This window comes from Serinus canaria, chromosome 5 (assembly GCF_022539315.1).
Source record: "Serinus canaria isolate serCan28SL12 chromosome 5, serCan2020, whole genome shotgun sequence".
Taxonomy (NCBI): domain Eukaryota; kingdom Metazoa; phylum Chordata; class Aves; order Passeriformes; family Fringillidae; genus Serinus; species Serinus canaria.
In genome coordinates this window covers 39,007,953-39,076,938 of record NC_066319.1, presented here as the reverse complement: position 1 = coordinate 39,076,938, position 68,986 = coordinate 39,007,953, and the positions used below count along the sequence as shown (strand labels likewise).

At 50.0% G+C, this 68,986-nt stretch overlaps 4 protein-coding genes across 10 annotated transcripts in view; 1 reads left to right on the top strand and 3 right to left on the bottom strand.

The window, feature by feature from the left end:
- VRTN (vertebrae development associated) overlaps nt 1–985 on the bottom strand; it is a 6,413-nt gene extending 5,428 nt beyond the window's left edge. The window contains exon 1 of the mRNA XM_030239707.2: nt 901–985. The gene's annotated coding sequence lies outside the window, so the exon portion shown is untranslated. The remainder of the gene's footprint in view (nt 1–900) is intronic.
- A 7,921-nt stretch (nt 986–8,906) lies between these two features.
- ABCD4 (ATP binding cassette subfamily D member 4) lies at nt 8,907–24,276 on the top strand. 7 transcript variants are annotated; one of them, XM_030240772.2, is made up of 19 exons: nt 8,907–8,982; nt 9,195–9,319; nt 9,437–9,564; nt 9,761–9,900; nt 13,039–13,155; nt 13,433–13,558; nt 14,241–14,291; nt 16,884–16,978; nt 17,911–18,032; nt 18,881–18,972; nt 19,152–19,241; nt 19,510–19,718; nt 19,992–20,083; nt 20,259–20,295; nt 21,364–21,413; nt 21,697–21,749; nt 22,103–22,179; nt 23,338–23,453; nt 23,607–24,276. In XM_030240772.2, exons 1-19 carry the CDS (start codon nt 8,966–8,968, stop codon nt 23,700–23,702), a joined length of 1,833 nt encoding a protein of 610 aa, XP_030096632.1. In that variant the 5' UTR covers nt 8,907–8,965; the 3' UTR covers nt 23,703–24,276. The 7 variants fall into 7 exon arrangements, 6 of the variants coding, with proteins under 6 accessions (XP_030096632.1, XP_050830832.1, XP_050830831.1 ...); XM_050974875.1 differs by having other exon boundaries at nt 8,965–9,040; XM_050974874.1 differs by lacking the exon at nt 8,907–8,982 and adding an exon at nt 9,020–9,102 and having other exon boundaries at nt 19,513–19,718.
- A 168-nt stretch (nt 24,277–24,444) lies between these two features.
- LOC103826530 (acetyl-coenzyme A synthetase 2-like, mitochondrial) lies at nt 24,445–36,010 on the bottom strand. The gene is made up of 14 exons (XM_009101891.4): nt 34,904–36,010; nt 33,445–33,541; nt 32,089–32,288; nt 31,446–31,621; nt 30,679–30,831; nt 28,495–28,642; nt 27,949–28,086; nt 27,708–27,800; nt 27,209–27,321; nt 26,585–26,711; nt 25,797–25,924; nt 25,493–25,556; nt 25,021–25,145; nt 24,445–24,932 (listed from the first exon to the last, which is right to left on the bottom strand). The coding sequence occupies exons 1-14, from the start codon at nt 35,214–35,216 to the stop codon at nt 24,756–24,758; spliced, it is 2,052 nt and encodes a 683-aa protein (XP_009100139.1). The 5' UTR covers nt 35,217–36,010; the 3' UTR covers nt 24,445–24,755.
- Nucleotides 36,011–40,295: 4,285 nt separating this feature from the next.
- On the bottom strand, nt 40,296–61,644 carry VSX2 (visual system homeobox 2). The gene is made up of 5 exons (XM_030240646.2): nt 61,206–61,644; nt 59,970–60,054; nt 57,006–57,129; nt 41,568–41,748; nt 40,296–40,627 (listed from the first exon to the last, which is right to left on the bottom strand). The coding sequence occupies exons 1-5, from the start codon at nt 61,642–61,644 to the stop codon at nt 40,296–40,298; spliced, it is 1,161 nt and encodes a 386-aa protein (XP_030096506.2).
- Nucleotides 61,645–68,986: the final 7,342 nt, after the last annotated feature.

Genomic DNA, 68,986 nt, shown 5'->3' with positions numbered 1-68,986 from the left:
GCTGCGGGTCATGTTCCCTCACCTAAACCGATGGGCTGATGGCATCCAGTAGTGCAAGTTCCCCCAGCCAGTCCCAAAAACCCTCCCAGCAGCAGAAATCCAGGAGACTTCAGCCCCAACTGCCAAAGACCCCATGTACCCCAGAGGAGCAGGGGCGTTCATGCACCCCAGCCCACCTGGGTAAAGCGGCTCACTTCCCAACGCCAGCTACGGGTTCACGCCGCCCCAGTGGTACAGGCTCTCATTTGAAAGGAGGATATTTTAACCAGCGGGACCGAACGGCAGGAGCACAGAAGCGGTAGCCTCAAGCAGCTGTCTAGGCTAGAAATATCACCGGAGGAGCTCCAGGGCAAGCAGCAAAGGCACCAGGATGCCTACTCCATCTGCCAACATCAACATATCACCGAAGCTCAAAAGTTGGGGGGGGCGTCCATCGGGAGAGGGAAAAGCCTCAGACCCACCTTAACCTAGGCCGAAGCGCTGCAGCCAAGTCCGGCTTCGTCCGCCCCTCGGGCGGGGGCACTGAGCGCTCGGTGCGGGCGGCGCCTGACAGACACCCCCAGCCCCAGGCACCGGGGCTGCTCACGCCTCTCCCGAAGGCGGCGGAGGTGGCTCTGTGCGGCTGCCCCGCGACGGGGACGGCCCTGCACCCCGGGTGGGAGCACAGGCGGCCGCTCCCCTCGCCAGGAGACAAAGGGACACACAGCCCCGGGCCAGCGGAGAGGCCGCCGGTGCCCGGGTAGCTGCCGAGCGGATACCGAGGGCAGAAGTGGACTGGACGCCCGCCCGCCCGGGGATGGTGCCGCCACAGCGGGACAGCCCGCGGCTTTGGAAGGGATGGCGAGGAGCCGAGGAGAGGAGCCGCAGCCCCGACGGCGCCCAGCACGGCTCCGCACTCACCTGACTCCGCGGGTCAAGTCACGCCCAGCCCGCACCCTGGGCCGCCCCGCACCTTTAAGGGCGGCGGCAGGAAGCGGCGCGGAGCCGCGGCCGCCCCGGTGCCAGCCCCGCAGTGACCCCCGGGAGCGGGCGGCCGCGTGCGGCGCCGGGCCGGGCCGACCCGGGCCGGGCCGCCCCTCCCCTCCCCTCCCCTCCCCGCCGGCCCCCGCCCTCCCCTCCCCCGCCAGGAAGCGGGCCATCCCCGCGGCCCCGGCCCAGATGAAAGCGGAGCGGGCCGGGGGTCACTTCCAAAGCTAAAGTGATAATGGCCATTGTGCCGCCGCCGCCGCACTTAAAGGGCCCGCCGCCTCCGGCCGCCCTGCCCCGCTGCGCCCCGGAGAGCCCAGGCACCCCGCGCCCCAAAGCATCCTCCTGCTCCACATCCCGCCCGGGCTTGAGCCGCATGGCGAGTGGCAGAGCCCGCTGGGGCCACGGGGTGGGAGCTGGGCGCCTGCCTGTGCCATCGTGTCCCACCGGGAGCAGGCATGTCCCAGGTGAGTGTCACTGCAGCCCAAGGGTTGGCACAGTCGGTATGTGTGTGTGTCTGCACCCTTCTCCTGGCTTGCTCCTGACGAGGCCATGGTCCTTCTGTCTTGCTAGCTAGGAGATGCCCTTTCCTTTCTCCTTCCCAAGTGGTGCCCGTTCACAGCAAGGCCAGGCTGGTGGAACCCTTGGGCTCCTAAGGCAGACAAAGCTGCCTGTCAAAACCTTCTCGTTTGTCTGTGGAAGGCACCCAAATTACAGAAACCTTTTCCCTGTCCTCAGCTCTGGACAGCCTTACATCTGTCTGCTGATGCCTGGGCCCTCTTTCTCCCCATTATCTCTGCCCTGCTGCTTCCTCAGCCTAATCTCAGGGCCGAGATCCCCCTCCTTAACTCCCGCTCTCACAATGGCTTCATCCTGTCTCTTGGGCATCACGTGAGGCTGTGCAAACAGCCAGCACATCAGGCACCTCGTTCCAGCATCGAACCAGCATTGCTAAGTTGTCAACACCACCTCCACCCTACGGCCTTTCCACATGTCCAGAGCTCTAGAGCTTCCTCCAGAACCTGTCTCGTCCCAACCTACACAACTCCAAAACAGGAACCCAAGGAGCCCATCTGGTCTTGGGTGTGAGGCCTGGGTGCATTTTAATGACAGGGGTCATAGTTTGGTCAAGAGGGAAGAGTTGGGATCTTCACTAACTGTGTCAGTGCTTCATGTTCCCTGTGTGTGTGTAGCTCTGGTTGCAGGCAGTATCTAGCCTCCTCTCCCTCTCCCCAGCCTATCCCTGAGGACAAGCCTGAAACCTGCCACAATTGCTCCAAATTCAGCGAGGGGCACAAAATAACTCCTGATGCCAGAGACAGCAAGGGCTTCCGGCCCCACACGCCTCTGCCCTTGGAGAACCTCACTGTGGCACTCATTTCTGCTGCAGCATTTGGCAACGAGAGGGCAGGAGGGCTCACGGAGACACCACGTATAGGATTCCTGTGCAATTCACGAAGCAATTAAATACAGATATTTCAAAGGGTAAACGTGCTCTGCTCCCTCTCCTGCTGCCTTCACTTACACCACAGTCCAGGAGCAAGCATTGCTGCACAAATCAAGGCATACCTTCACTGCCCAGAAGCACATATCCCAGAGCACTTTTTCCCACTTCTCTTGTCTCACTTCTGATCTCAGGAATGCAGGGAGGGTTTGACAGGAGGAAAGGGCTCCCTGGAAGCTGTAGACTGGCTGATTGATTCTTCCCAGCCTCAGGAGTCATCATCCCAGGTGACACTGAAGCCTGGCCTTCAGGACTCAGAGTCACTCTCACTGGACCCAGAGAAGCTACAGTGCAAGGAAGAGAGACCTAAACCATTCCCTGGTGAGCTTTATCCCCTTGAGACAATATTTCAAAGCCAGCTCCACTCTGTCTATTAACCTGTCCAGTCCTGGCTCTTTTCCTCTGTGGCAGGCTGGTGTTCATATCCACAGCTGCTGAGCTTCCCTTCCCATCCTTCATCCTTCCTTTTAACTTCTTCGGTTGCAAATGCAAAGCAGTGCTCACAGGGCAGTGAGACACTGGTAAATGCCGGAGTCAGCAGGGTCAGTGATTAACATAGGAGCTGGAAAACACACAAAGAGACAGCTTGGGCAGTTCTGTTATGCAGATCACTGCACACACCCGCTTCCAGCTTATAAACAAGTAGTTAGCATTTTTCTGTTCCTTGGAGGAGTTCAGTGGGGGACCAGAGTGCTTCCTGCTTTGGTGCAGGATGCTTCATCATTACAACCGTGGAGACCTTTGCAGTTAAGCTATGGCTGCCAGAAGCTTTTCTGTCTGTTGGGTTTTAAACTTCCTGCTTGCAACCCACTCTCTCCCAGACAAGGCTCAGAGAAAAGTGAAGAGATGTCCAGCTGTGGGGGGGTCTCCAGGCACCGTGTTACCAGATGTGCTGTAAGGCAAGTTTTACTGCTCCAAGTTTGGGCACAGAGTCTTCTCCCAGGTCAAGAGCAACCTCTTTGTTTAGCAGATAGAATTCTTGTTGGCTTGAACCTCATGAGGATGTCTCAAGGACTTAGTGCTGAGTTCTTGTATAATAAGACAAGTCTTGCTCTGGTTCTGTCACTGGACTGTGACAGTCTTGACAGTGCCACACATGGGGACAACATTTAAACACTCAGCTATCCACCCCATCAGGAAAGTTCCCCAGTCCCACCCAGGGGACCTCCAGGAGTGGAGGGAGTCAGAGCACCCTACCTACTGCAGGGCTGTCCATGGGTAGACCAGATGAGACTATTCAGACAGGATGGGATATAACTGAAACACCTGGGCAGCCAAATGCCATTTGGGACAGGTCAGACTGTGGACCAGTTGTCAAAACCACTTCTGGAGCTGTAAAAGGTTGATCCACACTACTTTATGACCCATTTATATTCTATACATGGGCTAAATTGACACATCCATCCTCCTAAAGTCATTGCTGGTACCCTGGCTTCTCTTTTTCCCACCTTTCTTGCTCCAGAGCACTGCAGAATTTGAATCTCTCCTGGAAGTCAGGGGAGATGGGACTATAGAGGGGCTGATGGAAATGAGAGCAAGGGAGCTCCTAGGAGGGTCCTAAGTGTCTACTGTCTTGGCTGCTTTCTCTCCTGTGCCTGGCATTGCTCCACAAGGAAAGAGCAATGAGCAGAGCTTGCAGCCTGAACTGGCAAGAGAAATGGGGTTGCTGCAGCTGCAGTATGCCCACCAGTCTTAGGGAGAAGGAAGTTCAAGGGATTCTGGTGCAATAATGCCCAAGAGGGACCTGGAAAACATGAAGTCCACCACAATTTTTGTAGTAACTTGTTTCCTGTGAATGACAGAAGTCCTTTTTTGGCATTTACATTGTCTGGTACTTCTCATTCCCAGGCCTGAAACCACCTTTGAACCCACTGCCTCATGTCTGTGCTGAAGCCCTAAAGTGATGATCAGAGAGAGTAATGGTTGGGCTCTGCAGAGAAGTCCTGTGAGACACCCTCTGGTCTGTGCATGCCTGGGACAGTGCTGGACACCAGCAGACATAAATCATACTGAAAGTAACAAACTATAGGAAGTTTTCAACCAGCAGTAGCAGAGCTGGAATGATTAAATTATAAATAGGAGATGATGTGAGGAAAAAATCTATTTAGTGGTGCTGAAGTGAGAATTGGCAGGCAGGGATATTCAAGTGCATCAACCTCAGCAAGGGACAGCAATTAACAGGAGTGACTTCAGCTGAGAAAAAAAGGAGCAACACAGACACAGAAGTATTTGGCCTGAACTTGAAGACAGCTTAAGAGCAAGGCCTGAGGACAAGAGACTGGAGGCCCCTAAGTCTCTCTCACAACCTATAGTCCTCTTTCTTTGAAGTGAATCAGAACTCAGGGTCGTTCCCCATCATCCAGCAGTTGTCACTGCCACCTCCTTCCCATCCTGCAGAAAACACCAAGGGTTCTCATTGCTCTTCTCTCTCCAACCTAAAATAACTCTTTGTGGGACATGGGGACATCAGTGCTGTCTTCTGAGAGCCACTCCCTGTCCCTCTCCTAACGGTTACTGCTTCTTTGTTCATCCTCTGGGTCACGTTCAGCACTGACCAATCTAATGCACCAGGATGCATGGGAGAGCCGGATCTGCCTGCCCCCCACCCTGGGGTACCAGAGCCTTGAGAGCAGGTCGCATCTCCAATTCACCTCTACTCATCTCAGGGCTCTTTTCCCTTCTGGCTTCTGTCCAACTGGACTCCCTTTCTCTTCCCATTCTGTGAGACGGGGGTGAAAGTTTGAATTTGGTGTTGGCACTGTGCTCTTGCTCCATGAGGCCTCTGTGAGGCTCCCAGGTGCACAGGAGGAAATTAAATGTGAAACAGAAAGTGAAGTACCATAGCACTGAGCAAGGACTCGGAATCCTGGCCACATCCTGTGGTCCTGGCCATAGGTGGGAGAGTGGGGGAGAGCTGGGAACTGAAGGAGATTCAAAGTCAAGATCAAAGCATTTCCCTCTGAAGCCCTAACACTCTCCTTCCCTCCCACTTGCACATAAAAGCACTCTGCCCTCAGCGGGCTCTCCTCTGGGGACGGTGGGTGGAGGAGGGGTCCCTTTCCCCCTTTTTTTTTCCTGTGTTACTAATAATTCTTCTTATAGGTGAAATGCTGAAAATCCTTGACCTCTCCTCCCCCATGCTGCTTCTTACCCAGATCCAAAGGGCCCAAAGCCGTTTCAATGGCCAAGAGTTCATGGCAGACCTGGCCTGCTTTGGGGGTGTTACCAGCCAATGCCAGCATGGGGGAGATGCAGCAAGCAAAGCCTTTGAAGTGTACAGTAGAAAGACACTGTTAGAGGCAAAGCACAAGGAAGGAGGATTGAAAAGAAAGCAGAGCAGTTTGGCCCACAGGAGGGGGAAAGGCTAATTAAGACAGAGAGTGTGGAGAAGGAAAAGGCAGAATCATTAAGATATCTCAGCAGGAGCCCGTGGTGTGGCTCCATAGAGGTTTAAGCCATGCTGAGCCTGGCCTATGCTGTTTGCTCCCCCTCGGTTTCCCATTCCCACCCTCTGCTTTGGGGTGGCACAGGAGTGTGAGGGACTCTCTCAGTCAGTTCAGCTTGCTGATCCAGCTGAAAATTAGCTGGTTTAGTTCACACCCTAATACAGACAGAGCTGAAACTCAGGATGGGAGTTTTCATTACCCCTTCCTTACTAATGATCTGGCAGAGGGCTAAAGCTTGTTGGTGATCCCAAACTGACAAACCTGCAAGCTCCAGTGAGGACAGGTACCTATGAGGAGACTAGAAATTGGAAACATGGGCAGGAAATGGTGGATTCAGTTTTGGAAAGCCCAGGAAGGGGATAATCTTCTGGCAGTGCTTCATTACGCAACATCACAAAGCCAGCAGCATTAAGGAAGACCTGGGAAAGAGGGAAAGCAAACTATAGATTCAAGGCTGCAGTTTTGTGTTTCTTTCTGTGATGACAGAAGCTGCTGCTTGCTTCAGAGAACACCAAGGACCACTTACCACACAAAGGCAGCAGAAGTTGAGTTTTTCAGACTTCTCCCTGCATCCCAGCTTCAGGTCAGCAGGCAGAGAGGGACCACAGGGAAATGGAAACGTTGAGGGACAGTGGGGAACGATGTGAGCCAGGGACTGGGAGGACAGGGATGCAGAAGGATCTGGCTTCCTTCACTGGTCCAGGGCAGGGCAAAAATGCATGGAACAGGCAGGGGAGGATGGGGGATGGGATGTTTCACACCTAGTGAGCAGGAGCAGATGGGGCTGCGGTTAAACACCACAAGGAATTAACTTGCACTGCCTCAAGGAGCCCAGGACCTAGCAAGCCAGGCCTAGCTCTCCTGTCCCTGGATTCATGGCATACACTTCGGTGACAGGTTAGCAATGCAGAGGGGGTTTCTCTTGGGTCTGTAGCTAGTCAGGGAGCTGAGATATGGCCCTTCAGTGCAAACAGACCCATAAAACTCTGCTCAAGTTGTGATTCCCCAGTCCTTTCCCAAGCCCTGCCCCCAGGCACACACTGAAATGGCCATGGTGTTTGCTGGGGGAGAAACGTGAGAAGTAGAGCTGGAGTGCTGTAAAAGATGTAAATGTTTCTGTGCTGACAGCAGCTGAGTGTCTAGGGCATAGCCTCGGAGGGGGGATGGAGAGGCACTGAGAAAGCACTTCTCTTTTGTTCTTGATCTTGGCTGCCTGAGGAGGGTTCCCAGGAAAAATCGTGAAGCTGATACGCCAAAGGGAGGTCACAGCGTGTGCTTTATCAGGTGGAGGTCGTGGGGTGCCAGTGACAGAACAAAGGGCAGGGAGAAGGAAGAAGTAGGAGGGCGGGCTTGGGACAGACAGTTGTGGCCATCTCATCTCTGTGTTAGATCTCTGACTCCCCTGGTGCTGGAAAGCCATTTCATCAGTCGAGGAGGGAAGGGAAAGAATACCCCCCATCATAAAGTGGACAACAGAGCAAAGGAGTCAGTTCAATCCTGGAAACCACTGACAAAGTGACCCACACAATTGCCACAGCTGCAGTACTGCCCCATGAGATGATGTGACTGCCTAGGAGTAAACGTCACCCAGGTCTGATGCAACAGCTGAGAAAAAAACCCCATGATTCTTTTAACATAAAAGTTAGTCATCACTGAGGTCAGGTTTTCACAGGGCTGATCTCTGCCCTCTGGAGCTTAACCTTTAGGTATGACTGATAGCATTGTGAATTCCAAAAGAGATGAGAGAAGGGAGATGAGGGCAAGGAGAAAGGGACACTGCTTAGAGACAAGGCCATTTGCTGAGGAGACACACTGATGTGTCTTCTTTCATCCCTAAGAGCATATACACTGATTTTGTGAAGTGTGAATTATCTGGACCACTGAGCAGGTAGAAGCAGAGCAAAGATGAAGGAGATGAGGATGAAGGAAGAGAAGGAGGGCTGGGAGGCAGGGAAATGGCAGAAGAACAAAGCTACTAGAGATATGGGAAGAGGGCCCACAGAGCACATGCAAAAGCCCAAAGGCTCTGCAGAAGAAATGGCATCAACTGGATAGTAGGTGAGAGACACACAAGTAAGACAGGCACGGCAGCTCATAGACTCTCTCATCTCTGTACACCAGGTTTGTCCAGAAATTTCCTTGTTCTGAAATATTTCATAACTTTTTGGGTTATGAAACCAGATTCCAACCCAAACCTGAAAAAAAAAAATTAGTTGGTTTCTCTATTAAAACTGGGGTCACTGAGAAGGCAGAGAGGGTCCGTTCACTGACAGCTCATTGCTGCTTTCTTGAAGTCCCTCCCTCTGCCAGGGGTTTCGCACTGCTTCATTCGCGTTCCTGCTGCAGGGTGGGGAGCACGTACTGCCATTCACCATCGGGCTGGGGATCGCTGCCTAATCCCAATGTCCCGCCTTGAGAAATGCCCTGCAGTGGCCACTGCGAGTTGTGAGTCCTTTGGAAGCAACGTGAAACTTCACTGCCCACCCCAAAATAAGACGAATGTGCAGAATTAGTACTGGTACTTCATTCTTGTCTCCCCTGCGACAGGCGGGCAATACCTGCTGCCCACGGCGACTGTCCCTCAGCCTCTGGGATCTCCAGAGGGATCAGTTCATGCCTGTCCAGCTCCTTCCTCAAGAGAGGCGTTAGTGCTCGGGTTCTCCGGCCCTGCGGCTGTGGCTCGGCCCTGGACCCTGCCCGGCCCCACGGTCCGTCTCTGTGAGCAGGAGGGGGGGAGGAAGTGAGGGACGCGAGCACACCCATCGCGCCGGGATCGCCCGCCGGGATCGCCCGCCGGGATCGCCCGCCGGGATCGCCCGCCGGGATCGCCCGCCGGGATCGCCCGCCGGGATCGCCCGCCGGGATCGCCCGCCCGGCTCCGCTGTGCGGGGCCGGCGCGGAGCTGCACACCCGTGCGGCGCCGGCAGGGGGCGCTGTGCCCGCTGGGCCGCGCGGGAGGGGCGGTGCTGGGCGGGAGCGCTGTGGTGACGCCGCACGCGGAAGCGGCGGCGGCGGCGGCGGCGGCGGCGGTCGTCCCCGGGCGGGGCGGATGCAGGGCGAGGAGAGGTGATGAATATTCATAGAAGCGCCCGCGGGGGCGGGTCTGGCCTGCCGGGCCGGTCAGGTCCGGAGGGCGCCGATGGCGGGGGGCAGAAGCAGCGCGGGGGGCGCCGGGGCCAGCGGGCGGTGAGGAGTGGGCTGGGCCGGAACGTGGCGGAGGGGACGTGGGGTGGGACCCCCGAGCTCATTGCCACCCTCCGCGTCTTCCTCCGTTGCAGAGCTGGTTCCCGGCTGGACGGGCTGTTCCTGCGGCGGTTCCTGCGGCTCCTGGCCGTGCTCTTTCCTGGGTGGCCCTCCCCGAGCGCCCTCATGTTCCTGACGCTGCTCGGTGTAGCCTTGCTGGGTGAGCCCGGGTCGTGGGGGTGGGGGGCTGCACCTCACGTCTGCTCCTTGTGGCCCCCCACTTTGCCTTGTCACCGCAGTCCATCAATTCCTTCCCCTGCTTGCCTTTCTCCTCCAGAGCAGCTGGTTATTTATCAGGTCGGCGTCATCCCCAGCCAGTACTACGAGGTCCTAGGGAGCAAGGACTTCTCCGGATTCAAAACATTGACTGCCGTTGCTGTGACTCTGATCATTGTGAACTCCACGGTAAGACCAGAGGCTCATGTGTCTTGGGAGAGGAAGAGAAAGCTGCCCATGGCTCCTGGCACGATCCTGGTCACAAAGGATTCAAGTCTGCCCATGCCCTGGATCGCTAGTACAAACTGCTAGATTTTATTTCGTTTTGAAAAAAATGTTTGTACTCATTTATCTCTCCCCATCCATCTCTTTGCCCTTGTTCCAGCTAAAAAGTTTCGACCAGTTCATCTGCAACATGATGTATGTGAACTGGAGGAAATCCCTCACTGAATACCTCCACAGCTGCTACTTCCAAGGCCAGGTCTACTACAACCTGCTCGTGCTGCGTGAGGACATCGATAACCCGTAGGCTGCTGGCAGCTTCTTTCAGTATCTTGCTTGGCTTCTCCTGGGCTGCTGCACACCTTTGCCTGACTTCTCTTTGTCTCTGAGTAGGGGCTTGAGCCCTAGAAGCTTTTGCCATCTAGGCATCCTCTTCTACCCTGGTGGGAGGTGATACCTATTGCTGGCAATTCCTGTGACTGCCGGTTGTGATAGTTTTAGGGGCAGGATGTTTCAGCTGCAAGGAAAGTGGGTGCCCATTGGAACAGGGATCTACTGCTGCTATAAAACATGCTGTCTGCAAACTCAGCCCTTGACGCTGTGTGATATTGCCAAGGGCCTGGATGGAGTCAGCAGTGCCTCTCCTTTCCTTCACACCACTGGTGCGTTAGGACAGTCCCTGTTCTGTTTGAACTTCAAACACCAGGATCTGCAGCTGAGCACAGTTCAGTTGTATTTTAGTGGTTTGATAACCCATGGGAGCCAAATCCAGGAAGGGCTTTGTTTTGCACTGTATGAGGGCTGCATTTCCCTTTCCTGTTCCTAGGAAGGAAGTGTCAGTGGTGACTTGAAATATAAGAGGAGGAGCGTTCATTCTGTCCTTGTGGATCCCAGACCCACACCCAAGAGATCCCTCTCCAGTTTGCTTTGTGCACTGTCCTGCTTACTGCAGAGCTGTTGATCTACCTGGGCTGTGTGGCAAAGGTTGAATGCCCTTCCTCACAGCTGTGTGTGGACCTTGGCCTTCCAGCCTGTCCTCACACACAGGGCACTGCTGTCATAGTTGCTCACTGTGAAAAGCTAAAACTCCTATATTAGACATCACGTGAGAGGTCACAGAATCACAAAATACTCTTAGTTGGAGTGGACCCACATGGGTCTTTGAATCCAACTCTTTAAGTGAATAGCTCACACAGGAATTGAACTCGTGGCATTATTAGCACCATGCTTTAACCAACTCAACTAATCTCAGTGTAGAATCTCCCTAATTCTTCCCCCTCCAGAATTTAAAGTTGTTATTATTAAATACTACCTGAAAAACTAGAAATCAAAGGGGAATGTTTTCCAAATAATGTGTTGTTATACCATTGTTTTGAGACTCCAAGCTCTCCTCTGCTGGAGTGGGCACTTCTGATCTAGTCACTGCATTGGTGCCATTTCCCATGTTGATGGCAAGAGGAGACCATGCCCAGGGTCGTGGGAAGAAATTGCTGTCTTGCAGGGACTCCTAACTCTTGCTAATAAAGGAAATTTCAAGAAACTAAAGCAGTTTAGCAGTTCTGCAGTTCTGCTGCCTGTTGCTACTGGCTGCCTGTTCTTGCTCTTTGATTGCAGAGCAGGGTGGTTTGTGTGGGTGCTGCAAGAAAACATGCTGGGTATATAAGGGGAAGCAGCAAGCAAGGAGAGAGGTCTCAGCTTGGGACTGACAGCTCTACATATTGGGCAGTTGGTCGTCATTATCAAGCTGATGCACTTCCAGGTTGCTTTGTGTTTACTCCCAATATCATTCAAGGTTCATTTCTGATAGGGTTTTCAGTGGCATGGAGTTAGAAAGAGAGGTTAAAAAACCATGTTTGTCACCAGGGCATGCAGCACTTCCCAGGCAGTGCAGCACATTGAAGCCAGAAGCTCCTGCATGCCTGTCTTTTTCTTTGGGGACACGAGGGGAAAGAGAGGACAGAGGCCCCTCACCACATGATTATTCTGCTTAGGTTTATTTTTAACTAGGGAACATGTTCACATTGTGCCGTGAAATGTAGGAGACAACTGGGTCAGTCTGCCCTGCAGCAAGAGACAGCTCTCATGGCCTTTGCAGACCAAATGTGTGGGATTACTGTGGAGTATGTCTCATTACACCTTGCTTCTGCTCCAACTTTCAGACTTACTGTTTAGTGTGGTTTTGGTGCCACTGCAAAAATTCTCTTCATCTTGCAATTCCTCAGTGAGAGCTTTTTCCCTGCACCAGGTACTAAGAGAACAAACTAGAGCAAGAGAGACCTCCCATTATGCAGTGCAAATCAAACTGAATGTTAAAGGCATGGAGAAGGAATGAAGAGTGGGTTCTGAGTGTCATACAAGCACTTGCAGCACCTAGTAGGGCATTTGAGTTGATGTTTTCATGCGTTTCATTTATTTTCATTACATGTTATTTAATAGCTTGTAAAAAGCAATATCCTCCTATGATACTATAGCACAATTTAAGTTACAATATTACAGTCTGAGGAGAAGGAAAAATGATGACTGCAAGGTCAGTCAGGATGAGAGCTGCCCCCCAGAATTAAATCCCTTGCTGTTCTAGAACTGCAAAAATGTTAAAAGATTAATGCCTTTGTGATAGTATCTGCACTGAGACTATCCAGGAGTCCATCCTTGCTCTTCATTCTGAACTCCAGCATTAAGTTATGGCCTTTCCACTGTAGCTTATCACATTAGGCTGAAGCCTTCATCCATGTGCTCTGGACAGATGAGCTGCTGGGGAGTAAATATACTGAAATTCTTCCTAGTTATCCCAAGTGCAACTCCTGCTCAGTAATGGGATAGATGTGACTTGAGGGTTTGTCACCCATGTGCCTGCTGCTAGTGAGGTGAGAAGACTTGTGTGCTGCTTCCTACTCTTGTGGGCTGGGGTGGGTGGAAGCACTTCCTTCTTTGCAACAAAGGAACCAGAGGCACTCCATGCAGAACCAAGGGATTGGATCTTGTGAAAGGGTGGCTTTTCAAATATCCAGTAGCTGGTGAAGGCCTGTCCTGGTGGTCTGATGGCATCTCAGTCCAGTACCGAAGGTTAGGAGGAGAGTCAGTAGTTTTTCATAGTATGGGGGTTGTTCCAGGAGCAGAATAAAGGACAGTGTTGCAGAGACCTTCTGTACAAGTGTTGAACAATGGTGAAAGTGAAGCAAGGGATAAATACAAGGAACAGGTTAAAAGCAATGGCAAGAGTTGTTCTTCCTGGGTGCCATGAAGGCTCTTGGGTGGGTCCTGCTGGGCCATGAAAATGGTGTTCTGTGGGGAATCTGCAGATCCTTCCCAGGTAAGGTTGTTCACCTGCTGCCTGTCCTGTGTTCATGCACTGAAACAGCCTGGTTTGTGCCCTGTTAGGGATTTAGTACCGGCTCTTGCTTCTGGGCTGTGATGGTGTCAATGGCTCTTTGTGTTGAGCAGGGACCAGCGCATCAGCCAGGATGTGGAGAGGTTCTGCAGGCAGCTCAGCTCCATGGCCAGCAAGGTCGTCATCTCACCCTTCACACTGGCCTACTACACATACCAGTGCTTTCACAGGTAAGGATGTACCCTGGCCCTGCTTGCACATCTCTTTTCTGTGTTCTTTTTTTGGAGCCTGCCACCCACATTACAACTCCCAAGATGGATATTTGTACACATGGGTGAGTGGTCTCTGTACTCCAAGGAGAACTCTACCTTGGGCATGCTGGGATGTGCAATGTTGGCCTCAAACTTCTGTGAAGGCCCAGAGAGGTGACAGCTGAGGGCTCCAATTGATTGAGCTTAATGGTGCAGGAGTTTGGATTATTGGCTGACTTCTCTTTCTCCTCTGTAGCACAGGCTGGCTAGGCCCAGTGAGCATCTTTGGGTATTTCGTCATTGGGACGATGATTAACAAAGTGTTGATGAGCCCAATTGTGTCTAAACTTGTGCAGCAGGAAAAACTGGAGGGAGATTTCAGGTGAGTCCCAGCAGAACTGTGTTTTCACTGCCCTTTGGCAGCTCCTGTGAAAGCTGCTTTTTTTGTACCCATTCAGGGCTGTGTATGTAGCTAATTCTCTTGTCTGTGACTTTCTCCACACTCAGAGAAAGCTATCTGTGCAATGGTGCCTCAGTGTACTGAGCCCCTGCCAACCACTGACAGCCTCGTGTCGTGGCAGGCAATGCCCTTGGTTCAGTCTCACAGCCCAGTCTTTCCTTATGCCTTTCAACTCACCTCCTCTCTCTTGCTTGCAGGGTTGGCTGTATGTGTAGCAGGGGCTTTGTAGCTTTCCCTGGGGTTCAAGGCATCCAGGGACAGCAGCATAAGCTGTTGTGGCACAGGGAACCCAGTCCAGGGCAGTTGGCTGTGGTGATTTTGTATGGTGGAGATGCTGGACTAGCAGTAAAGAGTAAGCCGAAGGGCTAAGAAGATGTGCACAGAGAGCAGGATATCAAACAAATGTACCACTGAGCTGGCCCTGAATGATGGCACCTCAGGTTAAGCCTTGGTCTCTGGTGCCCTTCTGAGCCCATTGAATATTTCTGTCAAGAGATGCCTCATATCACTGCTCTAACATGTAAGATAAGTTTCCTCTAGGAATGGTTTTGGCTACATAATTCACTGAGCATTTGTGCACAGTTATGTTTTTTCGGTTGTACAGGTTCAAGCACATGCAGATTCGTGTCAATGCAGAACCAGCTGCTTTCTACAGGTTAGTAGTGTTAATTTCTTTGTATCCTCAAAAGGATTGTCCCAGTTCAGAGCATCCTTGTTGTGTTCGCGTATCCCAAAGGAGCCCAAGTTCTGTTGCTGCAGCTTTCTATCCCTTCCACTGTAGCATCATACAGCCCTGACACCTGATTCTTTGCATTCTGTGCATCATCTGCAGAAATAATCCACAGAAACTAGAGACAACTATCTTTCCTTTGCCTCCCTTCTAACATCCTCAGAGGCAGATACAGATTTGGTGCTGGCTTGGAGATCATTACTGATGTTTTGCTAGGTCCTTACCTGGAAGATTGCTCATTACTGATGTTTTGCTAGGTCCTTACCTGGAAGATTGCTCAAAGTCTTATTGCATCTGGTTCTGCTGAGGACTTGTTGCATCCTGGCCCCATCCTGCTGCTGCTTGCTTGCATGTCTTCAATGGGTGTGCTAGCTGCTACTTAGCCACCTTACCTCTGCTTTGCTCCTCTTGCTCAGTCTGTGCCCTGACCCTCCGTATGCTGTACTGGTGCTCTGAATTTGCTCAATGCCATTTACCCCAGAGCTGAGCACACAACTGGGAGCCCAGCAGCACCTCCCCTATTTAGTGATGCCCTGAAGCCTGTTGATCTGCTGCTTGGTTCACCAGGAAAAGAGGCATGAATTTGGTGTAGCTTGTGTTGGGGTGGCAGGAGGTTGTTGCTTCTCTCTTGTCACGAGTCTGCCTTTGCCCTATGTCTTGCGAAATTGCACTTCTTCCAGGAATTGTAGCACATGTCCTCTCTCTGGTCTTCCCTGCCCACGGTCTGTATTTGGCTCCTTCATGCTATATTGAGTGAGCATTTCAAGTGCTGTGATGCTGTCCTCAGAGTGGTTTGATTCAAAATCACTGATTTCATAACAACTTATATTGACAGGCATGAAACTCATTTGAATAACCAAAATCAATCTTGGTTTGCACTGGCAAGTCTGACTTATTTCTTTGTACTTTGATTCTTACTGGTTGATAATAATTTTTTGTAATGGAAATGATACTGTAATTACATGCCATTATTTAAGATGCAGTACTTTCCCTCACAAATTTGATTTTTTTTTTTATTCTATTACTAAGTAGAAAATGGAAAGTGAATTATTATACCAGAAAACAGGATGTTTTGGTTCAGTACAATGTTTTAGTAGAAAAGCTTCATTTTGTGTGAAACTATAACTTAGCCGAGTTGCACACAACCAGGCATTTTCATGGCATGCATCATAATTTAAAATGAAGGAATTTTTTAAAAGGTTGCATTCCTAGAATCCTGCAAGAGGAGGAGCATGTGGTAAGTGGCTGGTTTTGATTGCTCAACTTCTCTAGCTTGTGATCTTGTCCTCTTAAGACTACCTAAACATTGCTTCGGTAAAGGAAGAAACAGAAGCAGAGCACTGCCACCTTTTTACTTCTTTTATTACTAAATCCTTAGCAAACTTGCTTTAAAAGTGAAGTGAATGGGAGGAAAAGAGGAAACCAATACAGCAATCTCTCCTCATCTGCAACAGAATAATAGCTCTAGAACAAAGGTCCCTGGTACCTTTCTCACCTTTAATTCCTTGTGTCCAAGCCTTTCTCCTTTCCTAATACATGGAAGGCAAAGACTGCAGCTCAGTAGTTACCTGAAATGTGTTAGAAGGCAGTAAAGCCAAACTGAATTCTAACGAGGTGCATTTTTGAGAAAGAAAATATATTTTTCTATGAACTGAGAATCTTTAGAAATGAGACCACAAAAATCCTATTTTGGATGATTTTGTACTGCTTCTGGCCTTATCTTCTTGGGCTTCAGTGACTCCATTGTTGCATAGATCATGTGTAGTGGGCACAAGCCTCTGTTGGACGTCACGGACAATAGGTGCTATGGCAGGTGGGAGACTGAAATGAGACGAGGAGTGCTCTCTGCGTTTTGCCACCTGAGGGCAGCCCAGGCCTTGCAGAACAGCAGAAGGAGATGACACATTTGCTTGAGGGTGGTGGTTTAGGAGATGTCTCCTTGCTCCTGGCTCAGCCTAGTCACTGGAGCATCACCACTAACTGGCGAGGTGGGTGACCTGATGGAGATAGCCCTGGGAAGGGGGAAGTTGTGGAGCTGGGGTACCCATACCGGGGGTTGCACTGCTCAGGACTTGCCTTCATCCCATTCCTGTGGAGTGGGAAATGGGAAGAGGTGGGCTAAGGCTGCTGGCCATGCAGGCCATGTGGGCTGGCCTCTCCTCTGCCCTTTTTTGGATCCAGCTGTGTAGCAGTGCCATCCCTGTTTTCCAACCAGGCTGTATTTGGGAACTGTGTTTGACCTTGGGCGTACATTGCTTCAGGCTGGAGCCTCGCTGACATTGTCTGGGCTGAGAGCAACAGCAGCAGCCACAGGCTCTGGGAGAGATTTGTAGGACTGCTTGCTTCAGCCAGAGTTCCTTGATGATACCCTTCAGGAAGGCAGTCCTGGCTGTTCAGTTCCTGGTCAAAAAAGAGCTTGTTAGCTGGATGCAAAGGTGCCAGGCCTGTTCAAAGCTTTAGTTTTTAAATCCCGTGGTCCTAGGATGTCTCTGGCATGTTGCAATGTTTCTTTTACAGGGCTGGGCGAGTGGAGCACATGCGCACAAACCGGAGGCTGCAGAGCCTGCTGAAGACCCAGAGGGAGCTGATAGGCAAGGAGCTGTGGCTATACAGTGAGTGGGCAGACTGGGGGGTGAAGTGGGATGTGTGGTAACTCCATTCTGGTGGCCCACACGCTGGGAAACTCTACTGGTGGAGCAGTTGGGTGGGTGCTGTGTTTACTTCTTCTGCCTCTTGCTGGTCTGTGAAAGCCCTGAGGGTGAACAGAGGGTGCCTCCTGCAGTGCTAAATAGGAATCCTCTTGTGTAAAAGCCTCATAAAGAAGCAAAGTTGTGGAGGACCCAGAATCTGGCTTTTTGTGGTGTATATGTTCACGTGCCAAGAAAAGAGAGAAGGGCTTGAGCTTTGATCGCTGTATATGTTGCTGGAAACTTCTTTCCTATAGAGCCTGTCCCTTAAGCATAGCTGTCCCCTGAAAAGATTCCTTCTCCCATTTTTACTCAGGTTTTTTCTTTAAATGAGCCCTATAAAGACAGCTCTTCCTGATCTCAGCAGCACAGCGAGCTTCTGAGCAGTGTAATGGAGGGAGAACCCTGAACAGAAGTGTCTGTGGGAATTTGGAATCTTAAGTCTTTCTTGTGGGAGCCTGTGTGCTCCCGAGACACAATTCATGGCAAACTATCTCACTCCAGAGCTTCCTTTTTGCCCTTCCCTGCTGTTTACTGTGAATCAGTCAGGCCCCTGAAGCATAACAACAAGCAGGCAAAGTAGCTTTTGCCCCACAGTAGTCCCTGAGCTATGTGTCTGGATGATGATTCTCTGTCAGGGGCCTGCCCCAAAGTGCTCTTTGCTTGCAAAATGCATTTTCACCCTGGTGCTTGTGCTATCCTGCAAAAAATGGGTTTTTCTACTCTGTTTCATCATAAAGGGCTGAGGCAAGAACACAGCTCTTCCTCTGACTGAGCTCAGGGTCAGCACTTGGGCCTGGCCGGGACAGAGGTTTCTGCTTTAACTCACTGTCTTCTTTCGATTTGTTTGTGCCTAGTTGGGATCAACACATTTGATTATCTGGGCAGCATCCTGAGCTACGTGGTCATTGCCATTCCTATCTTTTCTGGTGTATACGGCGACCTGAGTCCAACAGAGCTCAGTGCCCTTGTCAGCAAGGTGAGCTAAGGGTAATCTCTGTGACCCCATTGTGGAGGGTGAGCAGGCACTGAGGGTGGAGGTTTGTGGTGCTGGGGGCCCTGGGACTAGATAACCTGCAGCACTTGATCTTCAGGTTAGACTGTCCCAGCTCACAGTGTTATGGAGATGGGAGCTTGTAGCCAGCTGGTGTGTGATTAACTTGGGCGTGAGAACTGTCAAGGACACGTTTACGTAAGTGTTTCCTGGCTCAGACCTCTGTGTCTAAAAAAACCCAGGAGGTCAGAAAACCTCTGGTTTTCAGCAGTGCAAGTGGAGATGGAGCCTGTGCAGTGCTGTTGGTCTGGGTTATGCCCTGGGCTACTGCCTGGGGTGAGCCTTGCCACCAGTGAGGCTGAGGTGGCTTGCATTCATCTTCCTGACCTGACTCTTTACAGATACTCAGAACTGGCTTGTGCTAGAGAATGCAGAGCTAAAAATAGCTAAGTGGGCACTGCAGGCTGGGGCACCCTGCTCTGAGACATATACGGTGCTGAGGCGGGGGTGGTGGTATGGATCTGTGTGACTTGGGCAAGCATGCTGGCCCCTAGATAGGCCATCAGGCACTCTGCAAACACCATCCCTGGGTGACAGGACGTGTGTCTACCTGGGAAAAACTGCTGCACTGAGCAGAGAAGCCCTGCTTCTTTCACATGTGGTCATCTTCACTCCCACCATCCTGGGTGACATCACCACTCCTCATTCATCTTGCTGGGACAGCTGATGTGGCCAAATGTGTGGACTCCTTGGCTGCCTTCTTGCAGTCACGGATAAGGGTCAGGGCCCCAGCTCAGCACTGACCTTTAGTCTGCCATGTGATTTCTCCCCAGAATGCCTTTGTTTCCATCTACCTCATTGGCTGCTTCAGCCAGCTCATAGATCTCTCCAGCACTGTTACTGATGTAGCTGGCTACACACACAGGTGAGCTTATCTGTGGGCACATCTCTGGAGGAAAGGGCAGTGCAGAACAAGACTCTGCCCAGATCTGTGCTAAAAAAATCACAAACCTGTTGTTCATGTGCAAGCATGGGCAAGTTTGGATATCGTGAGGAGGCTGCTGGAGTTGTCCCTGGCTTTCATGCCACCTCTTGTATGTCTAGGATTGGTGAACTGCAGGAGACCTTGCTGAGCCTTGGCAGAAAAGAAAATGGTAACTACTCAGAAGCCAAAACCAGCTGGGATTTGGACAGGTGAGTTGCCTGTCAGCAACTGGTTGGCTTGCAGCTTACGTGCCAGAGTGTGGGGTTGCCATGGGAGGGAGGTGGCCCTTGGTGTCACAATCTGTTGCATGCATTTGGTTGGAGCAGGCAGTGCTCACTGTCAGTTGTCATTCCCAGGGTGTGGGAGGCAGGGCTACTGTCACAGAGGCACAGGAGGTCTAAGGTGCCTGATTTTTGCCAATCTCAGCATGGTCACTTACCCCCGGATCTCTCATTCTTTGTCTTGGTGGTGGCCCAGCAGCCATTCTGGGGAGGACCCAGTGCCAAGGGACACAGCTTTCCTTCTGGAGCGAGTGACACTCTCAGTACCATCCTCTGGCAAGCTGCTCATCAAGGACTTGAGCCTCAGGATCTCACAAGGAAACAGTGTGATGATTGTGGGAAACACTGGTACAGGGAAGACATCTCTCCTGAGGGTCCTTGGAGGACTCTGGGAGAGCACACGGGGTGAGGACTGCTACTTGCCTCAGCCTTCTTCTTCTCAACCAAGGCTACCCTGAGTTTGCAAGATGTGGCAGTTTGTGAGGCCAGTGCCACCATGTGATGGTGAATGTGTCACTGATACACTGATTTGAGCCACCCATCTCTTGTCACAGTCTTTGGCTCTCATTGCTTTGCTCTGCGTTGCAAAGACACTTTTGTGGGGACTTGTTGGCTACTTCATGGGACAGGACTACATGGGGCTGTGATACTGCAAATGTGATGAGTGTCTCTGTGCAGGGAGCATCAGGATGCTGACCTGCTTTGGCCCCCGAGGAGTGGTGTTCCTACCGCAGAGGCCCTTCTTCACTGATGGAAGCCTGCGTGAGCAGGTGAGCCCAGGGTCTGTCTTTGCTCTGGCCTCCCAGCTGTGGTCATGCTCTGCAAACCCTGCAAGAGGGAGGATACCTGTGGGTGCTCCTTCCCTTTTGCCTGAGTTCATGTTATTGCATCTCTGATGCAGTATCCAGTTCCCTCTGACATGGTTTCTTTTGCTCTGTTAAACAGGTGATCTATCCCCTGAAGGAGATCTATCCACTTTCAGGTTTGTGAAAATCCATTAGAGCAATTAGCCAATGCTGTGGTCGTGCCTCACTGTTCCTGTACCCAGTGCAGCTTCTTCCCTGCTGTAACCCATCAGGAACATTCATCCATTTTGCTTTTGTTGCTCTGGTGTTCCCTAGAAGATTAGTGTGTGTTAAGGTCAATTCTGTGTCCCCCTCCTTTGTGAGGGAGCATACTAACTTGGTAAGAACTTGCTCTCTTAGTATAATGAGGACAAGCTGGCCATGCTCTTCCTGCTGTGCTGGACATGATATATTGCTGTTGGGATACATCTGATTTGTTTGGTACAGTCTGACCTCCAGCAAGCCATGTTTGCCTTAATCTTATTTTCCATCCACCTCCATCTTTTACTTTTCCACTTTTTCAAAATGATGTCCCAGAGCTTTGCACACTGTTGTGGTCAGAATATATGGATCTTTTCTCTCCCCTAGCCTCTTCCAAAGCCAGACCACGTGGTCTGCTGTAGCTTGGGAGTCACAATCTTGCTCAGAGTAACTACAGCTACTGTTGTAGCTCCAGCAGCTTCAGAGAGGTCCATGGCAGATGCACAGCCCTTTCTCTCAGCTTCCATAGATGCTAACTGTACCAGCTCAAGTGTATGTTCTGCTCCACAGCTGGCTCACCCTGAGGTATTTCTCTTCCACACAGGGTCCTTTTGCGGCTCTTACCTGAGCCCCATTCCCATTACTCCACTACTTGTAGTGTGCAGTCTTGGCTCTAAGAGAGCAACTGGGCAGGGCCTTGGCAGTTGAAGCCTGGATCCTTGTGTTCTGGCTGTGGCCGTGAACTGAGGCAAATCTCAGGTGTATCTGTGGAACCCAGCTACCTCCTGGTATGCTGCTAACAGGCACGGTTAACTTTCTAGGAAGATCAGTCTTTGGGGCTATCTCTGCAAAAGCTCAGGATCTGGTATAACTAAGTGGTCAGATCAACTACATTGAGCCTCAGGAGATACTCCAGTTCTTCCCTCCTGCCTCACCAACTCCTTCATTCAGCAGTGGCCTCAGCACACACTGCCTCTCCTTATGCTGTATGGCTTTCTCCCTAGGGTCTGCAGATGATGAGAGGATTGTGCGATTCCTGGAGCTGGCTGGGCTGGTGAGTCACTGATAGTACTGCTGCCTTCTTTCCTGGTGCCACTAGTCAGGGAAGAAGGGATGATATTTTGTGGCAGCAAAGCATGATTGTGTGCTGAACTTAAGGGAGACATTGTCTTTGCCTGGGACACAACTGTCTATGGGACAGAAGGACGAGGAGAAATATGGTACAACTTCAGCTCAGGTGGGGAAAGGGAGACTGGCAAAAAGCGGGTGGTTATGCTCAGGGCCATAGGCTGACAGAGTTGGGGACTGTGTTCACAAGTCTGCTGTGCTCTCTGTAGACTGATTTGCTGGCAAGGGCTGGAGGACTGGATGAACAGGTGGACTGGAACTGGTAAGGGAGCCCACTGTCTGTGTGTATTTGGGTGATTTCTGAGTGGGGAACACTTCTAAGCAGATGCACATTGCTGCTGGATTTATCTGCGTCCATCTGTGTTCTGTGAGATGTGGACACTATACAGGAGCAAAGCCTTCATGGCCCAAGCATCTATGCCAACAATCATCAGCTGTGGTGTTCTGCACGCAGCTGACTGTGTACAGGGGTGCAAAGCCAGTCCCAGTATGGAGGGGGGCACAAGGGACACACAGGGACAGTTGTTTGCTGGTCTCCAATATCAGAAGCCCTAAGATATTCAGCATAGAAGCTCTGTTTCTTGAGGAAGGTGTTGAATCTCGATCCTGCTGCAGGTATGACATCCTGTCCCCAGGGGAGATGCAGAGGCTCTCATTTGCACGGCTCTTTTATCTCCAGCCAAAATACGCAGGTGAGCAACTAACTACAAAAGAGAGTAGAAAAGAATACAAGGCCTTTGGTGTATAGTGAAGCTGGTGCAGAGACAGTTCATAAAATCCCTTTTGTGCTAGGAACATGCTTTGTCTTCGCCATTATTCTAGCAGCATAGCACACAGAGGATTCATTTGTGAAATGTGAAAACGTTTCATTATTTGTGCAGACGGTGGTAAATCAAGAGGCTGTACATAAGACATTTCTTTCTTGAGGAACTGGTGATTAATGGTCATGGTTCATGTCCAATGGCACCAGAAGAAGAACTCTGTCAGCCTGCTCACCAGTTGCTGTGCAAAGAAGTGCATGTGTTGGGGAGTGTAGCAGCAGCTGTCATATCTGAAGCTCTGGAGCATCTTTACAGTTTTGGGGCAATATGGAAGATTTAGCCCAGATGTGGCAAAAGAAGACCAGGAGCAGTGGGGCAAACAGTCCTGAGAGACCACAGAAGCATCTGCAATTAGCTAATGGGGCAAATTCCTTAGGTTCTCCTGGGGCTTGAGCTTAGAGGACTTGCCATGAGGGCCAGGTTGGATGTGGGTGAACAGAGCCAGTTTCAGTAGCAGGAAGCTACATGTAAGTACCTCTCTCTCCCCTGAAGTCAATGACAGAGCTAAGTGATATCTGGGCAGAAGGAACCTGTGGATTGCAAACTAAAAGCTGTAGATGATTTGAATTTATTTGCTCCAGGTCTGTAGTATTTACCCTTAATAGTCAGGAAGGTGCCACAGCCATCCTACCTGCTCCATGTAGGGTCTGTGTTGGAAGAGTACACTGACTGCTGTTCTGTGGCATTCTGGCACATGGTCTGCCTGGAGAAAGTCATGTCTTGGCTGATCATGTCTGCCATGATGGGGATGAGGCAGTAGTGGGCAGCTGTTGAGGGAGAGGAATGAGGTGAACAGTGTGGTTTGGATGGATTCAAGTACTTGAGGAGAAAGATAGCTTTCCTAGTTGCCTGACACACCAGCTGTGCCAGAGGAATACCTGAGTCCTTAGGTTTCTCCTCACTTGCCTACTGCAGATGCTCTTGGTTAGATCCAGTTAACATGTGAAATGTTCTTGGGAGTTGCTGTTCTTGCCTACAGGAAATGTCCGGTTGGGAGAGGATTTGTGGAGCTTATGGCTTTTCTTTCAGTGTTAGATGAAGCCACCAGTGCCTTGACAGAAGAGGTGGAGCATGAACTGTACCGTATTTGCCTTCAGCTGGGCATGACACTGATCAGTGTGGGACACAGACCCAGCCTGGAAAAGGTAAGACAGGGAGGCAGTGTTCCATGCTTCCCTTGAGGTGGTGAGATAGAGAGGGTCTCTGGTGAGCAGAGGGGAGTGACTAAGGCTTGAGGACCTCACTTTGGGTGGACCGTGCCTTGTAGAGACATCTCTCAGTGTGCTGTTGAATTGCAGTTCCACAGCTGGATTTTGAAACTTCATGGGGAGGGAAGATGGGAGCTCACTCGATGTGAGAAGATGAAGCGGCTCCCCTCTGAGGAAGGATACTGAAGAACTTACCCTTGTCTGGCCAGCCACAGAACCTGCACATGTGTGGAAGAGCTCTCAATAGCAGACATGGAGCTGCCAAGCCAGCAGCTGTGTCAAACCAGTTCTGGATTTTGCTGATGGACACAGAGTATGTCTGAACTCATGGTGTGGAGCTCTGCCAAGAGTAGGCACAACTATGCCACCCTTCTCCCAGCCTCCTTCTGCCTCCTTGGCTCTCACAAGAGAAAGGAGCTGACCTCCTAGGCCTCCCTAGAGGGGAGACAATGCTGCTTCATGGGTCTTGTAGAAACAACAGCCAGAGAAACCTCCACTTTGTCTGGGATACATTGGCGCGAGGTGAGAATGCAACCTCCTTTTCTGCCCTCTGTGCCTTGCGAGGAGCTCTGTCTTTGATACACAGCTCTGCAGAACAGGTTTATGTACCTTGTGGCTCTGTCGAGAATTGTGTTTTCCAGCGGGAGACAAAGGGAGGAGAATGCTAGCACAGGGCATGTCTCTGCTCTCTTTGTAACACATGGCTACAGGTGAAAGGAACATTTTTGTATTAAAATCTGGGGCCTGTTTTCAAACTGTTTTTATGGAGAAGAGTCAATATTTGTTAACTGGACTGTTGCATGTTTTCTTTCTGGGGTTTGCTTAGGAGGAGATGCTTGTATATTGGCAATGGTCCTGGACAAGAGTATTGCAAAAGAGCAAAGCAGAGGTAGGAGTAGTATCCCTATCCAGGGCTGGACATCCTGCCTGCTGCTACCTCTGCAGCTAATGCAAGGCACAAGGAACCTCAAGGAGGGCTTTCTGCCATCTGCTTTCATGGAATGAAACAGCTTATCTCCCCTTACTCTTTTGCCTATGATGAGTTATATTCTCTCCTCTGTCTACATGGGTGTATGCAGACAGCTTTTGAGGGTTTCTTGTGTTGTGGAGAGGTCACTTCAAGACTGCAGTGTAGGTGTGATCTGAGAACCTACTGGCCACCACTTGCTTAGTGGCTTTTCTGGATGTTTCTCTGGTTTTGCAGTGAAGGAGGAGGAGGTAGCTGCTGACAGAGCCAAGCTAGTGACCCTTCTGATGCTCCACAAGGTGCTTGTGTCCCTCTATGATCTGCTGCACAGCCTCATGGTCGTCCAGGGTGGTTAGGTCCCCAAGCTCATTGGCCTTGTCCTCCACAATTTTCCGTAGCACCCGACGCATAATCTTACCCGAGCGTGTCTTGGGCAGCCGGCTTGTGACCTATGATGGGGAGGAGCAGAGTCAAGGCTGAGAGAAAGGGCTTGGCCAATCTGCCAGTGTGGGTGTTGGACCATTTTGCTTGTGTTACCTGAACATAATCTGGAGCTGCATACTTAGCAATCTTCTTTGAGATGAGCTCCTGCAGCTCGGCAGCAAGAGTCTCCTGTGTGTAGTCACTGTCCTTCTCCTTCAGCACAACAAACACATAGGCTCCTGGCAGAAGGACCACCAGGTTACTGAGCATGGTGCATACCGTGCCCCTGAGACCTGCCTGGACCTCGTGCCAGGAGAGCCCTTCTCTGCTGGTAGCCTCAGGGGATGCTCTGTAGCCAAAACTGTGTGCTTTTGGCCACACAGAAGCACTGCTGCTGCCACCCTATGCTGCTGCCACCTTAGGCAAAGCCTAGCTGGTTGGTGGGCAGGTGTAGGTTGTGATAGATGTGCTAAGATCCCCACTGACATGCTGTATGGTGTTGACACAGCACTGCTACCAGTCCCACTTCCTACTGCAGTGCCATAGCCCTGGGAGATGTTTTGGGGCAGAAAAGAAAGCATCTTACCTTCTCCCTTGATCTCATGTGGGTAGCCAATGACAGCAGACTCTGCCACTGCCACATGGTGATTCTGGAAGAGAACAGGGCAGGGGTTTGACTCAGTGCTTTTGGCAGGCTGGCTGCCCCCTGGAGCTGCCCTGACCTGACTTGGCTGCTGCAGCCCACAATAATGCAGGGAGATAAGTAAGGATCTCAGATGGCCTCTGCCCTTTTTCCTTCCTGCCTCAGTAGGTCTGCAAGCACTGATCTTTTCCTCCTGCCCCTGACTGCTTTAGTTTGGATGGTTTTACCTCCCACCCACATCTCTTACCACAACATTCTCCACCTCTGCAGTGCCCAGCCGGTGTCCACTGATGCTAATGGTGTCATCCAGCCGTCCTGTTAGCTGGTAGTAGCCCTCACTGGTACGATACACACCATCCCCAGTGAAGAAAAATCCTGCAGTAGCCAGAACCACGCCATAGTCACTTGGAGGGAGCATGTGAGCTGCTCAGCAGCCATACTTTCACATTTCCCTTCCTCCTCTCTGTTGGCTTCAAGGCCCATGTACTCTGCTTCTTCCTCAAATGCTCAGGGTAAATGTGCCTACCTTCCTTGTTAGTCTTCTGCCTGTGCTGGTACCTGCTCTATCATCAGGCTCCTGCCCTCATTCTGCAGTGTACTGGCTAATGCTGTGCCTATCTCATCACCATGTACTGGGAGCACTTTGCCCCCGTGCAGGTGCCTGTGGTCTTGCTGTTTCTCTTTGCATTACATCAAGACAGACACACACTCTTGGGCTTGCTCAGTGCTCTGGGTGAGTTGCAGAGGCTGACAGGGTTTGCAAGAGATGCAGCAAGAGGTCTGTGCTCAAGGGGACTGGGGGCAGAAATCCACTCCCTTAAAACAATGTGTGATCCAGTTGGGAAGGTTGGTGAAGGGCAGTCCTGTGATATCAGACCTGGGGAGATGAAAGGCTTCAGGACTGTGGAGGGTCTCTGGAATAACAAAGGAGCAATACCAGCTCTCCTGAATCCTGCCCCATACAGAAAGCCAGCAAGTGGACCCAACCATACCCAAGCAAATGTTTGCAAGTGTCTTGCCACATGTTTTCCTTACCTGGATAAGAAGTCAGATAAGTTTTCAGAAATCTCTTGTGGTCATTGTAAATGGTTCGTGCCATACCGGGCCAGGCTTGTGAGATGCAAAGAGCTCCTGAGACATCATTTTCCAGAAGGACATTTCCCTGTAAAATAGTTACCTTTTAGAAACCATGGCTGATGATACTTGGAATGTTTAGGTACTGCCTGTTCAACAACACTGTGATGGAAATGTCAGGGAGGGCAGTGAGGAGGGTCCTGTGTGCCTCACTTACACAGGACAGGCTTGGTCTCTCCCAGCATATGCCTGCAACAAAATGCCTCCCGTGGTGGGATGCAAGGCCTCTCCAGGGAGACTGGCTGTCCCTGCCCAGCCCTGTCCTTCCTGGAAAGATGTGCCAGGGAGCCCAAACACAGCCTCTCTTGTCAGGACAGTGCAAGCTGGACAACAACTCAACTTCTGCACTAGCTGGAAGAACAGCTTTCCTGTTTGTCCCTTTCCACTAAGGAAGGTTGCTGTCTAGCAGAGATGAGCAGGAAAGACACAGATTACAGATTTCCACTCCCATTGGCAAGTACACGCAGCAAGCACCTGGGGGAAAGGGGGCTAAGCCAGCACCTGGACTGCAGGTTATAAACATACCTTGTCATCCAAGAGGGAGGGGCTGATCCCAAAAAAGGGTCTCATAGCCATGCCTGGAAGGATTTCAGCTCCAGGATTAGAAGGACGGGGTGAGATACAGATGCCTCCTGTTTCTGAAGGAAAAGAAACTGTAAGGCTCATCAAAGTCAGGGACAAGAGGAATGCCAAGTAGCCCTGCTTGGCCTTTGCCTTGTTCCTTATTACACACTGCATGGGCTGGGGCTGCCCCAGAGAGCTGGGGAAGGAACGTTGCAGAAGGATGACTATGCTCATTTAGTTCAGCAGGGATCTGCTGAGATGTGCCCTCAAATCCCCATGTTTATCGAGGTTAGCTTTAAAGGCCATTTGTCTCTTGTATGTTTGGGTGCTCAAGGGCCCTTACAGCCTTGCTTATACAAGACTGTCAGCAACAACCACTATCACTTGGCCAGAAAAGAAGCAGGTCACTCCTAAAGCCTGGAAGAGCAGAAGCTGGAGCAAGGAATCATATGCATCTCACCAGTTTGCCACCAAGTGTCCACTACTGGGCATCGTGTCTCGCCGACCACACGGAAGTACCATTCCCACGCTTCCTTGTTGATGGGTTCCCCCACTGCAAGGAGGAAAACAATGGGGCAGAGCAGAAATAGTGCAGTATCCTGACTCTGGGGTCTGATGTGCTGCTACTCTTGGCATTTGTGTGAAGAGGCACAATGTGATGTCCAAGGATTTGCTGCCCCAGCCCATTTTGCTGCACTTACCTGAGCCAAGCATTTTGAGAGAAGAGCGGTCGTACTTCTTCACCCATTCATCGCCGTATCTCAGGAGCAGGCGGATGGCGGTAGGCGCCCCATAGAACTGGTTAATTCTTAACCTCTCTACTGTTTCCCAGTAGCGGCCTGGAATGGAAACAGGGCCAGTAAGTATCCACACAGGTCCTCCCAGCCCATCAGCAAGGCAGAGAAAGAAGAGGTAAGAGCAAAGGCTCTCCAGCAGTGCCAGGACCCTCAGCCAAGTTAATTGTATGGTGAGAAGGATAGAAGCAGTTCAGGAGCAGCAGCCCTTTTTTCTTCACATCACCTAGCTCTGCTACGCACAGAGGGAGAGGGATTAACAGCTCCAACCCTGGAGAAGCAGCAGTGGCTTCCTAAGCAGAGGAAAAGACTCCTCCTTGCAGTGCACAGGCTGCTGCTGAGGCAACAGAGCCTTTGCTACTGATGTCCTGGCATCAAGCTGCCAGCTCCCTGCCTGCTGTGGATCTCAGGGTGCTGAGGAATGTCCCAGCTCCCCTGAGTCACCTCACTTACCAGGGTTAGGATAGACAGGAGTGCTCTCAAAAAGGACAGTGGTACCACCATTGCAGAGGGGGCCGTAGACCACGTAGGTGTGTCCCGTGATCCAGCCGATGTCTGCCACACAGCCAAAGATGTCCCTGTCCTGGTAGTCGAACACATACTGAACAAGAAAAGAGAGGCAGTGAGGGGTTTCACCTGGGCCTCCATTCCTCCAAGGGGCACAATAGGGAGCAATGTACTCTCTGTCAGCCCTAACATTACTGTGTTCTTCTGTCTTCCTACCACCCCTGCAGGGACACTGTCTTCCTGCAAAGAGTTTTTAAAAAAAAATCAGAAAAAATAAAATTAGTTAAATAAACACCACAACTGTGAAGATGCAGGAGACAGACACTTAAAAAAACCTCACTAATAAATTTGCTCTTTTCCAATGGTAAGAGATACAGCTTTTCTTTCCTTTTGCTGGTATTTAGACAAGGCTGATCCAAGTATCCTGTAATACCCAGAACCTTCTGGGTAAGAAAAGTGCTTCGGTACTTATGTGACCATGTGGAAGGAGAGGAGTTGCAGGCAAGGGCAGAGTGGTAGAGGACTCCATGAGCCTCCTGTAGCCACTGCTGGACTCCAGATAGACAGTAAACACTCAAAAACCCCTGAGCTCAGCAAGGAGCCAAGAACAGGAGCAGTGAAGCAGCAAGCAGAGGGATCATGTGATGCCTTGGCCCAGAGCAACCCCAGCCTGCCCACAAAAATTGGAATTTCTCCATCTCAGCTGGGTGAGTGCAGTGCTGTGCCTGAAGGCAGAAAGCCAAACAAGCTCTTCTTCCCACTGCCCCATTTATTCCTCATGAGACCCTTGGCTGCAAGGCTGGAACATGAAGGAATGATGACTACCCTGTGTAGGGCAGAGCTGAGTGCTGTCATATTGGCAGCAACACAACCAGCTTCCTAAAGCACTCTTCATTTCATTTACTCAGTGCCTGGAAAGCTTCCTAGGGGTCACTCTTCCACTAGCCTATCACTTCTTGCTGTCTCCTCTGATTTCTGTGGTTTCAGACCCCACTGATTTCTTCCTGTAGCTCTCTGCTGACTTTCATCTGGGGACTCCAGGGCCTCAACTATTCAGACGTGCCATAATGGAAGCTTCTTTTAGTTCTTCTGTCTCTTTTTAGTGGAGCAGTGAGTTATGGAAGGAGCAGTCTGCCCCATCCAACTGTAGGATCTGAGTGTGTTTGCCCTGTGTCCAGGTTTTCAGTGCTCCTGGGAGCTAACATGGCCACACGCTGCTCACCCCCTGCATTGCCAGACAGCCCTGGCTCTTGCAAACCTATGAGGGTCTTGAGAGGGTCACTCATGACACTGGGCACAGCTTAGTTCACAGAAAGCCAAGGGTTCCCACACCTCTGGCACACCCCCACAAGGCATGGCCTTCAGCACTCACCGCTAATAGAGAAGACCAGCCAGCCCTGAGCTTGCTTTGTCACAGGGTATGTGGTCTGAGGCTACTGGAACTGCAGTCACACTCAGGAAGAGCCAGATCCAAAGCTAAGGGACTGTTCAGGTAAGAACTCCCACTTACATGGAACCTCATATTATGTCATAGGAATGCTCCTTCCAACCATTCCTACAGCCAAAGGCATCTCTGTGCTGGGCTCAGCACCCTTTTATCCAGTTCTTAGTTTGTTTTGGGCATGTGTTGTGGTTAAAGGTTTCCCTCTTCCCAAAGATGACCCACACTTTTCAGATATAGAGCCACTGGGGTCTATACCTGAAGGGCACTCACCAGCTTTTACAGGTATTGCACATGTGCTCTTCCCAGAAGCACTGCCTTTGATCTCCCACTGGAGCTGGGGTAGTTACACTTACGAAAAGCCAGTTTCTAGAAACCAATTGGCTTTTTCCTCCTAACCCAGTAATAGAAAATTACTCTTGCAAGGCTGAGCATCCTATCCAATGGTTCTGTTTAGTATAGGACAATGAAAGAAGAAAGCAAGAAGGTAGCTCAGAGCAGTATGTATTTGGGAGACGCTGCTATGGAGCACTACCTGTAGCCAGATGTGGTCTGCTGGGGCTTGGAAAGCTTTCCAGAGGCTTTGCATTGGATAAAGTTGAGCTTGTAATGCAACAAGGAGCATGTGTCTTCCCTGCACTGCCTATGAACTGCTGGCTCTTGAGCACTTTGTGGCTGGGATCCATTACCTTGTGTGTGAGAGCAGCAAACAGCAAGTAACCAGCTTGGGAATGAACCAAGCCCTTGGGTTTTCCAGTGCTGCCTGATGTGTAGAGAAGAAACAGCATGTCTTCACTGTCCATGACAGCAGGCTCACAGTATGCGTCCTCCTTCATCATCTCCTGCAGGAAAGAGCACAGCAGTTCTGTCAGGGTCTCACAGCCTCCCTTGTGTCATCCCCACTCCTACTTGTGCACCTCTCTCCCAAGTCTCCCTCTCCTCCGAGCACTTGTAGCGAGCACCCTGCTCCCTACAAGCATCTTTCGGAAGAAACGCATGGCCGGGGCTCACCTGTTCAGAAGTTGTGCTCCGTGCTGGCAGCCCAGCCACCCTGTGTGCTACGGATAATTGGCACATGCCAGGTCTGCCAGCAGACCCCTGTGTGACAGTGTAGTGGCAGTCCAAGGCTGGATTCACAAAGGAGCAGCCCATGTCTCATGTGTTTCCAGGCCCCTGTCCATCCTGCTATGTGCTCTGGCTTGTACTGCCTGCCCCTGGCAGTACAGGGCTGGTAGTGTGGGAAGACACACCAGTGGCCCATTCTGATAGCTACTGAACTGTCCTGAACTTGTGTGTAGCTCTGACTGCCACTGCTGCTATGGGACAATGTCCCCAGATTCTGTCAATGCCAGCAAAACTGCCATGGCCAGGTGAGACCCTCTCCACCCAGTGTCCCTGCACCCAGAGCAAGCACTTTGCCCAGGAGAAGTAGCAAAATCGCTGGGCAGCCTCTCACCTCCTCCAGGGGCACATCTAGAGCTGTCATGGGAACCTTGCTGGTGGTCCTCATGGAAACCAGAACCCGTTTCACTCCAGGGCACTGCTTCACAGCCTGGTCCACTGTCTTCTTTAGCTCAATAATCTTGCCACCTCTTAGCCCCTGGTTCACTGTAATCACTGTTTCTGACTGGGCTGCAGAAGACAGAAGAGCCACATAAGCAACTCTGCTCCTCTCCACCAGTCACAGAGCATTTTGTCTCTACCATGACCTTTCACCTCTCTGTCTCACAGCCCTTAGTACTCATGTCCTTCATTTAACAAATACAGCAGCTTTGCATCTTGGTTTTCCAATAATTTCTGCCTGTGTTGCATCCCCTTACAGGAGACATTGTATCCCAGTCCTTCAGTCCCATAGATGAAAGAGAAAACCTGTTCATCCCATGGGTTAGAATGTATTTAGTGAGCTCATACCATTTATTGGATTGCCAGTACCTGCTCCATGACTATAAATAATGTCAGGATACTCTCAGAGAGCCCAGGGAGTCTCACTCAGAAAACCTTTGCCATCCCCACAACCCTGAGCCCCTCGAGCAGCTGAACCAACAAGCTCAGCACTGTGTCCCAAGGGAAATAAGTCACTGTCATCCACTGCCTCTTACCATCCCGGATCCTGTCAGCGAGAGACTCTGCACTGAAGCCAGCAAACACCACAGCGTGCACGGCCCCGATGCGGGCACAAGCCAGCATGCTAGCCACTGCCAGTGGGCACGGGGGCATGTAGATTGTCACCCTGTCACCCTGCTTCACCCCTTGCCTTTTCAAGGTATTTCCCAGGCGGCATGTCAGCTCCAGCAGTTCCCTGCCCAAAGAAGAAATGACACAGTTAGAGGCTTTCTTGCAGATCTTACCTGCATGCATAAACGTGGGGGGCCTCAGAGTCACAAGGACACCGTTTACATCCCTATATACCCTAACCCTCCTTACTCTGGAAGACCATGGGAGAGCTGTAAAAATCAGTGGGAAGGAAAGAAGAGAGTCTCTAACATAGACTGCTGTTTATGGAAAAGACATAAATTAGAATGATTTCTGTACAACAACAGCCACTGGCAATTCCTCTGGCTCAGCAAACCCACAACACCTCAGCTGACTTTGTCAATGACAGCCTCCATATTTCTTACCAATCTGTACAACCAGTGGGACACACTACCCTGCACATCTGGAGGTTACATGTGAGAAGTTAGATATCTTTCTCCAAAACAGGGTCCCATGCTTAACTAAAGCTGAGGTCAAGCAAGAACAACAGCTGTAGGAAAGCAGGGAACAGAAAGATGCCTCTCCCAAGAAGTGTCCCAGAAACCAGAGCTTGGCTGTCAAGGAGTCATTTTATGGAAGGGCTCTCCATGGATGGGAATTGGCAGGAGTAGCTGGTCATATTTGTTGTATGAGGCCTGAAGTCAGAGAGGATAGAGGGACTTGTTTGGTGTGCAGAGGGATTTAAGTGAATTCTGTGGCAGTGACGCAGAGAGCAGGCAATTTAAGCTGGAAGGTGGGAGGCCCCAGACCAACCTAGCAGGGCTGGACAGGCAGCCACCCCAGACAGCCAAATCCAGCAGCACTTCTGACATGAGGATGAGTGTGGGATTTCTCAATGTATTTGCAGCTGTGAATTTGCTTTCCTTGCAGACCACTTACCCAGAAGTTTAGATACCAGGAACCTGGGTGGGAAGGCACACGTGTGACTTTCCTGTGTGTCTTACCTACAAGCACTGCAGTGCTGCCCCAAAGGGCTTATATCTGCCTCCCCAGCTGGGCAGGGACTCCTCAGGGCCCAGCAGATTTATCAGGGGGTAGGCTGAAGTTTCAGATCAGCAAAAGCAAGCCAACAGCTACCATACTCTGGATCTGTGTGAAGGGATGCTGCATTCCCTCACATGACAGATGTCAGCAGATCAGCCCTGTGCAGTGTTCATGCATGCCACAATATGCCTCTCATATGCTGAGAGGTAATTACTGACCTGTATGTCACCTGCACCTGCTCTCCAGGTTCATCCTTCTCCCAGATTAGGGCCACTTTGTCTGGGGCTACATGGACATGACGGTCCAGACAATTCACTGGAAAGGAAAACCCAGTATAATTGACAGAGCAACCCTCAGTACCTCTTACCTCTCATAAAGCCAACACTGCCTGTCTCATTTTCAGGTCAAAGTCAGGGCTGTGTGTGAGTCTTCTCAGCATTAGCCTTGGGCAACCTTTGTGGCTAGCAGCCAGGAGATCACAAGCACCATCCCAAGCCTGTCACGGTCCTCACCAGTCCAATACCTGCCAATCCCCACTATCAGCTTCCTCCTTAGCTGTGAGCTCATGCAGTCCAGAGCAGAAAACGCCTGAAGTCCCTTTGGAGGTCACATCCCCAGTGCCCTCCGACTGCTGACAAACATTACTAAGGCATCACTCCACCCAGCACTGCCTTGCAGCTGCCTCTGGGGTGAACCAGGGCAGTTTTTAGTGGCAGTGCTCCTAAATAACAAATGTAGGACAAAAGGGAAGCTCTGCACAGGAAGGCTGCAGAGTGCATTCATCCAAGATGGAAAAGAGCCAGGGTAAATACAGACTGCACAGCTCCTGGCTTTCCAGGGACATTGTAAGCTGAGGCTTTGGCTGCAGTTCTCCCATGTAGTTTCCCACATTGCTGGCAGCTGCAGTTTCCTCAGAAGCCTTGTTCCACTCTGTTTTCCTTAAACCTGCTAAAGTTGTGGAATGATACAGCAGCCCCAGTTTGCCTACCAGCTTTTTTCTCCTGACCATTTGCAGTTTTCGAGGAGAGAAAGAAATGCATATAAAAGGAGAAAAAAAATGAGATGTCAAATCCCAAAGGCAAATAACTCCTGCTCTTTTTCCCAAATAGATTACATAAGATCTGATTTTCTCAGAGGTGTGTCTTGTATTTTGAACACAAGGACCAACAGCACTGTGAGCAGGACACAGTGTCACCATCCCATGTCTTCCCCTGATAGCCCCCCTAAGCCAATAGCCCCAGTCCACAGAAGAGCCTCCCACTACAGTGGTGACAGTATGGCTCATTTCTCCTGCTTTCTACAGATACATCTTGCCTCCTCTGAGCAGGAATGACCTAGAGCAACCCTGCCTGCTGAATGCACAGGGTTTCAGTGTTAGTGCCTGTGGTCCTGCAGGACAGAGCTGCTGCACTGCAGTGGGATCCATGGCAGCTGAGGGAAAGCAACCCAGCACCCAGCAATCCAGCTGCAACCTCTCCAATGAAACCCAGCTGCTTCCTTAGGGTCAGCCACAACTTTACACTACAGTCACTGCAGGACCAACTGGACCTTTTGGGGATCCCCCTCTCTCCAGACCTTTAACTCTGTGCTCTTCTGATATATTCCCAGGGCTGAAGTCACACACATAGAAGCACCCGCAAGCACTTGGTATGATCCCATGTCCATCTCCTTCTTTACCTGTCACATTCAGCTGCCCCCCCAGGAACCAGGAGACTCTGCCCTGGCACAAGTCGCAGTCCTGGACAGAGTGGAAGGGGGTGATCCAGGTGAGCCGGCTCCTTCCTAGTGCTCCCCAGAAGATGTCACTCTGCTCCACTGACACCTTGTACAAATCTTGGTGGTCCTTGGGTCTGGGGAAGGCAACAGCTTCAGGCATGTAGGCAGTGAGAGGCCCATGGCTCCAGGGTCTGGCAGCCACCAGCCCAGAAGGGCATCTGGGAGCCTGAGAAAGAGCTTTGAAGCAGCAGGTCCTGGCCAGCAGCCTGGCCATCACTGCAGGTATCTGCCTCTCACTGAGGAGATGGATACCTGCAGCCCTCACAGCTGCTGGGGACACCTGGCCCAGGCAAGACTCAGGCCTCTGTGGAAGGTGGGGCTACGTGGTCCTGGGCTGACTGGACACAAAGCAGCTCTCTCACACAGGGAGCCTGGGCACCCCTTCTGCCTGCCTTGTTCCTCTCCTCCTCTCTTCCAGACCACTATGGGAAAAAAGAAATTCAATCCCTGTAAGGGAGGGGAAAGGGGTGGACTGTAGAAACATTTGACTGAAAATAACCTTCATCCTAATCTGAGTCCTGACAGCAATTCTTGAACAGGAGCCAGGTTAAATGTGTGCCTGGGCATTCTTGCAGAGCCGAGGTGCCTGGGTTGGCTCCAAGAGCCTGCTCCTTTTCTCCTAAGGCTGCACTGCATCCCCAGAGCCACTTGTTTCATCCCCACTCACTTCCCTCACACCTCCATCTATTCATTGCCATCCCCTCCCTTGCCGCTTCATACTCCCCCCGTCCTCTGCTGGCCACAAAGGCACCTTGGGGCAGGTCCCTGTAAATCTTAGGGCCACCCCCGCCCCCCATGCTAGTCGTAAATGATGGCCAGAATTAATGCCTACTTCTGACAGAGCACTAGACTGTGGTGGGCCAGGGAAGGTTTTTCTCACGCAGGAGAGGAATATCGCATCCCATCCTACCCACCTTGCTGGGTGGCTGTCAGAGCTGTCCCTCTGGCAGGTTGGGCTGGGCTCTCTGCCTGCTCCCAAGCACTACAGAATGGCTGTACCACCCACCAGCTGGGCTGGGAGCATTCAATGAGGCATGGTGGAGCAGCTGGGGGTGGTTTGGCATGAAGCATTGCAGCCCATCTCCTCTCCCTGAGACCTCCCACCACCTACCGTAGCAGAGCTCAGCTGCCTCCCTGTCTCCAAAGAGGGGTTTTTTTCTGCTTCCTTTCCTTCAGGCCCTATATAGGTAGTTTTTTTAATGTAGAATTTGCAGGATTCCTTAATGTCATTGACCAAATTCCCTTCTCTTCCTAGGGGGCACAAGAGAAGAGTAGAGAAAGGCTCTCCCTGCAAGTAGGGTTGTTCTCAGCCAGAGACACCTAAGGAATCAACAGCAGAGATGACAGGGTTAGTAGATCTCCTCTTGGCTCTCCAAAGTGCAACACCACTAACAGTCTCTGGAGCTGGTATGTTTGGTGGACAGGCTGGACACCAGTGTGTAGACAGGCACTATTTCACATCAGGTGCACGTATCCCAGACCACACACCTGTTTTGTGTCAAAGCCACCCTGAGCTTGGTGGGAACTTACAAGGGCCCTGTACCCATGGGGAACGCAGACCTTTGGGCCTACAGCCTCTCCACAAAGTCAGGCCAAGCAGCCTCATTGTTCCACAAGTCTCTTCTTTCCTATGCACCTCAGCATTCTTCCTGTCCCTGGAGGACATTAGGTGTTTGCACCAGACCATTCCCAGATTCTCTCAGCAGAGCAGGTGCCTCCTTACCTGCTGTCCTGCTCTAACAGAATCTGCGCTTCCGTTGGGGAGGAGTCCACCGGCCGCAGGGGCGCGTCCCTGGGGGCCTGGAAGAGCCAATCAGCTGTCTGGTTTGAAAAGCCAATCAGCTGGCTAGTTGTGAAGATTGACACCCGGTTGAACCACTCAAGAAGAGTCGCACACGCCTCTGTGCCAAAGCAGGTTTAAAACGAACAGGCGCAGGTGGGGAGAAGCTTCCTTGGCTTTCGGCCTTCGTGCTCGTACGCGGCTGGGCTCGGTCACGCTGGGTTCCGCTGTGGTGCTGGCCCTTTCCCGGGAAGCACGCCGGGCCCTGTGCCAGTGAGACAGCTGGGGCCCCTTCCTGGCAGAGCCTGCTGGTCCTTTTTTGCCAGCGCCTTCGCCAGGCCTTGCCGCTGGGGGCCCTCCTAAGGCTGCTTGCAACCATGAGACCGGCACCAGCGCTGGGAGTGGCCCCATAGTCGACACTGAGTGCAGCCTCAGGGCCGGGAGTGGCTCCTGTCATTCCAGACAGGGAGCGGCCGCATGGCCGGGACTGCGCGGCCAAAATCGGCACGGCCGGGACAGCAGTGCATGGCTGTGACTCCTCAGCATGGCTCACAATGAACTTTGTTTGTTTAGCTGCTTTTAGCTAGCCGTGCTGTGGACTGAAGGACAAAAATGGCAGCAGCAGCTTTTCCTATTTTCAGTGCTCCACGTGAAGAAAAGCACTGAGTAGAGCCAGTGGCCGGCACGGCTCGCACGGTGAGTGGTGTCTCTGATGCAGAGCCTGGATGAGATCAACCTTTCAGCGCTGCAGAGCTCTATAAAAACTGTTTCGATTGATTAATCTTGAGAACCAAGAAGCCTACAAATACCAGTTTTCTCCCGAATCAGGAAAAGGAAAGGGTGAAGACAGGTAGAGAAAACAAAATGGGCCACTGAGGTCAGTGAACAAGGAGTCAAATTCTAGGTGTGAGAGGATTGAGGAGACACCTTAGTTTTGGGCTGAATTTCTTTTGTAAGGCTATGGTCAAGATATATTTGATATATCAGACTTTGTTTTTTCCCTGTAAGTTGTGGAATGCTTTGGGGGGAATGTAGCCATCTAACCACAGCTGTGAGCAGAAGCCTCCGTGTTAAAACAAGCAGATCTTGCAGCTGCTGTGATCCAAAGAGAAGCTTGAATAGAGAGAGTTGAGAGAGAGGAGAAACCTTGCCCAGGAACAGAAAGAAGAAAATCTCCATTCCCAGAGATGGATGAAAAGAACTTTTGCTTTTATATTAGAACAGCTCATCCTTAAAATAGTACCCTATAAGTTGACATGGCCCATGAACACAGCTGTGGGAAGGCTGCAAGAGATGGGAGGGACTTCACGACTGCAAATTTCCAGACGGCTGCTATAGGTGGAAATTAAAAACCATGAGAGAACCAAGACAGACTCCTCTCCCTAAGAGAACTGAAGAAAGACTGTTTCAGAGGTGACAAACTGACTGAAAGTCCCATGTTTTGTCTCTTTACATTTTCAGTGGGAAAGAAAAGAGGATGTAGGGGGAGAAGTGTTCTGAAGGTTTATTCTGATTTTATTTTTATATTTTTCTTTTAATTCTGTTAATAAAGTTTTCTTTATACCCTTTAAAGTTTTGAACCTGTTTTGCCGTCCTCCTAATCCGTCTCACAGCAGGAAATGAGTAAATAATTCTAGTGAATGCATTGGTGTTTGGCCAGCACTAAACCCACTACTCCCGGTAACCCAGAACAGGCTTCCATTGCTCTTGAATTGGAGCTCACCTAGCTGGAGATCCCATGGTGCCCTTCCCTCTCAACCAGCTCCCCTGCACTTGTAGTGTCTGGCTGCTGCCTCAGGCCAGTGGGGCCCTGCAGCCTGTTCCTGGCAGAGACTGAGCCTGCCTGGAGGTCTGTCTGTCTCTCATAACACCAAAGCACCAGGGCTGCTCTGGACACTGTCTTTTACCAGTTGTATGCTGTGACTTCTGCTCCAAGTACAAGCACACCCCTTTCAGTTTTATATTTCACTGCAGAGAGAGACCCAAGCCCCATCTCTTCCATGCCTCAGTGAAGAGGAAAGTACAGATCTGGGCTGCTTTGGATCTCTTACCTCTCTCTGGCTACAGCATGACATCCAACTCCCTCTAAGCTTTGGCTGAACTCGCCCTCCTTGAACATTGGCAACTGGACTCATACACAGTATTCCTGTTTCGTTTTATTCTTCTTCATATCTTTACAGAAAATGGCACATAAATCACAGATGCTGGATGACTAGAAGTTGTTACAGCTCCATATCTCAAACACCTCAATACTGAATTATTTTCTCACTGTATATACATTATTTACACTCCATGGGCTATCATCTAACACGTCAAACGATCGGGGGACAAAGACAAACAGGCTGGATGACTGGGCTTAACCTTTGATGGAAGAAAAAACAGTAGCTCTGGGGAAAAGGGTGCTCACAGCTGAAAGCAGGACAGAAAGGGTCACCTGGAAGTCACTGTCCTACGGCTTTCGGAGGGGGAATAGTGCTTTGCTGGGATGGGAAAGTGATCTTACCATGGAGAGAGTTTGGCTGTGTGGGTCTGCATGTGCTCCTATGGGATGTGTGTACACGTTACAGGGTGCATCAGGGTGGATGTGCATGGCTGTCATTCCCTTTAACACTCAAGAGGGTGCGCTGGACAAATTTAATTCAATGAATACGTTAGGTGGATGTTGTTGTCTCACCTGGAATAATGTATTCAATAAATAAATTCACCATTCATCCCGTCTGCAGGGGTGTAGGGTTTTGGTGCTTAGGGCAGAGTGAGACCCAGCCCTGCAGGAGCCAGTGAAATGGGCTGGGGTCAGCTCAGGGTGCCAGGTGGGGCCAGGGTGTCGTGCTAGTGGGCTAAACCTGCCTCTCCCTGCCAAAGAGAGGCAAAACATAGCTGCTCTTAAGCTGCAGTCCCTTCCCCACAGACCTTAGTGCTGAGCAGGGAGAGATGGGTGGAAGATGCAAACCGCCCTAGATGGATGGTCATCGTTTCCTGCAAGCACTGCCACGGGCTTGTCCTGCTGCAGCCTGGGCCATGGGCAGAGGTGATGGCCAGCAGAAGGTGGTGTGTCTGCCTGGGCACAGTGGGACAGGGCACAAGGGGAAGGGGCCTGGACAGCACTGGGCAGAGATGTGTACCAAGGAGAGGCATGGCAGCAGGGAATAGGCTTGCTTCAGGAGGGCAAATGGGGTTTGGGGCTGCAGCAGGAGAAAGCCCCAGAGCCAGCCGTGAGGCTGAAGGGAGCAGAGCCTTAGTGTCATTGGTGGCAGCTATGATGTGACACTTCCTGGTTCCCCAAAAGGAAGGGGGGGGTGGTGAGGAAGGCCTGGTGGGGTGGAGGAGCAAGGGGCAGGGGTATGCTCAAGGAGAGCAGGCAGTGGGCACTCCTGCCAGGCAGCCCCAAACACAGAGACCAGGGTCCCCCCTCCCTGGCAGGGGTGGCCAGGGACACCTGGCAGTCCAAGGGGGAACATGGTCCCCAGAGGACACAGTGTCTGTCGGGGCTGGCTTCTGCCACCTCTGTTCCCCCTAGACCAACTTCTCCTCCTTCTGCGATGAGTTCAACTTCTCCGTCTGTCTCTCATCCTCCGCCACTGCCGCCTCCTCCCCTGTCTCCGGCTTCCTGCCTGGGGCTGGGGTGTCCCCGGCAATGGTCCCCAGGACTTTGGTGCTGTGCTCCTGAGCTTTTGCCCTGAGGGCAGCAATGCTGTTTTCTCTCAGTTCCTCCTGGGAAATGGTGGTTTTGGGATCAGGACCCCTTTCTTCCTTGTCACCTTTGTCAAGCTTGGGCAGGGCCTGGCGCTCCACCTCTGTCTTCCTCCCCGCCTCAGCCGCTGCCTCCAGAGACTTTTTGTGCATTCCTAAAAAGAATTGTTGGTATTCGGGTTTAGAAAAGCGCCTGGGCATGGGAAAGCCATCTTGAACTGAAAACAGCAAAGATAAAGAGAGGCCAGAATTAAGGAAAAGCAGAAACCCTTGCTTCACACAGCAGTCATGGCGAGCCACTCGCTCTGGCTCCCGCACAAGGGCAGCCCAGCATCTGTGGACTGTGGCTGGTCCCAAAGGTCTATAATTACTCTCCCCTTCATTTCTCTCTGTGAACCTGAAGCTAACTTGTTCCTTCATGGAGATGAGGGTCTCAGACAGTGGCATAGTTGCCTGAGCTTCACTGAGGCTGGGGAGGGAGATCCCTCATTAGGAGGGATATTTTTATTTCTGTATCAAACCACAAACACCCTTCTGCCTCTCTCTGTTTCACACAGACAGGACAGGACAGCCCATTGTCAAGATGCCAGATCCTAGTTTTGGGGCAGAACCAGCCTGGAAGGTCAGAAAGAGGGAAGCAAAGAGTGACAGGGTAGCTGCTACCTCCATGTCTGCACAGAAAACCAAGTACAACTTGGGCAAAGACAGAGGATTTGGGAGTCCTAGCACCCATCCAGCATCACAGGGCTGGAGGAGTGTGACTGGGATGACCTCCTGCCTTGGGCAAGGACTGGAGCCCCTGCTCCAGAGCTGGGCATGAAATATGCTTGAGCCATGGGAAGGGAAGGTTAGCACCAGCATGTGGGCAAATTTGTGTCCCAGACAGATTCTGCAGGTCATGATCCAAGGTCCAGCAGGAATTTGGTGGAACCCTATTGACAAGGGTCATTGGCAGACGGAGGCATCGAGGGTGGCAGGATGGGGGGACCTTTTCCTGCTGCCCCTCACCTATTTTCAACATGACTCTGATTTCTTCCCTGCATCCCCCTGTCTCTACCCATTTGCCATCCCCCATGAAGTTGGCTGCTCTCTTACCCAGGAGCCAAGGGGCACAGGACTCCATGATGCCATCCTTGGCAGACTTGAGGATGGACTCGGGCAGCGGGATGGAGTGACGCACCATGGCACCGTAGAGCCCGTACTCAGCCATCACACTGCTCCTGCCCCAGCACTTCTCCCTCTTCCGCCATTTGGCCCGGCGGTTCTGGAACCAAACCTGGAGCAACAAGGAGGGACACGGTTTTTGTGCATGGAGAAGGCATGCCAGGCCCCTTTCCACATGGGATCATGCATGTGCTTCTGCAGCATGATGAAAGCAGATGGGTGGATATTTATCCCAAAGGCAATACAACCTCTTCCCCCATGCAACAGACATTGGGTATCTCTCCATCCCTCCCCTGAAGGAGTGGAGAGGGCCAAGTGTGAAAGCAGGTCCCATCCCTCTCCACAGGATGTAATTAATTTGCCATTGCAACCTCTTTTTTTCTAGTGGCTTTTGGCTCTCGTGCCTGGGATTTTCTTTTATTATTTGCTGTGTGTCTGAGCAGCGGTGCAGGGCTGCAGGCAGCGGTGCCTGCAGGGAGGGCTGGGATGGGGGCGGATGCTCGAAAGAAGGGGGAAGCTGCTCTGTGCGCTTTGCTCCGAATTCCCAGTTTGAAAAACCCCTCATCTTCTCAGAAAATTGGCAGAATAATCTCTGAGCTGTGACCTGGGGGGCAGTGAGCAGAGAGGCAGGCAGCGATGGCAGGGAGGGGGTGATACTCGCAGAAATCTATTAGTGCTCTCTCTCCGATTTCCATTCCTCTTGTCTCCCTCACCCTCCTCCCTCCCCGGCTCCCCTCCCTTCTCCCCCCCGAGCAGAGGCATCAGCTTTAGATGAAAAATTGCTTGAGGTCTATTCAGAAGGAGGCAAAGGAAGAGTCAGCCCCAGGGGCAGCCCAGGCCTGATTGAAAAATAAGTTAATTTCAGTTTGAATCGATGGGCCTCAGGCACTGAAATATCACGGGAAATTAAAGCAGCTGGTCCCCAGGGAACCACGCCATTGACCTGCGCTAATTAATGCCGTGGAGTTACCAGGCCCCTCTCCGAGAGGCAGTCCCTCCCTCCCGGTGGACACCCCAAACACCTCCTCATTTAACTAATTAGACTCACAGAAAATTGGGTGTTAATTTGTTTAGGATTTTTTTTTCCTTTTCTATTTTTTTCCCTCCCTTTCCCGGAAAGTACACGGCAGAATGGAAATGAATGTCGGGGTCTCGCTGGCAGATGGATGCTCGGGGTCACTCCGCAATCTTCTCCGACTTGATTGCTTGATTAGGTCGTTAGCACATTAAAAAAAAAAATTGCTTGCCGTCTGGCGCTGGCCTGATGAGTGGGATGAGGCGGGAATCGCCTGGGTAATTTATCTTTTTATACTGCAAAGAATTTGATTTCAATCTGCAGATATATGGAGGTGCCTTTGACACCTGTTTAACATTACAGAGCTGACAGCTTAACCCTCTCTTGTCCCACTACTCGTAGCTGTGGGGGAGCTCAAGCTGCAGTGGGGGGCACTGGGGGTCTGTGCCAGTCGCCCCAGCTCTGCCATGGGGACCATAAGACTGATGCCAGTGGGTGATGTCCTGATGTCAGGTGGCAAGGCAATATCATCTCTTCTACCTGTGCAGAGGAGAACTGCCCAGCACTGAAACTTTATGGTAGAGACAGAGCTGCAGGGTAGGCAGGTGGGTGACTTGCTAGCATTGATGACAGCCACTGCTGGCCATTCCCAGGAGCCCAGCCAGCTTGCTCCCCCAGACAGCTCTGTGGAATGGGTGGAGTGGTGATCCCACTGGCTGTGATCCCAGCTTCTCCCAGCAGAAGACACTCTGTGCATGTCAGAGAGGATTTTACCACGCAAAGGAAGGAGGCTGCTTCACCACATGTCACCTCCTCTGCATGATAAACGGTGTGATTTACACTTTCATACTGCCAGTCTGTAACCCCTGGACTGGGGAGGGCTGCAAATCCTGCAGGGCCTAAGCAAAGACCCTCAGGAATGCAGAGCTTCCTCTCCTCTCCCTCTCCTCCATGCCTGTGTGAAACATGGGTTTGCTTGGTTGTGCAGTCAGCAGGATGCTGGCAGAGGGTTTCACTCCAGGTCGTGCAATCCTCCCATTCCTGGAGCACAGGGTGCAGAGCTGCAGGGGCCTCTCTATGCTTCTCCTCTTGCCCTTTCTCTTCCCTCCTACCCTGATGCCCCTATCATATTCCTGCCTGCCTCATGCTTCTGATCCTTTTCCCTGGCTGGGTCTCAGCACTGCCCACTGCCACAAAACCTGCTACCCTGGAGCATCCCCTTTTCCATGGCGGTGTTACACAAACACTGGAGGCAGCACAAGCTTTGCCAGCTGGCAGCCCAGTTTTGACTAGAGCTGGTAGAAAATCTTCAATCAAAAAATGCTGATTCAATCACACAGGAAAAACTGTGTCCAGCCAGTGGAAGTGTAATCAAAATTATCTATAGCTTTCTTCTGAATGCCGTATTTTAATCTCAGCTGCCTAAGACATGCAAAATCTATGCTTTAAAGCCAAATGAGAAAATCAAAATTGCATCAACATCTCAGTAAAATCATTCTGAGATTTCCAAAACCAATTTTTGTCATTTGATGGGAATTTCCTCTTGGTTTTGATTAGGAAAAATGAAAGTTTGAAATCCCAGAATGTTTACCCAAACAGAAATCAGGAAGACTGACCATCTAGCTTTAATTCTAGGAACCATATCTTCATCTGAAGCATGAAATGAAGTGAAACCAATGGTGCTCAATACTGTGTATTGCTGGGATCAGATCCCAGTCAAGCATCTCTGTCACAAGCTCCTTCTGAGGAACACTGAGTGATGAGCTACAGCATGGCACTGGCAGCCCCCATGCCATTTCAAATCAGCAGGATTGTCCCCTGTGTCCTGTTTCATGATTTTGTCCTCATTCAGATGGCTCCATCAGTGGGGCTTTCATTTACGAGAAGATCTCAGTGATTTCTTAAATTTATCAACGTTACCAAAATTTTCACATGCCTTGATTCTGAGCTGAATTACACAGTGATTTTAGTAACTCTGAGCTATTTTCAGCTGTACATCAGTCACAACATCCAAATATGCAGGTATTTAGTATTGGCACCTCACCTTTCCAGGAGAGGGTTTCCCCCTTACACTTTACTCACCTTACACACCTCTTGTGGTTTTGGTATTCTTTGGCTGCTTATTGTCCTTGCTTGGTGATATCTACACTACAGCTTCCTCTAACTCTGTAAGATTTGGTCTGCTTCAAACAATGTCTAGGTTTGTCCACATTTCCTCTTGCTCCTTCCCACCCTGTGGATTGGCTCAGTTTTGTGAAATGCTTTACTGACATTGCTCTGTATCCTGCACCTTCCTTCTCTCTTGTTTTCATCTTGGGTTTCTGTTGCACAGCCCAGGGGATGGTGAAAAGACTGTGTTCCTGCTTCCACATCCCATGGGCAGTGGTGAAACCTTCTGATTAATTTTAGATTGAAGCATGTCACATGTTTGTGCAAAGCTGTCACAATGTGATATGCAGAGGTGTTTTTTGGACCAATGTGTTACACCCAAAAGGTTTCACACCTCTATTTTCACAAAAACACTCTTTGTGAAATCCAGTAAACTGCTCCAGGAAGCCTGTTCTCCAAAAATGGACAACAGAGAAAAGTGGACAGGTTTGTCTTGCACTATTGCAAAAAGAGGGAATGTTTCTAACTTTAATCATCACCTAACACTCACCTCCAGTGCCCACTGCCCAAAGCAACAAAAGTTCAGGCACTGTGTACTTGACTATAGGGTTGCAAGGGTGTTGGAGTAGGAATTTTGGAGTCAAGACTGGCAAGGATAATCTCAACAATTTTCTCCCCTGAATCACAAATGACAACTGAAACTTCTTCAGATTATTGATGATGCAGAAGAGCAAATTGTAGGAGGAGAAATCTCTCATTTTGCAAGGGGACATAAGACTTGACACATCCTTGTTATCCACATTCATCATATTAGTTTGTTTACCAAATCAGTGCCTGAAACATTGTCTGCTGAAGAGAGAAATCTCCCTGAGGTTAGCCATAATTCAGAAATCTGAATTAGTGAAGGGATGTTTTAAAACATCTGTGGTATTCCTGTGAATTGTTTCTGTTTTTTCAACCAAAAATTTTCTACTGGTAACACTCATTTTCTTGGCAGCTACTTTCCAAGCTAGGGTAAAAAGACAGGAAAATTTATATTGGATTTTTTTTTTCTCATTAATATAAAATATATATATTTTTTCCTGCCCAAGCATTCCTCGTCTATTAAAGGAAAATTCCAGGCTTGATAATTGTGAAATTTTGCTTCAACCAATCTCCCGTCCTGCCTTTGATGGAGCATGGAGCATTCCCACAGGGGCATTTCTAGGAGCGAGGTTTGCGGAGCACAAGCCGGTGCCAGCCCGGAGCAGCACGAGCCGAGTGTCCGCTAGATGGCCACCGGCAGGTGCCCGTCCGCACCTGCGGACACACGGACACGGACACACGGACACGGACACACGGACACGGACACACGGACACCGCAGCGCCTGCGTCTGCCGGGCTGCAGGGAGCAGCTGCACACAGCTGTTGGCAAAACAGCCCCGAAAGGAAGGGGCAGAATCCCAAGACCCCCGGAGTGACGCTGAGCCCGGCTCCCAGCACACGGACAGGCAGGTGTGTGCTCTTTGTCTGTCACTTCCCCGCTTGAAGCACTTTGGGGGGGTCGAGCCAGCACCTCCGGCCGGGGCCCCGTTGCTATCTCAGTACCCAGTTTCTCCTGACGAATTCACCTCGCCCTTACTACCTCCTCCCTCTCCAACCCAAGACTCAACAGTGATAGTGCTCAAAATAAAAATCTCCTCTGATAAAGCAGTGATGACCTCATCCTCTTATCAGACAGGACCTGTAGCCCTGGCTGGGTTCAATCTGAAGATGTGAACACTGCAAAGAATGACCTCATATCTTGCTTGGACCATGTCCCCACCTGTACCCACGAGAACTGGGGCTGTATAATCGACTGCCATGAGAGTGTGAGGTCTGACTGTGCCCTGGGGCTTCCTCAAATCCCTCCATTTTAGCAACCACTACAGAAAAGCTTCCTGACTGCTGGTGGAGACTGCACCACCTGTGTAAGCCTGGAAACAGTTTATTGCTGTCTTTTCAAATGTAACGTCAAAGTTATTGGTACTGTTTATGGTGACATCACTTTCTATGGCAGGTGTAAAGTGGTTATGAAGTTAAATGAGAGCAGTAAAGGTTGCACATGGGCTGCATGGCTGATCAAAGGACTCATCATCCCTCTTCTTGCTAACACTGGGAAAGAGCTTGCTGAACTCCCTTTAGAAAGGGCTATTCCTGTACACAACATAGCAAGAGCCCTTCTGATAAAAGCTGGAGTTGTGTCCGACCCCCTTGGCTAACAGGTCCAACCAGAGACACAAGATGAGCTGTGAGACAGCGCTCATCCCTCTTGGGTGAAGACATGATGGTGTATCCAAGCTTGGGTCTCCTCTAAACTGAAGGAGTAACAGGGCACTCATGGAATACAGGCTTAATGGGCACCCAGCAAAAATGTAGATGATGTTATCATGCCACCAGTCCTGCAGGCCAGTCCTGTCTCTGAATCCTGCTCTTAAAAGCACTGCCTGGGCCAAGAATAACTGTTTGTTGCAATTTATCTGACTTATGCGACCAAAGCTATAAAATCCTTCTTCACCAGGAAACATGTCTCAATCTGAGGGTTTCACCTGGCCTCATGGGCAACATTTTTTCACTTCCTGTAACCTTTCAAAAGCAAAAAGCTTCATTTGCTGCAGGGGTCCCATCCTCCCCATAGAAAAACAAGTGTGCACACGAAGTGCAGGGTCAGTACAGTGAGATCAGTGGTTCAGCACACACTCAGTCTGCGTGTGCATCACATCTGCACAGCAAATGCATCTCTGAGACACTGCCTTCATCACGGCCACACTGTGATTCCAACTGAGCAGCAGCTTAGCTGGCACTACAGAATAGGCCCCCATATGCTGGGACCTGGCAGATCAACACCCAAATTCCTCTTTTCCTAACATGCTGAGTGAAAAACAAGAAAAACATCAGGGTCATAGAAGCATAATAGTCACAGGAAAGCTGACAAGAGTGCAGCCATCATCCTAACCCACAGAAACCCAGGGAGACATCTGTCATTGTCACAAACAGTGATAGTGCACATCCATCCTTTAGGTGATCACAGTACCTGAGTCCATTAACCAAGCTGCTATCCTGCCTGAATTATTTCATTTTGCATTCTTTTCCCCCACTAACACTGCTCTGCAGGTCCTCTAGCACAGAGGAAACCTTAGCATAGATCTTCATAAACACCCATAAGTAATGCACTGTGTATAATCGTGCAGGGACACACCACATTATCACTTTCATGCTAGAGAAGGTGAGTCAGGACAGTCAGAGGAGAAATGTCACATCCCCTTCACATGCCTTTCAATGGACCCTGAAATCAGACCGTGGGGTGCCAGCATTCCCCTGAGGCTGTGGAGCACTGCCTGTGCTCTGGGACTGCCCCCTGCATGCCAGCATCAGCTCCCTGGTGCCCTGCCCTTCTTCAGCAGACACTGAGCAAAGGGCAAAGGTGCTCTCTGACCTTCCCCAGAAAAACACATAGGCACCAGAGGCTGTGCACCAGCAAGAGATGGTGTCTGCAGTACTGCTGGTGCCCACTGCTCCCTGAGATAAGGCTCAAGCCTTACATGCATGGGGGCAGTCTGCAGAGTCCCCAGGGGGTACAGCACATGCTTCACCCTTGAAGCACTGAAGCATTAGCTGAAAGATATCTATATAAACATGACATTTTATAAAATGCTGTAAGATGTAATCAGTTTCCATGCACCAGCTTGAGTGGGCCTTCAGCACTCTACTCCTACTCCTGCGTCTGCTCCTGGCTTTGCTTGTTCCTCAGCTCTGTGTACCCTTTACCTTGCTTGGGTAATTCACAGCTCCAGAGGTTTTCACATGACATCTTCCAGCTGCAGAAAACTGATTCTCCAGGCACTGGCTGCTGCTGTGCCACTCACACCTGCAGCCAACACCACCAGCTTGGGCACAGCAGAGCTGATGGTGTGACCTGCAGAGCTGGTGACATGCAGGCTGTCCGGGAACGCTGCTCACACCAGGACAGCACACCTGAGCTCACCAGCACAGTCCCAGGTGTCTCCCTTAGCTGTGACTTAGACACTGAGCCTTGATCTCAGTCATGGTCATTGTATCAGCTGAAGAAGTTGATCCAGTGAAATAACAAATGGCAGTTGTTATAGTGACAGTGATGGGGCACTCTGAGTTGGAAGGCTGGGAGTGAAGGGACCCAGAGATGTCAGAAAGGTGTGATGTCCATAAAGCAAGTTGTCTTGGAATGGACATCACTGGCACATCTGGCTATGAGCAGTGTCTGGCACAGGTTCATCATGCATGATCACATGGATGGGATGGCTAGATCCTTCCAAGATTTTTTTTCTCAATGACACTCACAGTTCAGCCCTCCCTCTGGATGAGCCAAGCAGTGCCTTTGGAAAGGGTAGCACAGTGAGAAAGTATTTTGGCATGTGGATCCCAAAGCTGCAGGTGAACCAGAGGCACGGGTGGGCAGCCTGTCTGTGCTGGCCTGCCTGAGCAGCACAGGTACCAGTTAACCTGGCCTGGCAAGGTGCTGCTGCTTATCCACCTTGCAGCAGGTCAGCTACAACAGCCAGGCACGAGTCAGTCACCAGGTTACTTCTAGACCAGGGAAGGAACATAAAACCCCGTGTTTATGTGTGCAACATGCATGGCATGAGCATTTATACAACTCACAGAAAGGCAACCAGCTACAAGCAATGCTTGTCTTGCATTTCCCTGCTACAATTTCAAAGAGAAAGCTGCAGCTGAAAGCTCTAATAACTGAGTGGCAGCCATAGTTTCAGCCCTGCCTTTCCTCAGACATTTGGGAGCCTACCAGATACCTGCTGAGAGATAAAGTAGGAAGCAAATGTGATTCTCACACTGGGCAGGTCCTAAACTGAACACCTCTCACTGCTGCTCCCAGGAGAGTAATGCTCAGGGTAGACAGAAGAGCACTTAATGCTTTTTCACAGCCTCTGATAATGCACCCTCTGGAAGACACTGTAGAAAGAGTTTGTTTCAGAGCTCAGTTCCTCTTTCTGCTCCACAGAAGGACCTGCCAGCCTCATGCACGTGAGGTTCTTGGTGTGTCTGCTGTGGACTGGACTGCTCTAAGTGCCTGGGCAAAACCTGGCTCACAGAACACCCACAGGGAAGGGCAATGAGAAGGAGAGCAGGTTTGTGCTTCCAGAGAAGAATCAGAAGAACTTGTTGAGATCTATCAGAGTATAAGAAAAACACTAGAGAGAGAAATAGATCCATTAAGAAATAAAGGGGAGAGTAAATTAACTGAGTGTCTAAAGTGCTTGTGTTATTGAACTGTTAGAAAAATCTCTATTCAAAGCCAGGAAAGGAGGAAAACTTTGTAATAAAGGGTCATTAAAGGAAAACATGAACACAACCATCAGCTGTTCCCTCTGCCAGGTCATAAGACTGGAGAGGAATTAACTACTGAAATTGCTGGGATGACTAATTATTTTTAAAAATCAGATGTGAAAAACTGCAGTGGTATCAGAAGAGAGAAATTAAAGTTCATTGTTAAGTGAAGAAGTGAATACAGGTTTTCCCAGCACAGGGATTTGGGATGGCATTTCCAGAAGAGCTGAAGTGCTCAAGGAACTGCAAGCCTAAGCTAACTCGGAGAAGTGTTAGCCTTAAACTACTGTTGTTAAGGAAATGGGGGGGTGAATGCAGGGAAGAGTTGTCCCAGCCTGGCATCATGCCTGCAGAGCCATTCCTGATTCTCTTGGACATGATGGGGAAAGCCTTTACCAAGGCACTCCAGAGAAATGGGCTTCAGGATGTTTTGCTGCCCGCCTGTCTTTCCTCTCACAGGGAACTCGTGTTACCCAGTGCTTGAAGGTGTCAGATCCTTGCTGAGAGTGTCTCCAAACCATGGAGAGAACAAGCAGTGTCGCTGTAAAGGGCCCTGTGTTCCTCCCAGTTCTGTGCAAAAGCACATCAAATTCCCAGTCCCTTTTCCTGGGACAGCCATAAACATCCTGCAAGAACAGAGCAGAAGGCAAGAAGAGGCAAGTTTGGTTTTATTTGTTTTTTTGTTTCATTTAGAAAATTGATCAGGGGCTAAAGCAACTCAGAGACTGAACACAGAGGGATAAAGCAGTACCTGGGTAAAGAAAATATTCCTAACTCCATACCTTTACCTCTTCACCAAAAAGACCTTTTAAAACTGCACCTAACAGCCCCAGCTGCAGCAGGGTAAAATCCCACAAGATAAGCAGGCAATGTGCATGGTCTAGCAACAAGCAGGAGAGCCCCCACTTCATCAAGCTGAAGTGTCATTCCCAGCCCTCCATTTTTCCTTCTTTTCTCCTACCACATTTTCCTTCTCTGTCCAAAAGCATGTGGTGTAAGACTTTTCAGACAAGGATCCCTTTGGAAAAGCTTGCCTGGGCCCCTGCTCTTGCCCATCACCCAGCCCCTCTGTTTGCAGCTCTGGTAATTAACTTGTAAACGAAGTTCTAGCACATGGGCTGAAAACAGGCCATAGATAAAGGGTAATGAAAACAATCCATTAGAGAAAGGGCCAAATTAAACAACTCTTAATTGAAAAATGGAAATGAATATGAATTTAGATCAACTAAACAAGCATGTTATTGAAGAGGCAGAAAAGTGGATGAACTCCTAACATACCAATTAAAGACATGGAGGCAGAGATGCACCATATGCCATGAGAAAAACTCATAATAATATTCTCAGTAAGCCACTAAGTTTGATTAGTTTTATTACTCTCACTTGTATACTTCCTACATTTCTAGAAGCATAGGGGAAGTTTATGACACTTATCTGGTATCACAGAGCCATGGCTTGCCCCAGTGCTCACAAATTATTGGCAAAGTTAGCCAGCACTAGCTGCTCAACTCTATTTCATGATTAACTGCTTGCAGGGCTCTTGAAATGTATATATTTTGAAATAGTTGGCTCACACAACAGCAACACTTTTGGCTTGTCCTTCACCTTGGTAATCTACCTCCAACAACCCTACCCACTGTGGCAATTTCCTTCCAGCTACGTGGTCCCCGTGGATGTGCTGTACAGAGGTGCCAGGTGGAGCCCACTGGCAGTGTGCCTCATGCTGGCCTTGCTCTGTTCTCTGTGTCAGAGCCACCCAAAATTTTAACAAAAGTAGACAGGTCCTCACTTCTTAGAGCAATAGTGATAAGCTTAGAAAACCCACAATCACCACTTTCTGCAGCACTAAGTAATGCTCTGGCAGCCATTCCAGGCACGCATTCAGGAAAGGTCACCAACTGCATGGAGCACTCACAGCATTCCATACTTACACCATGGGATTCAGACTACACCTCAGCACTCTGCAACAAGCAGGAAAATCTGCCAGGAGAGGGAGAAGCCAGGGCTGCTAAAGATGAATAAAACTAATTTTTCCTTCACGCTTTCTATCCTGTTTCTTGAGGGGGCTCTGTGGGCTCACTCCTGAGCTCACACTCAGTGCAGTACAGGCTCCTCAGGCCTTGCCAAATTATCTTCTTCTCTAAACAGAGAACCTTTTTGCAAAACTGAAGGAAGGTAAGCCTCTGTCCTTGCAAAATACTCTTGGTACTTGCTTCCCTCTGAATGATTACTCCTCCTGATTCCTCCATCCCTGTTCAGCTCCTAAAGGGCTTCACAGTGATACTGAAATGTGTTCATCTGATAGCTAAACCAATACTTTTTCAATTAGAGATTTAATTGACCTTGTTTTGTTTTTAGCCAAAATTGGCCTCAAGGCTGCCTGACAAAGCTTGCTGGATGCACAGACAATCCCTCCTCCTCACACAGCACCAGCCTGTGCTTGGGATTCCTTCTGCTTATGTGAGCAATTTTATTTGTCCCAAAAATTGTCATCTAATAATTACCATGCAGCTTTTAACAAGAAGAACTGACAATTTTTAGCAGTTTTATTACCTTTTTTAATTGATTGCTTCCCTTAAAAGGTGACTCTAATGTCCCTACAATAGCAGTCAGGATCTTATTTTTTTTTGAAATACTGATTAATCAATTTGTTTGATCAGCAGGAGACATACTATAAGGACAAACATACACAATCATTTCAATCATCCCCAAATCAAACTGTTACTGAACTTGCATGTTGTAACTACTCAGTTTAAAGTTTGGAACTGTTATGTATTAATAAATTCAATAGGGATAACTTATCTAAAATCTACAAGTTACACTTAAGAGACTTGTTATGAGAAACAGCAATTTAAGTCAGATGTCACAGTATTTGTCAGCCTCAGGACATTTTTAATACTTCATAGTGTTTATTAAGGATATACCTCCTCACAGGAATCTACTTACCTCTCTTGGATTTTACAGAACAGTCGGGTTTATTCCAATACTGGCACTTCAACTCCTATGAATATTCTTTCGGATACATTGATTAATGTGGTCATTTTCAAGTACACTGCAAAATGGCCACAGTGACATCTGATGTGACTTGTGCACAGTACCTCACTATTATAAAAAATTATTTTCCCATGCTGCCCAATGGGAGGATGCTCATTTTCCTTCCAGGAGCAGCCAGCTCAGTGTGGGAGTAAGACACACACAGTGTGTGTCTGCCTTGGAAAAAAATACACTTTCATATCCTCTTTAAATGGTGGGTTTGAATATTTTTTTCCTGTATTCAATGTTCCCTTAAACCAGTAACTTTCTTGGCCTCTGATGGCTATTTGTAGCGTTCTGCTGAAAGCTTTATCTGCAAACAGTTCTTATATATCATTCTTTCAATTGCCCTTTTTGAATTTCACTTTCACATCAAATTTCATAGGTGATTTACTTTCTCTTTGACTAATACCTCCTGAGAAATAATTCCATGAATGAAAATAAGGGGTAGATATCAGTCTTAGGTGAAGATCCAGTGGGAAACCACATGAAATGCTGTAGAAGTCCACAATGTATGATGCTCACAACAATATTAGAAAACACTTTCATTAATGACCTACAGGAGGGAGAGAGCATTGCTGAAAGATGAGAGGAACCACAAGCTACAATGAAAATGCAAAACTATAGAGCTCCCTCAGGCAGCTGGAAACTCATGCAAGGAAAAAAATGTAATGATGTGAAATTATAAATATTATGAAGATGGGAGTAAAGATTCATTGTAAGCTGTCTCTTCCAAGGAGCATTAAATGATGCTAAGAGATTCAAAGCAAGACCTACTGCACTCAGGCAGTTCTGCTGCAGAACAACTTGCCATGGGATATTAAGATATTTACATGCATTCAAAATCCCAGGAGACTGACCAAGTGCTCAGTATCACTAGACAGCTGCCCTGTGTAGCACCCACCTCTTGCCACTGTCAGAGCTGCTAGGGCTGGTTTTATGCTTGTCAGCCAAAGTTAACAAAATTCCATCTGAAACCCAGAACACTGAAGGAAAAATCCTGAGCATAAAATAAAATCTGTCTAAAAGAAGTCTGAAGCAACTGAATTAGATAAATAGAAATAAATAAGGAAGCAAGCAGGTCAGTGCTAATTCAGGACTATTTGTGCAAAGGACAACAGGTCCAGCTGAACTGGTGTGAACACACCCAGCATGCAGCTGTCGGCATGGGGTCCCTTAGCTCCAGGAAGGCTGACAGACAGGATGGGCTTCATGTAAGAACAACCACATGATTAAGAGATGAGCATGTGATTTATGAAGGATGATTTAAGGAAAGATCTTTGCAACTTACTTAAGCAATGATGAAAACCGAAAGTGACCAGGAGAAGAAATATCTTACATTTATTTAAAGAGTGTGGACTTTATAACCAAGGGGAGATAATTAGGCTTGTAACAAAAAGGCCCAAAGTTAAAAAGGAATATGAGGTAAAATATCAAGAAGTACGATCAAAGTTGGGAATCACCTTGCCATGGCTGGTCACACACAAAAAATATGGACAAGGAGATTTCATAGAATGTGTGGTAAGGGACAATGGATTGCTGACCTATTGGGAAGAACAGTGGTGCTCAGGACTCCTTTGTGAGCCTGATGCTCACCCTGACAACGTGCTCAACAGATGTTACAGAAGTTCTGTTGTTTCTCATTATTTCCTCTTTCATGATCAGCAAAACTGTTATTCACAATCACTTTTTTCTGGAATACACATGCCATTAGCTACACCTGATATTCAGAACAGCCATACATTGGGGTGCTTCTGCTGCCCAAGTCCAACCTGATCTCAAGAGCAGAGGGGTCACAGTAAGGAGCCCTCCTAGGTTTAAAAGCTGCAATACAGGAGGAGTAAGCAGTTGCTCATTAGCCAGCTGCAGAATGACAGGGCAGACCAGTCAGTGACAGTAAGATACTTCTCCTGCTATTTAATTTCCAAATCAGTTAAAATACTCAGGGTGTTCCAGGTGCTGAAGCTGTACAAGCTGGGTCAGCTCTACGCTGTCTGCCACAACATTTCACTCCACCTCCCACAGAATGGAGGCTCTCAGCTCCGGCCAGAGAAATGGGGCCTTTGGAATTCAACATACACTGTGCCACTAGATGAACCTCTTCCTTTGAAAGGTCTTTTAAGGGAAATCAAAGGATTTTCTTTCCAGCCCAGCACCAAATTGTGGCTGTGGGCAACAATAAACTCCCAACAGTCTCTCCTCTCTTGACCTGATGTCCTAAGGATCACAAGTGGAGAAGTGACCATCCATCCATTTCACTCCTTCTAAAGGCAAAGCATCAGGGCTTGTGTCACAGAGCAAAATCCTAATGCATCAGGTAGGAGTTGAGATGGTGGGCCATTATTTCTGAAGACTGGTGGAAATCCTGTCAGCACACAGGTTATCTACAAGCTCTTAGATCAGCAGGAGTCCTGACAGGTCAATGGGATAAGAAACACGAGCTGCTCTTATAAACATATCATTTTTGATTGAGCACAAGAATAAGGGTGGTGAGGGGGGCTCAGAACAGAGGGAAAAAAGGCTACACTTTTGTTTTGGAGGATCTTCCTGTCCCTGCACGGGGTCATACCTCAGCAGCTTCCAGCATCAGCGTCATCCTGCTGAGTGCCCTCTGAGCTACATTCCAAACCCACAAGGGAGCAGCATCCTGGGCCATCTCTTCAGCACAGAAAGAGCAGAAGCTCAAGACACAGCTTGGTGGGTGCTGGGCATGCATGAGAGATGAACAGAAGGAGGAACCAGGGAAGCCTGGACCCTCCCAACACCACATGGCACACAGGACAACGTCTCTTGTAGAAACTACTGTGCACCAGTCACAGAGGCCAGCCACTGCCACTGTGTGGAGAACCAGGGCAGGTTAACTTCCAGCCAGACCAGAACTTCACCTGCTCAAGGCAGAGTGGAGTTCTGATCTGGCCATTACAATCCTGTGCCTTGTGTAGAAACCTGACGGGAGCAAGCCATGGGGTACATACAGCAAGGCAAAAGAAGCTGCTGGAGCCCACCCTCATGAGCATCTGTTAACTCTGTTCAGTGTGCCTCCCACATTGGAAAAAGCAGCTGTTAAGTCTTCTCCAGCTTTCTGGCTGTAATGCATGCCAAAGGCTGGTCCTGGCCCAGCCCTGCAGCTCAGGCTGCTCCTTCCTGCTGGAGGATTCACCACACAGCAGCTCTATTTCACACCCCCTTGTTCCACCTCCTCACAGTAGCACGACAGGACTGACATGCAGCTAAAACCTTAATGTTAAAAGCCATTAACTTAAAGATATTAACTTAAGCTGTTAACTTAAATTTAACAAATTAACAAAAAACCCCAAAAAATTATCCCCAGAAACTTTCAGGGAAACGTCACTTGAGGAGGCAAATCCAGTCAAAGTGCAGACGTGGTGCAAACATCTCGCTGGGATTCACCCATCATTCCCACACTGAATCCTACCCACAGCTGTTCTAGCTGTCCACGCCATCCCTGTGCATCCTTCTGTGGCCAAAGGAGCAGAGATGAGCTCTTTCCTTTCAGCAATGCCTACCCAGACATGGTCTCTGGGAGGCTCTCTCCTTGCTTTTACCAAGACCTTGAAACGCTGTCAATCTCTTTTTGCATGCCTGTTGTCCTCTGATTTAAGATTCCCTCTGTTGCACCCCCCAAATGGCTGGTACCACACACCAGGCACAGCACATGTCAACACACAAACACCAAATACAAATCTGCTAAGAATATCTGATCTGCCTGCCCAGCCATCAAAAGCAGGAGAGTGGACAGCCTGGGGAAGTTTATTCAGAAAAATGTCAGCCTGCCCATGCCACTACCTTTTCTTCATGGAGGGATGGACATGGCTGAGAGCAGCACAACAAGGGGGTCCAAGAGATATGATTACCTGTATCCTGTCTTCTGGCAACTCTGTTTTCATGGCCAGCATCTCTCTAGCATATACGTCAGGATAGTGGGCCTCATTGAAGGCCTTTTCCAGCTCCTCCAGTTGATAGGATGTGAAGATTGTCCTGAGGGGAGTAAAACTCTTTGATCAAAACACAAGAAGCAGCAAAGATGATGAAGAGTCAGAGAAATGGACACTGAAAACAGTGAAACCAGGGTGACCGGCTCATACATAGCTTTTCCCCACCTCCTGTGTTCCTGTGCACAAAAGGTCAAGTGCCAGGGTGAAAGGAGAACCAGAAAATGCCAGAAGACAGCATTTTTAACAGTTACAAATCATCTTCCCTTTCAGGGACTTGCCTCTGGAGACAGTGCCCCCCCAGCAGCAAGCACCCGCAGCGATGGCAGCTGATCGTAGACTCTGCCGCCTCTTGGGAGGATCATCACACTGAGATGAAGCAGCATCTCCTCAGCACCCCATCTGGAGAGGTGCTGAGCCCTTTCCCAGCTGCTGGTCCTTAGCCTCTTCAATCTCCAGGAGCAAATAATCCTTCACCTTGAGTCTCAGTCTTTGGACAAATTCTCCAAATGTTTCCTCCACCCCAGCCCACCACTTTTCACCAGTTCTTCTCCATGAGAGCCAGGACCAGCTCCCTTCCTCTGCCTTTCCCCTGGCTGTTTCCACTCCAGTATCTCCTTAACTGCTCCCTGCCAGTTTGCATTACTCCATTATCCTTTAGAAATCCTCCTGGACTGCCCTGGGCAGGCAGGAGCCCAACCTGCCCCAACGAAGCCGGTTCTCAGTTTGGGACAACCAAATTGAAAAATCAGCAGCTGGAAACCCGAGACAGATTAAAGCCTTTCCCTGGCAGATGGATGAGAAGTCTCGGACCACTTGCACTCCCTGAGGGTTAAAACTCCCACCTTTCAACTCCTCCAGTAGAGAAAGCACAATTTTAGATAAAAGCTAAAAATACTGCAATGGCAAAAAAAAAAAAAAAACCAAACCCAAACAACAATCAAACAAAAAACCCCAAGAAACCAAAAAACAAACAACAACAACAAAAAAAAACCAAAACAAAAAACTCAAACAAAAAACCAAATCAAACAAAAAACCTCATCCAAAAAACAAACCAAAATAAAACAATCCTAAACCCAACAACGAATCGCAGCCCCTGTGCAAAGTAAATGTGTAAATTTACCATCAATCTAAAAAACATGTATCTCCCAGAAGGAAAGAGGAAATAGAGTATTTTTCTAAAATACATCCAAATTTCAGAAAAGCCTTTCAGTTCCAGAGAGCATAAACAGAAAATATCAGAAATATCCTCTGCTATACAAAATGAAAAGGATTCCATCAGATCGATAATAATACTAACAAAAGCAGGATGCAAATGCAAGGGACCTGCCTGCAATCAGACCCTTCTTTAAATTCACTTTTAAATCCATTCTCTTTTCAAACAGTTTTTCTTCAACTCTGACAAATCTGCGCACTCTAGGGACAGCAGAAGCACACTGAATCATGTATTTTCTCTCTCTAGGACCACAGAAAAAATTATTCCAATTTTGATCCAGTTTAGATTTCAAGCATTCCCCTCCATCTTCCTGCCACCAAGAGCGCGGATGGCTCACCGGCAGGAGGGTTTTGCTGACATTCAGCTGAAGTTTTTTTCCCTTTTTAGCCCATGCCCGGGTAGTCCCCGTCCCTTTTGCAATTCGCAGCCCACTGTCCCTTTTGGTGTTTCTATCCTGCAGCTATTTGCAGGCTATTGGCCAGTCATCTTCCAGCCCTTCCTCGGGACAATTAGAGGTCTTAACTGTTTACAACGGAATATTCAACTACAGACAAATGTTGCAGATCTGTTTCTGTCTAAAACTGAAAACAAAACAAATCTGAATTTCGTTTTCTATCTCTCATCCAGATCGGGACCAGTATACCAGTCCCAGCCGTGTTATCGCCCAGCCCCGTCTGGGGTGCAAAGAAAATGAAGTCGTACTTACTCCAGAGCACCCAAACTGGGAACATTTGCCTGGGGAGGCAAAGCAGCCCTCCAGACCGAGCCTCCTGTTGCACACATAGCAGGATGTCTCCCGGGATATTCGGTCTCCTTCCACCCCGCATCCTGCTAAGCTTTCACTGGAGCGTCTTTTAATCCACCTTTCCTGCATCGTGGCAGGACTGATTTAATTATTCCTAAATCACCCTCAGTGGATGGTGTTTGGCCTTCCTTTGTCCCGGCGCTCTGGCCACAGCAATGCCAGAACCCAGCACGGGATTTTTCGTTTCTGTTTATTAAGCGCAAATGAACCAACTCCATTTTAACTGTGGCAGAAGTCAGGCAAAGTCTATTCCCCTGACCGTGCTTATAGGAAACCAAATCCCGAAGTGGATCATCGTTTCCTTAAACAGTTTCCCAGCCTTCTTCAGCTTCTTTGCAGGCTGTCTCTGATCCCCAACTATTTAATCTATTGGCAAAATATTTATTTTTATGTAATAAAATATTTAAATTATTTCTAGGAATTCTGTCTTGCTGACAGCCAGTATTAAGATTGCTGTATGTGCAGCTGAAAACGGCTTTTATTATTTCTGACAGGTTGATGATTTTCCCTTCCAAACACTGATGATCCGCATTCCACCGCAGCTCATGGGCTACACAGGATTGTGACCCGGGATATCAGGATCCGCAGCCAGAAAAAATTAAATAAAATTTCGCCTGTGGTCGAATCCCCCACTCCCTAAAGGCACGTCCCCATATCAGATTTATTTTGGACAGGGAGGAAGAATAAAGGGAAGGACCCACTCTAGAAGCCGCAGGGGCGCCGGGGCGCTCCAGCGGCCGGTGCCGGGAAGAATATTTTGCTCCAGGCCGGAGCGGGCCGTCCCCGCCGGGGCGGCAGGGCTAGCCGGTGGCCGGTTCCCTGGGGACTGAGGCGGGAGCGGGCGGGGTGGCCGCCGCTGTCTTACCTGTGCCGCCTCTTCTTTCGTTTCTTGCTCTGATTTAGGGAGGATTTGGACATTTTTCGGTCGCTGGAGGAGACATCCTCGGAATCTGCGGAAAGAGGTAGCGGCTGTAAGCCGGGGTTCGCTCCCCGCCAGAATCCTCCCGGGCAGGGCCAGGCCCGCCGGCTCCGCTCCCTCCGCCGGCTCTGGCCCAAGATTTCGTTGCGATCGCGCCGCGGACGGGGCCCGACGCCGGCTGCTCCCTCCAGCGCGGCACCGGCGCCGCTCCCGATGCGGTGCGGGCAGCTCGGGGCGATACGCCCCAGCCAGGGAAGGCTCCGGGCCGGGACCGGGCTCTAGCTCTCGCCTCTCTCCACCAGAGTCGTTTGCTGAGGCTGCTGTTGCCTCGCTGCTAACACGCAGAGCCCGGCGAGCTCAACAAAACCGTAGAAAAACGGGAAAGCCGCAGCCCCCGCTCCGCGGCAGGGCAACCGCGACCGCCTGCCCCAGCCTGGGGATCCTGGACCGCGCCCCAGAAACACCGGAGCGGGGAGGGAGAAACTGAGGTTTATAGAGCTCCCAGCAAAAACAAGCCCCGGGAGGAGCTGCTGCCTATCCGCCGCCCCCGGCTCCCCAGGGATGCCACGGCCCGGGGGTGTTGAGGGCAGGACGCCGCCTCCTTTGCCCCGAAGGAGCAACCGGGGGACAGATCGGGGACCGGTATTTCGATGAGCGCTCCGGTCCCTCTCCTGCCCGCGGCGCCGCGCCACCTGCCCGGGCCCGGCCCCGTGCTGCGGGCGGGGGCGACGGGCACGGCCCGGGACGGGCGCCGCTGCCGGAGGGAGGCCGGGAATTGCCCCAGGCGCCAGGGTCCGGCGCTGCTGCCTGCCGCTCCGGGAAGCGGCCGCGGAACGGGGCCTGTAGGCAGAGTTGTGGGAGGCTGCTGCCGTCTAGGAAAAGGATGCCGAAAGACCTCTAATTATTCGGCAACACGGGGTCACGGGGGCCGCTCCGACGGGGCTCTGCGCACCCCTAGGCCGGGCGGCCGGTGCCGCGCCATCAGACCGCGGCCGCAGCCCCGGACGGGGGAAAATATGGTCCCGCCCGCCCTTCTCCTCTTTTTCGGGGTCGAAACGAAATCTCCCTTCCACCGCCGAGCAAGTGGCCTCCCGCCCGGACACGGGGTGCGGGCGGCGACTGCGAGCGGGCGGCGGTGCTGGTGGGGCGCAGCGGCTCCCCGGGGGCCGGGGACGTGCCTACCTGAGCTGGCCGTCTGGCTGCTGTCCAGCTGCCCGGGGGCCCGGGCCAGGGGCTGCAGGTGGACGCTCTGGGGGTCGGAGAGCACCTCTAGGAAGGTGGGCTGGGTGTAAAAGCCGGGGATGCCGCTGGCCCCCAGCAGCCCCATGCCCACGCCGCCCACCCCGGCGGGACTGAGTACGGAGCGGGCCGCCAGCAGGTGCCCGGCGGGCAGAGAGTCCAGGGCGGCCCGAGGGTGCGACGGCGGCTCCTTGTTCAAGCCCAGGATCTCCTGGATGCCGAAGCCGGTGCAGCGGGGAGGGGTGGGCCCAGAGTTGGACTTGACCCCAGCCGCGGGGGGCGGCGGGGGCAGTGGCGGGGCGGCGGGGGCGGCGGCCGCGCCGTCGGGCTTGGGCTTGCCGGGCAGGCTGGGGGCCAGCGCCGCGCCCGCTTTGCCCGTCATGCTGCGGCCAGCGGTCCCTGGTGCCCGCTCCGGGAATGCCTGGGAGCCCCCGGCTCAGGCCCCTTTTATCCGCCCAGCCGGGAGCCCGAGCGGGGTCAGAGCCGCGCAGCCAATCACAGGGGCCAGCCGCGATTAGGGATGCCAAAAAGCCGGCACCGGCGGCGGCGGGGCCGCTACTCGGCGGGCTGGGGCCGGTGCCCGGCAGCGGACTGGGACTGCCGCCCGCCCCTGCGCAAAGAAGGGCCGGCCCGGCCCCGTAGGCCCCGGCCCCGCTTCCCCTCCAGCCGTGCTGGGGAGGTGGGGTTAGGAAGGGAGGGAGGGAGGGATGGAGGCATCCCTGCTTTCATAAACGCGCACGGCGTGGGGCACCGGCCCTGGAGGAGAGATGCACAAGGCTTACGTGTAGGGAAACCACGGGCTCTCTGGCTTTCCCACTCATCCCATATTCTAAGATAAATAAGAGATCAGAAGAGAATTTAGGTCCCAAGCAGGTAAGCTAAGAATTAAAACTGAGCAATGTTCCTCAAAAATACTGAGCTGGAAGCTTTGCACGTTGGAGAAGCGTTCAGCTTCATGCCATCAGAGGAAGTGAAACAGTTGCTTGGACTCTCTAGACACCCATGCCCATGAGCAGGGTTTCTGAACCACACAGTTTCTTGTTAACTTTTATCATCTGTGGGCAAGACACCACACACCTCATCCCTGCCAGCATGACCCCAACCAAAGACACTAAACTAAGAGAAGCCATAAGACCTCCCCTGTTCTGCTGAACCCGAGGCAAGAGCTCCCCCAGCTCATGTCCTGCGATAGCGGTCAGCAGTGCGCAGGGCTCCTGCAGCCTGCTCTTGGGGCCAGGTAACCAGCGGGATACCAGACTGGGGCTGGGACTGTAGCTCCAGATCAGCATGAAAAATCCATCTTCTGCCTCAGCTTCGAGGAGAAGCAGCTCCTATTGCTCCTCTTCTCTGTTTTGCAGGCCTCTGGGGCCGTTCATCAGGATAAATGGCTCCAGCCTTCCCATGAAGGGGAACCTGTCCTCCTGGTCTCTGGAGAAGGCTGTCCAGTGCCAGGTGCATGTGAAACAAGGGCAGGGACTGTCTCTGAAATTTGTGTTATCTGTCCAGGATGGCCACAAATATTTTGGACTGCGCAAAGGCCATGCCCTGCATACTTTGGAAATCCTGGCTTAGAGTCCTGGCCAGCCAAAGAATTGAGGCTGCTGCAGATGCTGAAAATCATGCCTTCCCTGAGCAAACCAAGGGCACCTCCAGTGTGATGGCAGAATTGCTGAGACTGTCTCATGTTAGAGCAGCAAGGTAGTCATATTCCCAGCCATTATTTTAAACAAACTCACATCTCCACAAAGATGGAAATGGTTCAGAAGTGAATGAAGACTGCCAGAGCACTGGGGCAGCCAGCTGCTTTCTAAAGGACAGGAAGCTGGGAGCCAAATGTGTTGAGAGTCATAGGAGCAGGTTCCCCCTAGCCCTGGCCCCATCTCACTGTACCTGAGCAAGACAAGCAGAGCAGCTGTGGGCTGTAGCCAGACTCAGCCTTCAGTCCAGATCACCAGACAAGTTGATGGGGATGAGGCAGCTCCAAGTTTTGGCCATGAAGTCAAGTCCCTGAATGGGGGGTCCAGATCAGTAGGTGCATGGCCTGGTCCAGGGATGTAGCTCAGGCAGGAGCCAGGAATGAGACCCTCAGTTTAAAAGCAGCTGCCAAGCAGAGGAGGGAGGAGCTCCTGCTCAGGGTCCCTCCAGGACTTTCCTAGCAGCTGCCTGTATCAGTGAGCTGACCTTGTGCAGCCAGCTTCACTCCTAGAGGGTGGGGAAGTTGCAATGTACACCTTGTCAGGGACGTGTCAGACAATCCTACCACCTCAAATTTTGGTTGTGTCTTGTCTGCATTAGCCAATTCTTGGTTTGACCTCTGACCCACCCCATTTGGGGCTCCCCAGGTATGGTATGCAATTTCCCTCCCCAGCATGGCGTTACACAAGCTGTGCCTCGGCATGACTGGGTCTGTTAGGGTAAAAATTCAAGCTATCATCTTGCCAATAAATTATTCAGAACTTTATTATGATTTCTCTAAATCCCAGGTTCTCTGTAAACTGATCCAAATTTCTCCAGAAACAGTTCCTCCCCAAACATCTCTGGGGGAGAATGACATGGTGTGTGTTATGTGGCCTCAAGCTGCAGTCAGCTGTAGAACTAAACCCACCAGGTCTAAAGCCCTCTGAAATGTTGTAGCTACCTCTGTGCAGTACCAGCATCAGTGTGAGGAGGTGCACATTATTGTTCTGCCTAAAGGCCTGCCCAGAGCTCACAGAGGGTGTGGATTTGCACAGGGGCTGCTTCTCAACTTGAGCCCGTGTTCTGACAGCTCTTTGAGCACCACAATTTCTCCTTTTCCTTCAGACCAGCTCTGCATCCCTGCCCCAGGACAGGTAGAGGGGTATGGGTTATTTGGGTGTTCTAGCTCAAGCCAGACACAGAGGCCAATTTGACAAGCCCATCAGAGTTTATCAGCCTGAGGTCCACTCCACAGCATGTGTCACCTTTATCATTTTTAGCATCCTTGATGAGTGATTAGAAATAGTTCATACAAAGTTAATGCTCTGACCACTGTCAGGATATAAAAGTATAGACATAGGGGCCTTGCTGATATATACTGAAGTTTCTTATATATCAGTACTTGTATTACTCAATACCTCTCTAATTTCTGACTATATTTTTACCTATATTCTGTACCTCTGTATAGCTATTTCTGACTATATTTTCTGACTATAACTAATTTCTGACAATATTTTTACCCTGTCTTCACCAAAAAAATTCTGGCTTTATGTAAGCTTTCCTCAGCTCCGTGACTCAGATGGTTTCCTGGGGAGAGAAACATTAGAAACCTTGAATTCTCTCACATTTTTCTGATCCAGCTCATCCTTTTTCCTTTTCCATAGTTCATCTGTATTATCCTTGGGGCTGAACTTTTCCACTTCTCCCATTTGTTTGCAAATCTATCCTTCATCCAAGCACATATATTGGTTCTTTCTTCAGCCTTCTCCTGTGTCCTGGAAAACTTGAATTTCAGTAGAAGCAATGTTTTTTGTTAACCCCTTAGTCTCTAAAGAAGTGTTACTTCTTCTCCATTTCCATGACAGAAGCATGTTCTTTGCTGTCTCTGTCAGCACTGGGTTCAAAGCTGTCCTTGTCGAGACAGACCTCAGTGGGTAAAAGTGCCTTAAAAAGGATGGAGGGCAAATTTTTACATGGGTAGACAGGGAGAGGACATGGGGGGGATGGTTTCAAATGGAATGAGGAGACATTTAGATTAGCTGTTAGGAAGAAATTCTTTACTCAGGGAGTAGTTAGGCACTGAATGGGTTGCTCAGAAAAATTGTGGATACCCCATCTTTGGAAGAGTCCAAGGTCAGTATGGATGGGGCTTAAAGCAACCTGATCTAGTGGGTGACATCCCTGCTCATGGCAGGGGGCTTAGAACTACATGATCTTTAAGGTCCTTTTTGACCCAAAACATTCTGTGATTCTCTGATGATTCAAACACATAGGTCAGAACAGATCTCCCTGGGCTCTTCCATCTTCTCTACAATTTGTTTTGGGTTCTTCCAGCACTGCATCAGTTATCTTGGTCTCCTCTGCAGTGCAAGTGCATGCAGCTCCTGCCTGTCTCCTTTCAAAACTTACATATGTAAAAACACTTTGAATAAAAGTCTCTCTTAGTATGTTTTTATTTTAGCTATGTCCTTAAACTTTGGGGAGCACTGGTGATCCATTGAAGTCACAGTCACTGGACATTTTTACATTATCCTTCCACCATATGTTGCACTGTAGATGGATATAAGACATGATAATGCTAATATTACAAGAAGAGAAACTTGCTGTATTAATCAAAACTGCTGAGACACAAAGACTGACCAGAGCTATCTGCCTACAGATGTTTTAAATTCTGTCTCATATAAAGTCTTCAAGCCAAGGCTGAAAGTTTGTAAGAGATGATCTATAACTCTTCCAGAAGATATTGGCCTGAAACAGAAATTATTTGATGTTGTAGCCTATTTTATCTCGAAGTTCAGGCTAGAGGGTTGTAATGTTCCCTTCAGGCCCTAAAATCTTGAATTTCATGGAGCTCATAGTGTCTGAGAGGGATGTTCTCTCTATATAAAAGCCTTCCCATATAAGAAGCTTCTGATGTCAAGTGTCCTATTGAACATACATTTTTCTTTACATGTCAGTCTATCGATGTCTAAATAATCAAAGATACAAAGTACGTGATGACAGGAGATTATGGCACCTGTCATGCCCATGGCCAAATGCTCCCAGCTGGCAGCTGCTGGCTGAGTTACTGCAGCCCTGAGCAGACCTCTCTCTTTCTGCCTGCTCTGAATCATCCTGGTAGTTTTGAGCTGCACCTCCTAACCCCTGGGTAAAATCTTCATCCAACTGAAGACAGCAGGACCTTGGTCACTGACATTTAGCAGAGCTAGGATTACTCTTTGCTTAGCACTTCTGACATTTTCCTTTTTTTCCATTATACCTCTCCTTCTCTCCTGACACAGATGCATCCATATTTCTCGTATTTTCTCTCTGGCTGAGCACCTCCATTCATGCCATGTGGAGCATCCAGCTGCTAGGACTCAACCATGCTGTACCACTGGCAGTTCCTCTGTCCTGCGGTTTCCTGTGGAAAGGTCAGAGTAACTCAGGAACTCAGGATACCTCTCCTCTGGCACAGCTTGAGGTATTGGGTGGCTCTGCTCTGCTTATGACAAACAAAACCTTTAAACAAAACCTTTAAACAAAACCTTTTCTGCATGGGACTGCTGAGCAGGTAAAGGTTGGATAGCAAAGCTTTCTGTTAGCTGAATGTATCAGTAACTTCCAGTTGCCTGGAAATCAGAAGAGAAAAATGTAACCCTTTGGGCCACTCTGGAGTGGGTGCTGCATGTCAGAGTCCTATCACATCTCTTCACTTCCTCTCTCTGGGCAGTGCTGGATGGGGCAACTCCAGAGGTTTATTGCCACTCTTTTCCAACTCCTGAAACAGAAGAGAATATTATTCAATGGATAAATGTTTATATCTTCTTTTTAAAGAGGCGTCCTGTAAATCACTTTTTAGCAAGCTAGACCCATATGTAGACATGCTTATAATTCTCCTGAAGCAACTGAACTTATTTTTGTTCAACCAGTTTCGAGAGTTCCAGTGTTGATTTATTAGAAAGTAACAGAGCAGGAAGACATGGGTTTTACCATGTGGATTAAAGTCTGTTCAGCAGATATCATTTTAAAGTCAGCTAAATTGTGGTGTAGGAAAGTAATGATGTTTGACCTGGACATCCTAAATGAAGCTGCAATAAATGTATATAAAGATTTGCTTGATTCACCATGAATGCTGGCCACCTCACTACCATTTAATTATAATATAGTTTTTGGCTGAGGATATCCTTCTCACTTCTAAATAATGCTTTGGCACACGAGTACTTCAGATAAATTATACATTTTATCAAAGGGGTTTGTCTGATGCATTTTCTTTTAACTATATTAAGTGTTCCCTTTTCTTAGTTTGTAAGAAAGAGGAAATTTGAGGATCAATTTGATGTCCTTTCCATCATCAGATAAAAAACCCCTCTACCTTGTTTAAAGAAAATTATGTGTTTGTGTTAGGGGGGAAATCCCAGGGAGATCTAGTTTTATTACAAGGTATGGAGTCTTTAAGAAAAATAAATATGTAGGAGAATATTACTAGACTCAGCTTCTGTCCATGGGTGAGTACCTGTCCTGGGGACAATACAATACAATACAACATAAAGTACCTAAAGCAGCTCTCTAGCCAGTCCATGGCCCGGGTTGCACTCTGCTCTGTCTGTTCTGCATCCTGAGCTTCAGGGCAGATCTGGGCTGATTGGAGAGGGACAGCAGAAAAATAATGAGGTATCTAGAGGGCATACATTTCTTTGGTCTACAGAGAAGATGGCTGAAGTGAGATGCTAACAAGTCTTCTAATACATTTAAAAAAATGTAGCAGTGGTGGTCTTCCAAAACTGTTCACTGTATCTACTGAGCACAGCGGATAGACCAAAAGCACTGGAGCAGATGGCTTTGTCTGTGGCAAGGCAGTAGGAGAAACTCCTTAACAGTCAGGAAAGTGTCAGGACAGGATGCTGATCCTCTTTAGGGCAGGCATTAGGATAGGATGCCTGTCTTGGGGAAACTTCACAGGGTAGGTTTAAGGACAGGTTACACACATCTCACATGATTGGTTTGTGTATTTTGGAAGACAAGCAGCTTTTTCTCTAAGGGAAGCAATCTTGCTTTCCAGATCCTAATCATTAACTAAAGAAAAAATTATTTTGCCTATAAAATTGCATCACTAATCTTAAAACTGCAAAGTGAACCTAAAATGAGGCTAGGGAATCTAAGCAGCCTGAAGCTCTGATGGTCTAAAGAACTGCTCTTACTCATGCTACATATTGCTAGTGAGGACATTTCCATTTGTTTTACTTTCTCTCTTTGGCACCATATTTGCATTTCATGGATGGAAGGAGAAGTCTGGGGAAGGGAAGGGAAGGGAAGGGAAGGGAAGGGAAGGGAAGGGAAGGGAAGGGAAGGGAAGGGAAGGGAAGGGAAGGGAAGGGAAGGGAAGGGAAGGGAAGGGAAGGGAAGGGAAGGGAAGGGAAGGGAAGGGAAGGGAAGGGAAGGGAGGGAAGGGAAGGGAAGGGAAGGGAAGGGGAAGGGAAGGGAAGGCAGGGCAGGGAAGGGAGGACGGGAAGGGAAGGGAAGGGAAGGGAAGGGAAGGGAAGGGAAGGGAAGGGAAGGGGAGAGGGAAGGGAAGGGAAGGGAAGGGAAGGGAAGGGAAGGGAAGGGAAGGGAAGGGAAGGGAAGGGAAGGGAAGGGAAGGGAAGGGAAGGGAAGGGAAGGGAAGGGAAGGGAAGGGAAGGGAAGGGGCACTGTAGCTGGGATGCTTACTCTGTCCAGGCACAGGGCTTGGGAAGGCAGCAGTGCTCAGGGGTTTCCTCTCTGCCTTGCCCCACTCCTTTTATGGTTCTCAAGTAGCAGGAGAAGAGAGGAAGTTCACAGCTCCCAGACCCCTGGGAGGACAGGTTCTGTGCTCGAACCCCACTCAGGTGCAGCTCCTCCTGGCACGTAGCAAGCTCATTTTCCAGGTCCCTGAGGTGATTTTGCCCCAGCTGGGTGAGCTTCCTGGGAACTCTCATCCTCAGGAGTGTTCCCACGGACAGATAACTTCTGCTACGCATGGGTTTGGGGCCACTGTAGGGTATGGGTAAAAGCTGCCTCAGAGAGATGGGGCAGGGAACAGACACTTC

Coding starts and splice junctions, on each gene's coding strand:
- ABCD4 (XM_050974873.1), top strand. CDS start 9,056: ATGGCGGGGGGCAGAAGCAGCGCGGGGGGCGCCGGGGCCAGCGGGCG. Junction 14,292..16,883: donor GAACCAGCTGCTTTCTACAG/GTTAGTAGTGTT, acceptor TTTCTTTTACAG/GGCTGGGCGAGTGGAGCACA. Junction 18,033..18,880: donor TCAGTGCCCTTGTCAGCAAG/GTGAGCTAAGGG, acceptor ATTTCTCCCCAG/AATGCCTTTGTTTCCATCTA.
- VSX2 (XM_030240646.2), bottom strand. CDS start 61,644: ATGACGGGCAAAGCGGGCGCGGCGCTGGCCCCCAGCCTGCCCGGCAAG. Junction 60,055..61,205: donor CAGCCAGACGGCCAGCTCAG/GTAGGCACGTCC, acceptor CTCTTTCCGCAG/ATTCCGAGGATGTCTCCTCC. Junction 40,628..41,567: donor CTGTGCCCCTTGGCTCCTGG/GTAAGAGAGCAG, acceptor AATTCTTTTTAG/GAATGCACAAAAAGTCTCTG.
- LOC103826530 (XM_009101891.4), bottom strand. CDS start 35,216: ATGGCCAGGCTGCTGGCCAGGACCTGCTGCTTCAAAGCTCTTTCTCAG. Junction 33,542..34,903: donor GGGGCAGCTGAATGTGACAG/GTAAAGAAGGAG, acceptor TTTCCTTTCCAG/TGAATTGTCTGGACCGTCAT. Junction 30,832..31,445: donor TAGATGTGCCCCTGGAGGAG/GTGAGAGGCTGC, acceptor TCTTTCCTGCAG/GAGATGATGAAGGAGGACGC.